Source organism: Rhinolophus hipposideros (genome assembly GCF_964194185.1).
Source record: "Rhinolophus hipposideros genome assembly, chromosome: 15".
Lineage (NCBI taxonomy): Eukaryota > Metazoa > Chordata > Mammalia > Chiroptera > Rhinolophidae > Rhinolophus > Rhinolophus hipposideros.
The window spans coordinates 138,732-205,673 of NC_138061.1; the positions used below are offsets into that span (position 1 = coordinate 138,732).

The 66,942-nt window shown below is 58.1% G+C and overlaps 6 protein-coding genes across 16 annotated transcripts in view; 3 read left to right on the forward strand and 3 right to left on the reverse strand.

Annotated features, from left to right (window-relative positions):
- The first annotated feature begins 1,789 nt into the window (after positions 1-1,789).
- Positions 1,790-5,339, forward strand: SPRN (shadow of prion protein). Its single transcript, XM_081074898.1, has 2 exons — positions 1,790-1,920; positions 2,626-5,339. The coding sequence occupies exon 2, from the start codon at positions 2,642-2,644 to the stop codon at positions 3,101-3,103; it is 462 nt and encodes a 153-aa protein (XP_080931024.1). The 5' UTR covers positions 1,790-1,920; positions 2,626-2,641; the 3' UTR covers positions 3,104-5,339.
- A 128-nt stretch (positions 5,340-5,467) lies between these two features.
- MTG1 (mitochondrial ribosome associated GTPase 1) lies at positions 5,468-18,415 on the reverse strand. Of its 2 annotated transcripts, XM_081074896.1 has the most exons (11): positions 18,165-18,415; positions 16,479-16,543; positions 14,105-14,209; positions 12,194-12,274; positions 11,659-11,715; positions 11,389-11,479; positions 10,088-10,149; positions 9,538-9,634; positions 9,279-9,360; positions 6,246-6,358; positions 5,468-5,922 (listed from the first exon to the last, which is right to left on the reverse strand). In XM_081074896.1, exons 1-11 carry the CDS (start codon positions 18,274-18,276, stop codon positions 5,795-5,797), a joined length of 993 nt encoding a protein of 330 aa, XP_080931022.1. In that variant the 5' UTR covers positions 18,277-18,415; the 3' UTR covers positions 5,468-5,794. The 2 variants fall into 2 exon arrangements, with proteins under 2 accessions (XP_080931022.1, XP_080931021.1); XM_081074895.1 differs by lacking the exon at positions 16,479-16,543 and having other exon boundaries at positions 5,473-5,922; positions 14,105-14,196; positions 18,165-18,385.
- A 1,553-nt stretch (positions 18,416-19,968) lies between these two features.
- On the reverse strand, positions 19,969-30,793 carry PAOX (polyamine oxidase). 4 transcript variants are annotated; one of them, XM_081074894.1, is made up of 8 exons: positions 30,679-30,793; positions 29,454-29,677; positions 28,447-28,933; positions 27,471-27,670; positions 25,684-25,936; positions 23,457-23,569; positions 22,798-22,955; positions 19,969-20,393 (listed from the first exon to the last, which is right to left on the reverse strand). In XM_081074894.1, exons 2-8 carry the CDS (start codon positions 29,635-29,637, stop codon positions 20,265-20,267), a joined length of 1,524 nt encoding a protein of 507 aa, XP_080931020.1. In that variant the 5' UTR covers positions 29,638-29,677; positions 30,679-30,793; the 3' UTR covers positions 19,969-20,264. The 4 variants fall into 4 exon arrangements, 2 of the variants coding, with proteins under 2 accessions (XP_080931020.1, XP_080931019.1); XR_013995017.1 differs by having other exon boundaries at positions 19,994-20,393; positions 22,798-23,353; positions 30,679-30,782; XM_081074893.1 differs by lacking the exon at positions 30,679-30,793 and having other exon boundaries at positions 29,448-29,705.
- Positions 30,794-35,171: 4,378 nt separating this feature from the next.
- On the forward strand, positions 35,172-41,859 carry ECHS1 (enoyl-CoA hydratase, short chain 1). The gene is made up of 8 exons (XM_081074899.1): positions 35,172-35,357; positions 36,419-36,616; positions 37,185-37,312; positions 38,020-38,119; positions 39,204-39,308; positions 39,744-39,863; positions 39,984-40,051; positions 40,893-41,859. Exons 1-8 carry the CDS (start codon positions 35,270-35,272, stop codon positions 40,956-40,958), a joined length of 873 nt encoding a protein of 290 aa, XP_080931025.1. The 5' UTR covers positions 35,172-35,269; the 3' UTR covers positions 40,959-41,859.
- Positions 41,860-50,577: 8,718 nt separating this feature from the next.
- CALY (calcyon neuron specific vesicular protein) lies at positions 50,578-60,516 on the forward strand. Of its 7 annotated transcripts, none has more exons than XM_081075295.1 (6): positions 50,578-50,728; positions 57,466-57,620; positions 57,927-58,040; positions 58,673-58,786; positions 59,754-60,075; positions 60,295-60,516. In XM_081075295.1, exons 2-5 carry the CDS (start codon positions 57,486-57,488, stop codon positions 60,051-60,053), a joined length of 663 nt encoding a protein of 220 aa, XP_080931421.1. In that variant the 5' UTR covers positions 50,578-50,728; positions 57,466-57,485; the 3' UTR covers positions 60,054-60,075; positions 60,295-60,516. The 7 variants fall into 7 exon arrangements, with proteins under 7 accessions (XP_080931421.1, XP_080931424.1, XP_080931419.1 ...); XM_081075298.1 differs by having other exon boundaries at positions 60,364-60,516; XM_081075293.1 differs by having other exon boundaries at positions 50,606-50,762.
- A 6,329-nt stretch (positions 60,517-66,845) lies between these two features.
- The window catches only part of LOC308508103 (toll-like receptor 1), a 3,761-nt gene continuing 3,664 nt past the window's right edge, over positions 66,846-66,942 (reverse strand). The window contains exon 2 of the mRNA XM_081074332.1: positions 66,846-66,942. This exon is cut by the window's right edge and continues 1,864 nt beyond it. The gene's annotated coding sequence lies outside the window, so the exon portion shown is untranslated.

A 66,942-nucleotide genomic window follows, 5' to 3' on the forward strand; every position in this document is an offset into this window, starting at 1 on the left:
TGGTCTGTCTTTTTGTGTTTTTCCCTTGGCCTTTCTTGGTTGTGCTGACGCTTTCCCTGAATGTGACAGTGGCTGCCTGGGAGTTCTCTGGGTTTGGCAGGACACCAGCCATCGGGCTACGGAGCCTTCTAAGTGCAGGCGACCGAAAGCTCAAGTCAAAGTAACGTCCAAGGAGTCAGCCTGGCACTGCCCACTGCAGTAGCTCCACCTGCGCAGGACACGCCCGTTTTCCTCTTGGTCCTGCTCCATCCTCTGGCTTCAGCTTCTGGGTTCCACAAGTGTCACGGCTCCAGAGTCACAGCCAGGACAGTGGCCTCTCTACCACAGTTCAGGCTGCACTGGGAAGCAGGCCCACTGTGGCCGGGAAGAACCACATGGCATGGCATGGCCCCTCCTGGGGCCAGGGGACGGGGCAGTCACAGCAGACCCGATGGGCCCCGTTTCTGTCCTCACTTCTCCCAGCCGCCCCTCATCACAGCTGCCTGATTCCTGAGGCCGGCCCACCCTCCTGTGATGAGCCGGCTCTCTCCTGCCTCTTCACCCTGAAACATGGAACTCTCCTGAGGCCCCTCCCATCCCCCTGGCTAATTTCTTTACTGTGAGATCCATGGGTCTCAGAAAAGAGGGGAGCTGGGTGGACCTACAGCCAGCAAACCCATCTCACTTTCAAATACCAGCTTTTTGCAGCCCCTTACTTGCCAGGGGTTTGAAAAACACTGTTGTCCCGTCTCACTCAGAAACACTGAGATACAAGGAGCTTCCCCACCAATCCTTAACGGTAGTTACGATTTAAAAGAGTAAGCTTGTTTTTTTTCCTGTTTCCTTCTAAATTATCCAGAAACTTAGAAGACAAACATTTATTCACTTATTCATCAAATCTTTCCTGGGCACTCCCATGTGGCCGCTAAGTTCTGGGGAAAGAAGTTACTGAGTAGCGCTTCCCTGCCCTGGGGCCAAGTGCCTTAGCTGAGAGCTGGGGCAGGGGACTCTGGGGCCAGCACAGGGGTCTGCCTGGGAGATGCTGTAGGCCCAGGTGGCAGGTAAAACCAAGAGGAACTGACATTGCCCAGGAAAGTATGTGGGGCTGCGGGTTCTGAGCCTTTGGAGTCATGAGGATGCGATGAAGCTAAGAGCAATCTCACACACACACACACACACACACACACACACACACACACACGACCTGTGCAGTGACAAGATCCCCAAGCCCACTCCCAAGATCATCAGAGGGCCGGGTGGAGTGGCTGGAGTGAAGGCCTACTGTCCATGGTAGGAGGTTACGAGGGCCCAGAAATGACACAGACTGGGTGGGAGGCAAGGGTACCCCTAGCAGGGACTGGGAAGGCCTGTTGGCCTGGGCAGTGGGATTACAGGTGACCTTGCCATGGAGTGGCCACCTGGAGGGCACTGCAGGCGGGAGAGGGGCCCAGACCCCTTCCGGGGGCCTGCTGGGGCTGGGGGGCCAAGGAAAGGGCTGCTGGCCTACCCTGGGGACTCCTCTGGACACCAGGGCCTGGAGCTCAGGGTGTCACAGGGCGTTCTGGGGTCCCTGTGTCTGGAACACCACCTGGGGCGAGGACAAAGATGAGGAATGGGGCAGGTGTGGCTGGAATGGGGTGGAGGGAGGCCGAGGCAGGGGCCACAGTGCCCGCTGGGGAGGAGACAGGCTGGGGGCTGGTGAGTGGGGAGGCCGTGCGGGGAAGGGAGAGGGACCCGGCTCCTCGGAGACCGCCTTTCTCTCCTCCCCTCGCCCCATCTCCCGAGGAGAGAGCCTCTGCGTCTGCCCGCCCCCAATCCTAGGGCGGCGGCCTCCGCGGGACCCAGGCTCCGCACTCGGCGCCGTTCCGCGGAGGGTCTCCGTCTCGCCCACAGCCCGCGTCTCGGCGGCAGCCCCTGCAGCGGCCACTGCGTCCCACGAGGGTAAGGCGGGTGGCAGGATCCGGACACGGAGCGGAAGCGGGTGGGGGCGCCGGCAGGAGGGTCGAGCCGTCATCACCCACATCGCGGTGTCAGCGCAGGCCGTGCGAGGGGGAAGGGGAAGCGCACGGGGCCGCGATGGCGCGGGGAGGGGCTGTGCCGTGGGTCCCGGCCTGCGGGGGCAGGGTCTGCAGCGTCCCCAGCCTTGCGTTCTCCGCACCACCCGCGAGGCCTGCAAGGCCCGAACCGGTCTGGTCCCGCTCCGGACGCACGCTGCCCAGTGTGGGTCCCTGGGGGCCCTTGGTCGCCAGACTGCGTCCTCCAAACACAACCCCCACCCCAGCGTGGCCTCTGGTCCCCCCCCACATTCCCCCACCCCACCCCACCCCCACCGCGGAGCCCTGCAGCCCTGGGTTGGTCTCTCCAGAGCAACCCAGGATATGGAGGCCGCGGCCCCAGGCCTCACGACACCCACCCCCCACCTTTGCCCCCACTCCTCTTCCAGGCACAAAATAATCCCCAGGTGTTGAGCCCTCACCCCCTCCCCAGGCCTGACCCTATTGCTCAGGCATTCAAACCCCCCGGGCCAGCGTTCCCAAATGCAGGGGCCCCTGTGCCCAGGCACACTCCATTGTCCCCAGCCTCTGACCCCAGGCTCAGGGCCCCGGGTCCTCAGGAGCTGATGCCCTTTCCTCTGTCTTCCCACAGGTTTGGCACCACGAAGATGAACTGGATGGCAGCAACATGCTGGGCTCTGCTGCTGGCTGCCACCTTCCTCTGCGACAGCAGTGAGGCCAAGGGTGGTCGTGGAGGGTCTCGTGGAAGCGCCAGGGGAGGGACACGTGGGGGCTCACGCGGGGCCTCCAGGGTACGTGTGAGGCCCGCATCCCACTACACCGGCTCCTCCATGCGCGTGGCAGCTGTGGGGGCGGCTGCGGGGGCGGCAGCCGGGGCAGTGGCAGGGGCCGCTGCGGGCCTGGCGACAGGCTCGGGCTGGAGGAGGGTCCTGGGGCCCTGGGAGCGCGGCCTGGAGGACGAGGACATGGCACCAGGCGGCAACAGGACAGGCCCAGCGGTCTACAGCTACTGGGCATGGACTTCGGACGCGGGGCCCACGTGCGGCCCGTGCCTCTGCCTGCTGCTGCTGGGCAGCGCCCTGGGCGCCCTGGGGCTGCTGCAGCACTAGGTCTCCAGCCTGCGCCCTCCGGGCAGGCCGGTGCCCACATCCCCACTGCAGGGGGGCTGCTTGGGCCATTTCCTGCCATCTGCACAAGAGCTGCGGCCTCTCTTCCCCATGGCCCAGGCACCTCCTGTCCACCGTCCTGCTCAAACCCCTCCGAGCCCCCCCCCCCCCGTGGGAGGACAGCACCTATCAGTTCTAGGATGCCCCACCCACCACAGAGGTTAGGGTCCTCAGCCCCTGCCCACCATCTCTCTCCGGAGCTGCCAAAGGCAGATGCCAAGACCAAGGCCGTTCAGGCCCCTCCGTCTCCCCTGACCCACCTGGAATACCTGAAGGGTGTGGAGTGCTGACCAGCAGGCACAGAAGCTGCCAGAAGGGACCAAAGGAGCTGAGGACTTGGGGGGAAAGGCACTGTCTCACTCCCAGGGTGAAGCACGAGAATGCCGGGTGCTGAGCCCCAGTCCAGAAGCGGGGGCTGTGGGTTTCAGAGCCCAGTGCACCCACCATGGTTCTCTGGATGGTCCCCAGGAGAGCACCCTGCCCTCAGGCCCACGGCCATGTCCCTTCTGTGACCCACTGCCAGGGGCTCCCTTGGACCCACTTTGCTCTGACTTGAAACAAGTCACTTAACTCTTATTGGGACCTGTTTTGAAACACCATTCTGTTTAAACTTTCCATTTCCTCTGAACTCAGGTTCACACTCTGGAACCAGAGCCCTCGCCTGTACTTGGGTGGCAACTGCCACTGCTGAGCCCTCCCTGACACAGCAGGCAGCACCCCCTCGGGAGGTGGGGGGGGTGCAAATGGAGGAGGCTGGGAGCCAAAGTCAGACTCCGGACCCACTGGGCCATAAGCAGGGCCTGGAGGAAGGCTGGGGTGGACCCTGGCACCCAATACCCCTACACAGGAGGCCAGCCCATCTCCCTCAAGCCGCCCACCCCTCTGTGAGCTCAGTCCCAGGGAGCCTGGGTTCTTCCCAGTCCTCCAGCTCCAACAACCCCTTATCCAGGGCAGGACAGCTTCTGGGCTTGGCTTCTTGGGGCCTCACCTCCTTGGTGCTCGGTGGGAGCCTCCCAGAGCCTGTGGGGCTGTCTCCCAGAGTGGGCCCCTGCCTCCTGGACCAGGGGCCTTGGGACTCAGCTGCCAGACAGCAGCACTGAGACCAGCCCTGCCTGGGAGCCCTGCCACCTCTGCGTTCCTGTGTGGCTCTGGTTAGGGGTCTCCAGGCCATCGGCAGAAACCTGGACCAAGCATTTTTCTCCAAAGACCGGCTGGCGCACTGAGCTGCAGGATGGAGCTCCCGGCGGCCTCCCGTGTCCACACTGCCAGCATTCTCGGGGCACAGTGAGTCCAGCTCCTCCGTCCATTCCAGACCAAGCTGGATGCTACCAGACCAGTAAGCCATGGCCCAGCCCTGCCTGGGGCCTGGGTGGCAGAATGACCGTCCTGCTGCAGCAGACAGGGAACTCTGAAAGTCTTGCACAGGGAGACCCTCGGGCACCTCCCCAGGCAAGCAGCTCTCCCCAAGGCCGGAGAGTGTGGTCTCCCCAGGCGCCAGACTGCGGCCAGCCAGACCCTCACAGGCTGCACGACAGGGAGCCGTCGGCCACTGTGGAGACGATGGGACCTCTCTCAGAGCTCACTGCACCCTGACTCCGGGAGCGCCTGGCGTGGGGTGCAGCCCAACTGAGTCCTCCCCACCCCTGTGCTTAGGGTTCCAGCCAACGACAGAAGGTGCTCAGGGTAGGTCCTCAGGACAGGGCACTGTGTGCAGGCTGTGGGAAGCTGCACAGTTGGGGGACCTAGAGGGGTCCCTACAGGAAGGAGAGGTCCCGTTGGGAGACTGGGGCAGTTGCAGAAAGGCCACGCCATGCACCCGAAAGAACAGCAGAGCTACTGCCAGGGGAAGCCGACCCCCCTTCCCAACCAGCCACCTCTCCCTTCTCCAGACACAGGCTGCAGGGCAAGCTTGCCCAGACCCCTCAGGTGCCATCACAACAGTGCCAGGAGGTACCTCTGGGAACAGTCCCACTGGCTAGGTGCTCAGGGTGGTGGGAGCCTGGGTCTCTGCTGACCACACCCAAGACCCTTCCGGCAGGCACGCAGCTGTCCTGTGAGCTGGGTGGTCCCTAGGGTTCCAGGGGACAGGCCAGTGCTGTGTTCTGCCACGGGTTCTGGAACCCCCTGTTCACGTCTGTGTGCACGTTTAGCAGCATCATGAAATAAACACTCTGCTGACAACGGCTCTTCCTCACTGTGGGGCCAGGGCACTGTCACGATCTGACTCCACAGCCCTGGGTTACTGACCAGTTCGTACCTGTGTTTCCCTGGGTGTCAGGGGCCCTGACACATGGGCTCAAGCTACTACGGGTACATAGTGAGCAGGCCAATGGCAGACGGGCCTTTTAATTTACAACTAAGTTACAGATAACAGCTTCACTCCTAGGACAAGGACAGTGAGCACCACTGAGCGTCCTCGCGGGCTGGGCGCTGGGGCCGCTCAGGGGTCCGGCGGCCCTTATGTCCACACCCCAGGCCCGTCCCCTGTAAGCAGGAGCCGGAGGGTGCAGCCTCCTAACCGGAGCAGACACCTGAGTGTCCTGTGACCAGCAGAGAGCCCCAAGCGTCAGAACCAGACGTGAAGGCCGAGGATGCTGCCCAACTGTGGGGGCAGGGCTCGTCGGCCGGGCCAGCTCAGGGGTCTGGAGGGCCCTGCAGCACGTCCCGGTCCAGCATCACGGTGCCCAGCAGCCCTCGGCGGAAGGTCCGAAGGAAGTCATGGGCCGCTGCAGAGTAGTCAGGCTGGACCACGGTCACGTCACCTGGGGAGAGGAAGGGCCTATGAGGAGGAAGCCTCCACGTGGGCGGGGGCCCAGGACCCCTCACCGCCCTCAGCAGCCCTGCAGCAGGTACCTGGAGCTCAGGCAACAGGGCCTACTAGGAAAGAACACAGGAGGCAGGTCACCTGGCTGGGTGAGTCACCTGGGCAGATGGGACATGCTGCGCCCAGGCCTGCGGCAGGGAGATGGGGCCCTCCCTCTCAAGAACCTTCACTCGGGTGTCCCCACAATATCCCCCCACACAGCCAGGCCCGCTCGATGGGCTGGTCCCCTAAACCCAGCCGGGCCGAGGCCCCGCATCTCACCTGTACCCGTGAGGACCTTGACCTTCTGCGTCTTGCCCAGCCTCACGGCCACGCTCTTCAGCACTCTCACCACGTCATCACAGGCCCCGTCCAGGCCATAGTGCTGCACGTACCTGCACAAGCCACCGTCAGCCTGAGGGGGCCAAGGCCAGCCTGCGAGGTCACTCCTGGCTCCACAGATGATGTGACCGCTCGTGGGTGTGAGTGGCCGCGGTGTGGGTGGGGGCTAGGCCTCCTGAGGGCCCACCAGAGTCACTGACACCTGTCCCCCTGCGTGGCCATGGCCACGCCCACCACCCTAAGGACAGCTCCCCACTGGTGCCCTTGGCTGCAAAACAACTGCTGTTCATGGGCGTCACCCACCCCACCACTGGGCAGCTGGGGCCTGGGGCCCGAGGTCAGCACACAGGCCACTGCCAGACGCACTCAGAGCTGCTGCCCTGTGCCTACGGGCAGACATCAGGTCAGCACAGCCGGGATCACCTGCGTCTCTCCAGCTGGCTGGAGAATGGACTGGTCTGTCTGACCAGCGTTTCCTGTAGCCCACGGCTGACTCGGTGCCCACCACTGCAAGAAGTGCCCGGTGACTCTCACAGATGCCCCGCCCCACAGGACATGGACCAGGGCCTGCCAGGAAGGCAGCACAGGGCCAGGCCAGGCACAGCGGACACTGCGTGGCTAAGGAGACAAACACCCCCACAGACAGAACCCCAGGAGCCAGGAGACACCCCGACCGACAGCACCACACGGGGTGACACAGGAAGGTGGTTACTTCTCCCAGAACCCCAACAGGCAGAGGGAGTGGTGGCACCTGCCTGGTGGCCACAGAGGGCGGGGCTCAGCCGTGAGGAAGCCGGCTACTCAGACTGGCTTCAGGCCACGTGTCCAGTCGACGAGGACACGGGCCCAGATCCCGCCAACTAGATCCTATGAAATGCAGCTCCTGAATCAAACTTCCGAGAGCAGCAGCCCCACGACTTCTGTGCACCAGCAACGGCGAGGACCCGTCCCAGGAGACAACAGGCCTGGGGAGGCCCCCACACACACCTAAAACCTGCAGGAGTTTGGCTGCTACGTTTTCCAGAAACAGAGCAGAACAATGGCAGTCCAAACTGACTTCCACGGAAACAAAGAGAAAAAATCACATCTGAAATCCACTTGACGCAAATTAAGTCACAGGGACTCGAATGACCCTATCTAAAACAACCATAAACACACAAAATAATGGTTTTCAAGCTACCAGACATCAGCCCACAAAGAACGTAAGCAGACCCACAACAGTCCAGCTCAGCACCGTGAGACCCCGCAGAGCCTTAAGACAAGACACGTTGGGAGACCTAGGCATAGAGCCAGAAAGAGAATTCCAGAAGACTGCAGAAAGCTGCCCAAAATATTCAGCAGAGGAACTGACCACTCCCCACACTAGAGGGCAGAGGGACAGTGGCTGGCACTGGCTCAGAGCCGAGGACAGTTGGGGACCTCATGACCCACGGGCGCTGTGGAAGGGACAGGCCTGCCTCAGTGGGGGCACCACTCCAGACCCACGGGCCTGAAAGGACCACACAAGTGGACCACACTTGTTTCCAAACAAGTGTCCCAGAACAAAGTCCAGGTTTTTTTAAAACAATATACAGACACTTGTCACCCAAAAAGGTAAAATTCAAAACAGCTACCATCCGAGCAGATGTTATTGGCACGCACGGCAGGAAGACAGACCCATCCGACTGCCCAGACGGCAGGAGCAGCGGACAAAGGCGTTAGAGTGGTTATTTTGACCACATTCCACATGGCTACACAGTGGAGACATGAAGATGTAAAATGACCCAAACTGCACTTGCAGAGGTGAACACGGAAGGCACTGGAAGGGACAAACAGCACGTGGGCTGACCCCGCAGAAGACCCAGCACTGCTGAGCTGGGGACAGTGTCCGCTGCCAGCATGCGGGAACTGCAGTCCCAAGGCAACGAGAGAGGAAGCAGTAAAACTCAGGAAAAAATATGCATACCTGATGAAAACTACAAAGCCACACACAGATCCAAAAACTCAACGAAATGTAAGGACAAGAAACATGACAAAAATGCAGCAGGAACCAGCGTCATAACCGCTCAGAAGTGTGATCATGAGGAAATCTTAGCAGCCGCTGGAGGAACAATCGACACTGAAGAACAGACAGGCAGCACCTGTCCAGTACTGAGGAATCTGTCCCTCTAGAACCACACACCGGGCAAAAACAAAAAAGGTGACATAAAGACAACTTCCGACCACCAAAATCCGAAAGATTCTGTCACCTGCATTACAGTAACTGTTAGAGGAAATCCTCCGACAGAGCAAAGTAACACAAGATGGAAACACTGGGAAAACAATGGGATGGGCAAATAGTTAATTTACATATCATACTTTAAATCTCTGTATAGACAAAAAGACTAACAGTGTATCTGAGGTTTATAAAAATATGCAAAAGACACATGACAACAATGGCCCAAAGGTCAGGCTGAAAACAGTGAATATACACTCTTGTGAGCGCTTATGAGATGCGATGTGTTATAATGTCACTTAAAGGGGGTAACAGTGGAGCCAGTGAAGCCAAGAGCTGGTTCTTTGAGGGCAATCACAACACCTGACGAGCCTCTGGCGAGGCCGATGGCCTGACCTGACAGAGGATATCTGAGAGACACTGCATGCTGCCAGTAAACCACCAACTACCGCCTGGCTGTGACCAGGTGCGACCGACTGACACGTGCCAACACAGGGAGCCTGAAGCAGCAGTGCTGAGCGGACATACGGTGTGACCCCATTCCTAGGGGATTCTAGCCGAGGGCAGAAAGCGGTAGCCACCAGGGTGTGGGGTGGGCAGAAAGGGGTAGGAGGAGGGCTAGCAAGCAGCACGCGCGATCTGGGGTTTGTACGGGCTTCACAGATGTGCCTGCGTCACAGTGTCCACCTACACACGAAGTGACATGCACTGTCTGTCGTCTGCGACGCCCTGCACCTCATTTAGCAGGAGGAGGGCCCGTGACCTGCACCCCAACTCACCCAAAGAGCCGTTGCCTGTTGAGGGTGTAGAGAAGGTAGTCGGCCAGGGTCTCCGCCCCCACCAGGTGGTCCAGCACGGTCCCTGGGGGCAGGCAGCCGAGGGTGAGGGCACCTCAGCCTCAGCCCCAGGCCTGCCCCGAGCGTGCCGATGCACTGCAGCTGTGCACGAGGGCTGCACGGGGCCGCCCAAGACCCAGCACCCGGCTCTGAGGTCTGGGGCTGCGCCAGGCGGCAGGGCACAAAGGGCGGCTCCACTCACCACACAGGGCCAGCTTCAGGCCCGTCTCCACGCTCTCGATCCGAGGAGCCAGCACCCCAGGGGTGTCCAGAAGGAACATCAGCGGCCGCTCACACACCTGTGGGCAGAGGGCAGTCAGGCGGCCGCTCAGGAAGCCTCACGCAGAGCCTCCCCGAGGGGTGTCCTTGTCACCCAGCTCTCGGCTTCCCTAGGGGACTCGGCTCCACTTCACTTGGAGAAAAAATAAAAGCAACAGCCCCACAGCCCCATCTTCTGCCAGGAGGAGTGAGTGTGGAGAAGCCCCGCTGTGCTTGAGGGAATGTGATCAGCCTGCTCAGCCCTGACCACCATGCCTGTTTCCTCATCTGCAAACGGGGGTCAGCATGTCCCCCCACAGGTTGGCATAAGGACTGGTGCAGTGCCTGGCACCTGGCGAGTGCTCTGCGAACGTGGAGTGAAGGGAAGGACGCACGGACAGACATGGCCATGCCAGCTGGCCAGCCTGCAGGAAGGGCCAGCTGGCGCCTGTGTGTGCGGAGCTCTGGACACGGCAGCCCAGAGGGGGCCCTACCTGAATTCTGGACATCACAGCTCTGGTGATCCCAGGCTCGCCACCCACCCTGGTGGCTTTTCCTGCAGGATAAAAGGGGCAGTCAGGTCCACGTGAAACACACAGTCCTGGCAGACAAGGCACGGGGAGACACGTGAGCCCAAATGGGCTGGCGTTCAGTGTTCGGCCAACACCAGCTCACAGCAAGGACTGTTCAAACCAGGTTCCTGAACGTGCGTCCCCAGTGCCTGGACAGGTGGTCTGAGAGCTGCTGAGGGACCCATAGGAGGTGCCAGCCGGCAAAGGCCAGAGCCCAGCTGCTCCTCCCGCATCGCCTCCCTCCCTCCTGGACCCAACAAGTGCATAGCCCCTCAGCCTGCAGCCAGGCCTGTCCGTGGGGCTGAACTGAACACTGGCTGCCCTGGGACCTAATTCAGGGGGTGTCCCCAGCTGACTGTGCACCCTCTGCCAAATCAGCTGCAGCAGAAGGGGACACGTGTGTGCACGGGGGGGGGGGGCAGACGTGGGCCACGCACACAGTGCAGCACTGTCCAGCCTGCAAAGGGACAGGTGTTCTAATGCCTGCAGCAGCGTGGGTGGTCTGGGGGACGTGTGTGAGTGCCATCAGTCCTGTGACTCCACTCATGCAAGGTCTCACATCCTCACAGATCCACAGAGTAGTTTCAAGGTTCCCCGGGCTGGTGGAGAGGCAGCATTTGGGTGAGACTCTCAGTTGGAGGTGTCTGGAAATAGTATGCTGGTTGCACACCTTGATGCCACTGATTTTAAGCCACGATTAAAGAAAAAAAAAACTTTCAGGAGCAGAGGAGGAACCACGCCGGAGCCAAAAATGGCCGCAATAATGGCTGAGTGCGGCCCAGCGCCAGATGGCGTGTCCACAGAAGACACCAGCTCACACGGAAAGTGGAGCCAACACGGCCTGGCTTTGAACTTTAAAACACTTAAGGAAAAAGGGGCAGGCACAGGAGAGCACTGCGGGCGCTCCCGTGTGCCTCGAAATGGGAGAACCCTGATGCCAGGAGACAGCTCTGTGACCAAGCAGGCGGTGGCCCAGGGCCCAACACCAGACCCAATGGCTGCACAGCACTTTGGGTACAATTGACCAAAGGACTTAAGGAAGAGACAAAATCACCAACGTTTGGCAAAGTCATCCTTTTTTACACATTTAACACGTGAGAGAACCAATTAAGTGCACAATGGCTGCCTCACCATTAACCGCACAGGAGGTTGTCACCCGCCGCGTCCCACCAACATCCCAGCTTGGGGAGACACAAGCCCGAGGACAGCGTGGCTAGCAGTACCTTTCCTGAGGTGCTGTCTCCTGAGCGCGTTGATGAGAGAGGACTTGCCCACGTTGGGGACCCCGATGACCATGATACAGAGCTCCACGTTCTGCAGGCAGGAGAGCGTAAGTCTGGCGGCCCCCGTCCACCCTGCCGCCCTGCACCCGCCCTGCCGCGAGGCTCGTGACCATTCCCGCAGCTGCCACAGCCCACCCTGGGCCGGCACACCTGTGCTTGGCAGGTGAGCCCGGGCACCCTGGCAGTAGGCACTGGGCCCCACCAACCCACCTCTCGTCGGTGATAGCGGCAGCTGCTTCCGACCAACTCTGTGACCGCCGGGATGACCTGGACAAACCACACAGGTGCTGCATGTGGGCACCCACCCCTTCCTCGGTTTCCAGACGTGGTGGGCTCTAGTGTCCAGGGTTCCGTCCACGTCACACTATGGTGGGGGTCACCTGTGCCCTGGCCAGTCCCTCAGCCGTGAAAGAGCTGGACAGTCGTCCCAGGCAGGTAACACCTATGACTACAACCATCTTCTAACAGATGCATGTCGGCCAGTGAAACCTCCAAACACAACTGGGAAGAAGAATGTTCCAGACTCTGCCAACGCCTTTCCTCCTTTTAACCCCGGGACATAACATGCAGCCCAACTCTGCTCTTTCAAACCCCTCACAGACGGTCCAGGACAGGAGTACGTCCCAGGACCCCCAGCAAATCCATCTCCAAAACTCCACTTCTTATGAAAGCGTACAATACTTCATAGTGTTTCTTGAATATATTTAAGCAGAAGCATTAAAGTATAAAACAAACAAAAGCCTACCTGCTTGACATTTTCATCCTTTATACAGTTGGTAAAAATGACATTTTTTAGGCCTTCTCTTTCTAAGTGCTGTATAATTTTCTGAAAGAAACAAGACATCCCCATTATAAATGCTAGTAAGAACACAGGCGTGCGATACACCACAATCCGAGGGTCTGGCCCTCCAGGCCCCATTCCCCAGGCCTCTCTGGGCTCAAAGCCACTGCAGCTGGGCGCTCAGGGTGGAGCTGGCACGAGGGAAGCCGCGGGCACAGGCGAGATGCAGCACGACACTGCGAACAGCGTGAGGGAAGGGCCCACGGTGGTGAGTGCTCAGTGCACGGCCTGCCCCCTCAGCCCCGGCCTCCACTCCACTACCTTCTTGTAAAATGAGGCTAAACTAGGTTATTCCGAAGCCACACCCAGCACTGACACCTTACAGTTTGGGTCTTCACTGAGGATTCTCACTACCTCTCTGTATCCTGACGAGCTTTGACAAAATGAAGTCCACGTTGAGGTCTGAACCCAATCTCATCACAAAGTATTTCTAATACTTTAAAAGCTCAAACACAAACTAGGGTTAATACGAGTTTACTGGTCTAACATTCAGCGAAATCAGCACATGAATCGTATTTTTTAAAACCAGTATTGTACTGTTTGATCAGCTACTGACCTAAACGTATGACTGACGCTTAAGCAAACAAGAAAATCATATTAATTCAGTTCGTTTTAGTTGTCTGTTTATTTGTAATGGTGCAGATTAAGATACAGGCCAAAACGAAGACGTATTTGAAGCCACACTTTGAAATGTATAAATTCACCCGGGATGTCCCTACCCAGTGCATGGAGGGCCACCACTGGGGGCTTCTCATCTCCTCTCCAAAACCCCAGCCGCAGCATGTGACAAAAGGAGCAAACACTCCTGCTGCTTCCCAACCAGGCAAGACATGGTGGGTCCCTGTCAGTTAACCTCAATGTGCCCAGCACTCTACAAAAACCATCTAACAAACACTGATAAGATTCCAGTCTCAATTAACAAAGCAATTGAAAGCCTGTGATGACAATAGGACATTGCAAATGCAGTGGAACCTGGCCCGTTTCCCAGCAGGAGGACCTCGATGGTGGATGTGGGAGCACGTGGGAGCACACAGTGGGGCAGGAAGCAGGGCCGGGAGGCCTTGTGCTTGGCGTCTCCATGAGCAGACCCATGGCGTCAGCATGGATGTCGTCCTGGAAAGTCACAGGGGCTTCGAGTAACTCAAATGCACCAGGTCGACTAAGCTACCTGAAACGCATTCTTGCTGCTGCAGTAAAAGGAAAAACTCTGCACCACTAACAACTCGAAAAAATTAGGAATTCAAAAGATCCTGACACCTACCCTTTGTGAAGAACGACAACAGAGCAAGAAAAGCAGAGACTCGTACTCCACGAACCACATTCCAGAGCCTTCATGCTGCGTTCAACTCTGGGCACCAGGAAATAGCCTGCACTTGGTGACTTGTGTCCCCAATCCTGCCTGGCTCTGGCTCTGGAGACATCTTTACCTACTGTGGGCCTCTGCCACCCTCCCAGGTCACACGGTGTGCTGCAGGCTGCCCGCAGGCCAGGCCGTGGAACTGGTGAGTGCAGACACCTGAGGGAATGCAGCCATCAGAGGGGAACCCAGGCCAGTGGCCAACAGCCTCACACAGCCACTGAAATGTAATTAAAATGAAATGAAATGTGGACGTGCATTCCTCAGCGGCAGCCGCACGGACCCAGCAGCCATGTCCCAAGGGAGACGTGCACCGTAAACCAGATGTCCGAGGAGCCCACACTGAACACACAGGGTGTGCTGGAGCAAGTCTGGCCGGGCACATCCACGGCGTCTGCGGCAGCTCGTCCCTAGGCAAGGGCGCCCAGGGCAGCAGCTGTGCGCCGCGCGGCCTTTACCTGTCGCTGGCTCAGGTCTGCCAGGTCCATCTTGTTGAGCACGAGCAAGTGTGGCTTAATCCCCAGGGTTTCCTGGAACAGAGGGTTGCGGCCTGAAAGCGGGATGTTGCAAAATTAAGGCAAAATTCCTTCAGTGCTTTGCAAGCCAACTGACTTATCGTCTTGTCACCCGATTGGCACCATCTTTGGGAGGAACTGACGCAGCTGAGAGCACAGCCTCACGGTCCCAGAGCTGGGAGGCCTGAGCTGCCCGCCCAGCAGGGGAGCGGGTGCTTCCTCCTCATGACCACCGGCAGCCGCAGGCTGCTTCTCAGATGCCAGGCAGCCAGGCAGGGCAGTGGCTCTCACAAGGCTTTCCAAACAGGAACGACAGTGACAAAAACAACAAGCTCAGTGGAAGGTTTCATAACTAAACCTTCGATTAGTTGCCAAGGTATGTAAGTTCAAAATGAATGATCACTCAAAAATTGCAACCTAACTAGTGTGTTTCAAACCACCACTGCCACCTCTGGTGCCCACCAAGGAGACAGACCCTGAAGGTTCCCCCTCCTTGCTACCAATCCCAGGCCCCTGTACCTCTCAGCCAGGGACCCACCTTGGGTGACACTGACACAGAGAGCAGGGGAGTTCCTTATCTTTATCTCCAAGTGTTCGGGACATGCCTGGTGCTTCATCTCTTACTGAGCCCAGCCCGTCAGGGTCTAGGTTCCCAGTTAGCCACCGTGTCCTCACCCACACAACAAAGGGACACCCTTCCCCCCAGGTTAACCAGTCCTGTGCAAATTCAGGACACCGAAGCCTCCAGACCCCGTCACAGGCCCCCTCTCCAGTGTTAGGGCTTCTTGCCACGTCCTGGATAGGAAAGGAGAGAGATGTCTTCTCCTCACCATACACTGAATAATAACCAAAGCCCATTATTATTTTTTAATCATCAGATGTACACTCGCCAGTAAACACTCTGACCAGCATGGGACACTGTATGAACTGACATATTTACCTACAGGGAAGACACTCAGTACTTTATTACTGAAGTTCCCATAAGCCTTTGAAATCATGAAATGGTCCCTCATTCTCCAATCTAGAGGTGGTAACTCTCAAACCCTCCGCATAAAAGGAGAATCTAAACATAGCTCAAATACAACAAAAACAGGGTCTAGAAAGCAGTCACTGGTGACCAAGATCAGCACACGATGCCGATTCAGGCACAGGTGGGAAGCCCCCGGGGCAGTTCACATCCCACCAAAGAACCCCGCTGCTGGACAGGGTTGCAAAGCTGGGGTGCAGGCAGAGGTCTGAGACCAGTGAAGTTCCGGGGGGGGGGGGGCTCGACCAGATTCTGATTAACCTTCTGGAAAGGGACCCAGACCAGTCATTCTAATTTTAAATTCTAATGTGTGACGACGGATAAGAAGCACCGCTGTAAATGCCAATAACTACAACCAGGGGGGCTGCTGGCCACTGCGGTGGCTGACTGGACCAGAGCAGTGGCCAGGCAGAGGGCATGGACGGGAACAAGGCAGCACGCCAGGAATGCTTTCTGCTGCCTTGGGCACTGATTCAGGAAGGGTCTCCTCAGCACCACTGCATTCCATTGGGGGGTGGGGGGACCTCCCCACACCACTAGCAGTTCAGCCATAGCAGCTGGGCTCCTTCCATTCAACTCCATCTGACACCGTCTACCGGGAGATGCCATCAGACCCCCCAGGCCCACAAGACTGTCCCTCCCCACTTGAGATTCTATTCGCAAGTCCAGGTGTCCCCCATGCTTCTCAGCCACCGGCTACAGGTCAGGGGTTCCCATCACCCCCTCCTCGGGTTGGAGTCATTCGCCAGAGCGGCTCCCAGAACTCAGACAAACGTTTCACTCACCAGATCTCAGGTTTATTACAAAAGGGTCTAACTCAGGAGCAGCCAGACAGAAGAGACTCACAGAGCAAGGTCTGGGGGAGGGGACCAGGGGCTGCCGTGCCCTCTCCGGGCGGGCACCTCTCCCCACCTCTGCACGTGTGCACCAACCGGAAGCTGTCTGAACCGAACCGTCCCTCTGGGATTTAGGGAGGCTTCAGTGCGTGGTGTGACCGACTAAATCAGTGGCTGTTGGTGACTGGACCCGACCTCCAGCCCCTCTCCCCTCCTGGATGGCAGGGGTGGGACTGAAAGTTCCAACCCTCCCATATCAGGTTGGTTCCCCTGGCGCCTGCCCCACCCAGAGGGGCTTTCCAGAAGTCACCTCATTAACGTAACAACAGACCCCGTGGTCACTCTCATCACTTAGGAAAGTCAAGGGTTTTAGGAGCGCTGTGCCGGGAATGGGGACGAAGGCCAAGTATACATTTCTATTATAAATCCCAGTACCCTAAGCACCAAAGGATATCCGGGCATCATGCACCTCCACGATACAATCCACCAGCTTGAGGCTGCTCTGCATCTTCTTCAGCCCTGGAAAGCAGAAGACAGCTGAGGCAAGGCGTCCATGGCCTTTCAAGAGTAGGACAAGACTGAAGCTGAGCTGTCAAGAATGTCGCACCCACAAGCCACCTAAACAGGATACACTGGAGCGAAGCGCTGTAAGGTTAACTGATAACCACTTGCTGGGAGCCCCCTTCCAGTCCAACACGAGGGCTCAGGGGAAACTGCTGGCCCTGTCGGAGGCAAGGCCCTGTCTCTACCTCCTGACACGTGGGCAACTCTGGGTGCAGTAATCAACCTCCAGGGGTCTTGGTCTGGGCTATAAAACTGACGTCATCTAAGCAACTCACTGGGCCTGGAGACTGTGTGGAGGTGCTGCTGCTGTGCGCACCGACCTGCCGTCACACTCACACAGCTGGTGCCCGAGCTCTCACTGCTGTAAGAACACAGCGTTCAAGTCGCCCTGAACCAGGAACAACCCACACAACAAAAGCAACAAAGCTGCGTCTCCTGCAGCGCCCCCCCACTCATGGTGACAGCTGAGGGGTGACAGCTCCCCTCTGCCTCCACTTGCACAGCCATGCTGTCATCTACGCACATCCTCAAACCCCTAGCGTCGCCCCACTTGTTCTCATCCACACTGCACGGCCCACGGGCGCCCTGGCCTAGCACCCGGCGCGCACGGCGTTGGCATGGTGCCTGGCACCCGGTGTGCACGGAGCCTGGCACCCGGCGTGCACGGAGCCTGGCTCCCGGCGTGCACGGAGCCTGGCATGGTGCCTGGCACCCGGCGTGCACGGAGCCTGGCACCCGGCGTGCACGGAGCCTGGCTCCCGGCGTGCACGGAGCCTGGCACCCGGCGTGCACGGAGCCTGGCACCCGGCGTGCACGGAGCCTGGCACCCGGCGTGCACGGAGCCTGGCACGGAGCCTGGCACCCGGTGTGCACGGAGCCTGGCACCCGGTGTGCACGGAGCCTGGCATGGTGCCTGGCACCCGGCGTGCACGGAGCCTGGCACCCGGCGTGCACGGAGCCTGGCTCCCGGCGTGCACGGAGCCTGGCACCCGGCGTGCACGGAGCCTGGCACCCGGCGTGCACGGAGCCTGGCACGGAGCCTGGCACCCGGTGTGCACGGAGCCTGGCACCCGGTGTGCACGGAGCCTGGCATGGTGCCTGGCACCCGGCGTGCACGGAGCCTGGCACGGAGCCTGGCACCCGGCGTGCACGGAGCCTGGCACGGCGTCTGGCACGGCGGGCACTGGGTCCCCGTGTACTGGGGACTCGGGCGGCGCAGGGGCAGGGGCAGGGGCTGGGCAGTGGGACCCGCGGCGCTGAGAAGGCCTGGGCGGGTCCTGGGTGTCTTCCTTCCGCCAGATTTTGACGAATAAACAGTCAAACTGCCAGAGGTTTAAGCAGAAAACAAACACGGCTCTGTTTTAAAGGTGTTGCAGCCACAGCCGAATACAACTTGGAAAGTGCTTTCCTGCCCCTTTTTCCTTTACTCCTCAAAACAATATCCAGGAAGTTCCTTTTTAAAAGGCAGACGTGGAAAGTCAGGCTTCGGGGAATAAAGCGGCCGCCGGGCCCCGCGCGGAAGCCCGGGCCGCTGGACGGCGGCCGAGCAGAGCCGGCCCGGGGACTCCGGGCTCACCTTTGGCCATGTGGCCCGGGAACCAACGCGCCACGTCGCGACCGCGCAGCGAAAAGCTCTCCCGCCACGCGGTCCGGGCGGCTGTACACAGCGCGCGCGCGGCCGGCCTCATGGCGCCTGGTCCCCGCGCTCCGGGCACCGCGGGGGGCCGGTCCGGTGCCGGACCCGTCCGCCCAGCCCGCGACCCCGCTCCAGGGTTCCGGCTCAGGCAGGCCGCGGGGCGGGCCGCGCGTGCGCACACGCGGCTGCAGGCGGCAGCCGGAGCCCGGGGGCGGGGCCCGGGCTGGACCCGGACGGGGCTGCGAGCGGATCTGGGGCGCGTAGCCTCCAGGTTCTCGGGCTTCTACAGGGTTTTTAAACAAATCCGTAGGTATATTAACATTAATTAAACTAAAAATCCTAGTTCTTCCCTAAGCGTATCCTGAGCGTAAGTGTAACAAAATGTAGGAGTCCCGTTTGCAAGTTTGTAAAAAACTTAAAAATTTACCTTACACATGTAACACCCTCCTTTTGTTTTGCAAGTACTCCCAGTTTTAATGTAACAAACCAACCCTCTGCAAACGCTGGCTGCAGTTCTGCTCAATTAAACCTGTAAATATAACGAGCCTGAAATTCTCCTGCCGTCCCGATACTCCATGTAAATGTAGAAAGAATGTAGTCAGGAGTCTACGTAACTGTTCAACTGCACGTTGGGTTACAAGAGTATGACTAATGGAATTTTTGAAACAAGCTTCTAAAATTCCAACATGCTCAGATTCTCAGTACAAAAATATCAGTACTCTGGTCTTGATGGTCTCAAACCTCCGGACACAGCGCTAAACGTTCCCAGGGTTGAGAGACGAGTGCCCACCACAGGAGACAAGCCCTGCCAGTTGGCTTCCCAGCTGAGTGACATGCGCCTCCTGACGAGTCAGATGCCAGGTGAGGACCCAACCCCCAGCCCCTCCTCACTGAGCACCCTCCCACCCACAAAGCAGCTGGGTCGTGCCTTTGTCTCTTTGGATGTGGAAATGTCTCCAGAGATGCATGGCTTTGATGAAACCTTGGATGTAAACAGTACAGACCTTTGGCATCTGATGGAAGCTGCATCTGATGGAAGCTTCTTTCTTAGCTCCAGGACCACAAAACCAAAACAAAACCCTGTTGAATTCTGGATAGCTCTCACAGCTATCTGGCTGGCAGGTGTGCAAGCAAAACCACTCCGGTGACACAAAGCAGTGGGCACACATACAGAGCTCAGAGCAGGGGGCAGGGAAAACAGTTAAAGGGGCGGTTTGACCCCAGACAGGAGGATAAGGGGCCACGGCAACACGCCCACCTCATACACTCCAAACGCTCACCCCAACACCGGCCAGCACACCCGACATGCTCCCCATGTTCACCCCACACCCACCCACACACCACCTGTGGCACCCCAACACTCTCACTCCCCACGCTCACCCTGACACACTGGCTGCCCTGTCCATCTGCACTGTTGAGGCCTCACTGTTGTTCGCTTTTTCCAGAAAACCTCAGGCCCCCATTGAGGACACGGTGGCCCTGCGCACTCATCTCTCCATTTGCTGGCTCTCGTCCGGCCCACCACGAAGTGGGGAGGTCCCCTGGCTACACTGTGGCCCTAGCCACCAGCAATGAGAACTCAGGGACACCTGAAATGCCTAGGACGAGTGGCAACCACAGCACCCAGAGGCCAGGGGAGCCAGGGGACATGGGCCACCTACCGGGAGCACAGGGCCCTGCAATGACCTGGGCCTGAGGCAAGTCAAAGACAGAAGCCACAGATGCTGCAGCTCTGAGGCCTAAGGATGAGTCTGGACACTGGAGGCTTTATATGTAAATGTAGTCAGGACATTTAACACACTTTATATGTGAGCCAACGCCAACAGCGTCCACAGTGGCACCTGTGTCTCGCTTCTCCAGGAAGACTTCGTCCCCAGCCCTAGTCAGACCTGGTCAGACTCGGCAACGGATGTGAAAAGTGAGAGGGCTGACCCCAATTACAGTGCATCCCAAGTCTCAAGCCAGGCTGAACATCATCTGTCCGAGGAAAGGATGATGCCAGCCCCCCCACCCCCACCGCATGGGAGGAGTGGGCTGGGCTCAGAGCCTGGGCCCGGGTGGCTGTGCCTGGATGAGCCGGTCAGCCTCCCTCCAGCCGGACAGCAGGGCCCCGTGCGTGGTGGAGTAAAATGTCCGATGCGTGGCTTCCCCCGCAAACAGAATCTGGAGCTGCAAAGAAGGGCTGGAGTTAGCACAGGCACCCATGGTTGAGCTTCAAGCCTTTCACTGCAGCTGGTGAGTGTGTGGCCTTGTTCTTCACCTAACCCCACACTCTGAGGTGGCCATGAGAGCAGGTGCTGCCGTCACGGAAAGTGCAGCTGTGAAGGACGCCTCGGACAGCAAGCACCTGGAAATTAACCATGACCGCAAACAAGAAACTAAACGGGTTTCGGAGACAACATGGAGAACACCAAAAACCCAAAGAGATGGCGATGAAGAGGGAAAAAGACAAGAACGTGTGACCAGTCCTGAAGTCCACCATCCAAACAACAGAAATCCCAGAAAAAGAGCAAAGATACAATAATGCGAAAGAACTTCCCAGCTGACAAGTGCTGGGCTCAGATGTAAGCCCCGGCTGCCAGGCCAAGCGTGAGCTGGATAACCCCAGTGCACGGGGAGCCAACTGCTCTTCCAAGCTTCCTAAGATTTGAACATCGGACACAAGGAAGGACTGCAAATGGCTTTGGACTTCCCAATAGCAACACTGGAGAAAGTCTTCAAAACCCTGAAGGCATGATTCTCAAATTAGGGTTTTGTGTGCAATGCGGGGCTTTCACTGGGCTGTAAGTTCTTGGACTGCTCCCACAAGAAGGTGGGGTCTGTGTCCTGCCCCTGGAGTCTGGGCAGGCTTGTGGAGTGCCGCAGAGTGGGGCTTTCTGACTTCTGAGCTTGGTCGCAGGAAGCGATATAGCTTCCGGCTCTCTGGACCGCCTGCGATGGAGCCCTGGGTAGCCATGGCACTGAGGCCACCACGCTGTAAGGAAGCCCACACCACAAAGAGAGGCCACAAAGAGAGGTGCGCCAGTCTACGTCCCAAACAAGCTCACCTTCAACTCATCCCAACCCAGGGCCAGCCATGTGACAGGAGCCTCAGATGACCCCAGCCCTGGCAGAGTCCTGGGGGCAGTGGCTCAAGTCTTCCTGGCCAAGACCCCAGACACCGTGGGGCAGAAACAAGCCATGCCAAGTGCCCACCTACAGAGCCTGTCAGCATAATGAAGTAGTTGTTTCCAATACTGGGTATAGGGGTTTGTTACATAGTGTTCAGGACTGGAGCACCTGAAGTGTCAGGGTAGAAAAAAGGTATTTAACACACGCAAACTTTCTCTAAAAATTTACCTCCCATCCATCCCTTTCTCAAGAAGCTACTGGAATAAAAGACCTAACAAAGCAAGGCAGCAAACTAAGAGATGGCGCACAACACAGAATCAGGGTCCAAAGCAGGAGTGAGGCACCAGGAGCCAAACGCACAGGTGGAGGAAGAGACGCCAGGTGGGGGTGGGGCGGGGCCAGGCTCCAGCCGCGCCTCAAAGGGCCAAAGCCCACAGGCACCTTTGCCGGAGATGACGTGGGCAGCGAGCAGAACCCAGGCAAAGAAGTGCACAGAAAGCTGAGCCCCACACATACTCGCTCATGCACACACACACACACACACACACACACTCACATGTATACCCTCACACACACGTGCACACTTGCTCACTCACAGAGACACACTCACACTCACACGCACTCGTCTCACTTGTACATCCACACATGGGCTGACACACTGACACCTACAAACGGGCAGGAAGAGAAGCCCAGCACTGCAGCTCAGGTGTGGATAGCACCTGGAGCAAAGGAGATGAGGTAAACACTGAATGGCGCGCTCTCCAAAATTACCGCGTCCCAGCGCTGGGTGAGCAGAGAAGCAGAAGCAGCTAAAACCTTATGTGCCACAGTGACGGTATCAAGCACGCACACTGAAGCGATACCATGGCATGTGGAAAACTCCACGCTGAGTGTTGGACAATCATTGTGAAGTGTGATGGCAATGTTTTAATCACACATTAGGAGGGTGTCCTTGTCCTGTAGAGATGCAAATATCTGTCAAAACAGTGATGTCAATAGTGGCGAGCACTGCCCATACTGGGCGGCCTGGGCAAGGGGTGAGGCAGGGCAGGAAGCTGGGACGGGGACCCAAAGGTTCTCCTACTTTCGTATCCATGGGAAGTTTTCCACAACTCAATGTTTTATAAAAAGTGGTGGCATAAACATGTCACTTAGAGGGTCAGCTAGAGCAGTCTGGGAAGGGGGCAATGGGGTGCCCTCTACCAGCCTCCTATCATGTGTTGTTAGTTTCTGAGCCAGAACTGTGAATTCTCTGATGCTTTAAGTTATGTGTGTGTATAATTCTGATAAAAATAATACATTTTAAAATTATTCTTACTTTCAAAAAGAAAATGGGTTCTGAGTGTCAGGGGTCCCAGCCCCACCCACCACTCCCTCGCGTTCCAGCAGCTGCAGGTCTGTCCTGGGGACACAGGCCCTGCAGCGGGACCCGGTGCCTCCTCACCCAGCGGCCACATCGTACCTGGGCCTTCTCTCTGTCCACAGGGAGGGGCTGAGCCAGCAGGTCAATGTCGTCCCCGGTGCTGCCCACCGCCACGTAGCTGTAGGAGCCCCTGGTGTACGGGGCACTATGCCAGTGAGACCTCAGCACGCTCTTGGGTGCAGGGAGCTGTGGGTTTCCTGAACCACAGAGATGTCACATGTTAGCTGGCATGCCTGCTGCGTGTCTGCAGTGCGTCTTCCATTTGAAAGACTGAGCAGTTTAAAATGAAAGAAGCTAAGCAGGAAGGAGTTGTAAAGACAGCCTCTCCCGGTCTTATCCACTTTGCTCCACTTGGAACACCCACAAAGCAGGACCCGCCAACTGGCACCACCCCCACGCGGCCGTGCCCGGTGCACCACCAGGTGGCGGCATCACTGTGCTGTCTGAGCCTCGGCGTCCTCATCTTGGAAGCTCTGGTTAAGGACGGCTGCGTTTATCTTGGTGGCACCTTCCAGAAGAAAGCAGTGGAAAGTGTCTGCAAAGCCATTTCAGTTCCTCAGGTAACTGCTCCCACCAGTACAAGGAAGGACTGTCCCTGGAGGGTCAGAGGCCAGCTCAGCCCTCCGTTGGGGCTTCTGGTCCCTGCTAGAGATCAGCCAGCAGGGGGCACAAGGCACGCGTGGCCGCATGGTCTGTACCTGTCACCCTGCGAAACACATGGGTCAGAGACTGGAGCACTTCCTCGTCCGACAGCGTCTCCATGAACTCAGACTCGAGCCCAGCAATGAACCCGCAGAGGACGTGGGCAGGCCTGCGTGGGGAAGACAACCTACGTCGGGCCCAGCCCTCCACCCGTCACCTCAGCGAGGACCCAGCGACCGTGCAGGGAGCCAACACCCACACAGGGTCCACCAGGGAGCTGTCCTCGGGTCAGCGTGGGCCACAAAGAGCCAGGGGCCCTGCCGGGTCAGAACTCCTCAGAATTCTGCACGGGGCCTGCTGTGCTCCTCTGCCAACATCTGCATCGCCATGCAGGCCCAGCGGAACCCACTGCTGGCCCGTGGCAGGAGGGAGGCGGCGGCACTGTGTTCCCACCACACACGTGCGGTAAGAAAAGCCAAGTTCCCGTGAAGGTGTGCTCGATGAAGCTATGAGAGTTACTGGGTGTGTCAGGCCTGGACTCTGGAACGCTCATCTTTCTAATGTGTGATGGGCCGGGGGAGGTGTTGCACCAAGCACTTCTGTGGAGAGCGGCAGGCAGCAGCGTCCTGCCAACAGCCCACGTTCGGTGGTTTGAGGTGCCCACTGAACAAGCCACTTCTTTCATGAACACCGTTTCAGAGTGACTGACAGACAACAGGCTTAGGTGCATGGCACACATTATCTTGAAAAAAAGCAAGTGTGTTTGTCACTAGGAAAACAACTGCACGAATTCAGTGTGGATGATAAAATTTAAGCTATCAAGCAAGAATTAGAATTTTAGAAAACTTGTATCTGTCACCAACAGCTTAATGGGCTCCCAATACCAAGAGACTTTTCTGATCAGTGGTGACAGTAATGAATTTAATATTTTGATATTGTGCATGAAATGCATCAACATTCGGAAGACTGAACGAACCATCATTTTCAGAATGACCAAAAACATGGAGAGGTAAGAGATCCACTCAGAGTACGAGACAGACACTGGATTTTAGTGGAACAGAGAGAAACTCTATCTGTGGCTTCAGAGTACACAGTGCAGCTAACCTTTAAGAAACGACTACTTCTTCAGTTTTGGTGTAGGGCCAAAGAACCCGCGATTACCTGAGACCCATTTAAACACCGTTCCTCCGTTACGTGTGTGTGAGTCCCAATCATCTCACATTTCAACCAGAAAGAACCTGCAACCGGGCAACTGCCCACCAATGCCAGACACTAAAGTCGTCTGCGAAAGACATGGCAGTGCCACCGTTCTCCCTAAGTTTCATTTTTAGAAATAGTTATTTTTCATTAAAAATGTTATTTATTAACATGGAATAGGTTTACTGTCATTTCAAAGACTAAATATTTTTCAATTTCTCATATTTAGTTTCTAATGTGGTGAATGTATAGATACAAACCACATAAACAAAAGCTCTGTGGAATCCCCAATAATTTCTAAGAGTATATAAGGCCCTGAGACCACAAAGTGTGACAGCCACTGCCCTGGACCACAGAGTGTCCCAGGATCACCCGGGACCGTCATCCTTCTGGCGTCCTGAACACACAGCATGAGCTGCAGAGCCAGGCCCGGAGCAGGTGGCTGAGCGCACCCGCTGACCGAGCCACTGCCCAGCCACAACCTGGGCACGTGTCCAAACCCCTGGATATCAGCTTTATCTTCAGGGCAAAGGACACGTCCAGGGTCCCCTCACAAGCTGGAGGAGCCTGCCCTTCCCTTATCCTAGTCCCCAACCTCACCACGTCTCTGCATGGAGACCTGGAATCATGTCTGCTGTTTACGCTATACCCCTGGGCCACACCACTTACCCTCCAGTCACGTGTCTAAGATCCCATGACTCGTAAGGATGTTTCAGCCCATCATTGCAGCAGTTTAAGCACTGGCTCCCAGTTAGGGACATGGTGACCACACCGTGTCCCTGTGTAACCAACAAGCCCCAGCTTCCCGAGCATCTTGGTGAATCCTTTTCCCCCCGTAAACATGACTCCTGGTCCAGCAGCACATCCCAGGCCCTGAGAGGCTGACGACCCGCACTCTGTGGGCTTCTGTCTGTCCCACAGGGGTCAGGCCCAGGGTGTCTGCCCGTCATCAGTGCTTCAGGGTGCCCTTGGGATACCCAGTATTAAGCCCCCCAGAAACGCCACACAAGGAATGGACACACTGCTGGATCCCAACCCAAAAGGCTGTGGAACCAGCCCGTCAGAGCGAAAAGGGAGCGTACGTACTGGAAGGAAGGCAGGACTAGGAAGCCAATCAGCTTCCTGAGCCAGGCATCCCGCAGTGTGGGGACAGCATCCTCCAGGGGCGACGCGTCCTCCCACACCAGCTGGATGAACTGGCAGTCTGGCTCCCAGAAGGGCTCCTTGAACTCCAGGAAGATTTTATTGTTGGTCCCAAAGCCGATCTTCCTGATGGCTTCTGCCTTTTCGGCGGGCAGTGGTGGCTCAAAGAATGTGTCCAGATGTTCTTTAAGGAAACCTGGAATTCATAATTGGACTTGACTTACACCACTTAAGTCTCTAAAGTAGAATCAACGGCCACGGGAACCCCACTGGCCCCATCAGAGGAAGAGGCCCCCAGACACACCATGCCCGCTCGGGACCCACAGCCTCGGTGGCCAGACTGCAGTGGAGGGACACAGAAGGCCCTTTGGCCGCCTGCTAGGGCAGGGACAGTTCACACAATGTGCCCAAATGCTCCGTAGGGCACGTGTGTGAACTCCTGAGCCTTCCGCCTCTCAACCCCTGCAGAGCACGCGGCTCAGGGTCCGAGTGGAGTAGGAGGGAGATACACAGTCCTCACCAGAAGCCACATGAACACCAGTCTGCCTGGCGAAACGTGACAGCACACCCAATCTCTTCAAGACATAATAGCTCGCAAGTCAGTGAGAGAAGATGGACAGCCCACAGGAAGCCAGGAACCTGCCGTGAGGACCCACAGAGGGGTCCATGCCCTACAGCCATCCCTGCCTGTCCCGTCTCGAACCCAGCAGGTCTGCTACTGAAACCGATCCCACAGACACAGCGACACAAGGGTTTTTAAATGTGCATGTTAAACACTGTGTGAGGCAGAAAAAAGTAAAGACAACCTAAGTTGCCATCAACACCAAGTACGATCAAGCAGTGATTCCTACATACAAGAAAATTCTGTGTGTAACGAGCAGGTGGGGCAGGTCCCAGCTCCCTGGGAACAATACCGACAGTTGCAATAATACATCTACTGATCACAACAGGGGGCGGCAGCGGCAACTATGTCTAAAGAAAGACTGTGATGCAGGTGTGTGCGTGCTATAGAAACAACGGCACAAAGTTCTAAGCCAGGAAATAGGAAAGACCGACGGAGCAGCGAACAATGTGCTGCTACATCTAGATGGCTCCACTTGTGGACAAAGGAGCTGGGGGCTGAGTGAGCTTGCCACACCCAAGCTTTCTGAAAGGACACACCACATGGCAACACCACCACGGGGCGGGGGGGGGTGTGGAGGACACGGGGGACACTTCATCTCACATGGGAACTGACACCAGCGAGGTTGGTGAATCTGGGCGATTGACTTCTCTCTGTTGACATTTGTCAAACGGGATGGGACAGGTAAGTCCCCACGCTGCCTGAGGAGCAAAGAACGCTGGCACAACTTCAACCATCTCCACCTTTTATCAAATTGCCACCTCCTACTGAAACCGGCTGTCTAAGGCATCAGATCTAGAACTAAACAGAATTATCTACATGGCTGCTTCCTCGATTACTTTTACTTCAGGGACCTAACCTCTGGAGGCAATCACGCTCTCTCCCAGGGGATCCTCCCTCTGGAGGTCTCCCAACCTCGCCTTAAATTACCTCCAAAGAAGCAGGACAGCTGACTGCCTTTTCTCTGAGTGAAATTCCTAATTCCAAAGCCAGCGATTACTACAAAACACCATCGAGTAAATCTACCCAAAACTTAGACTGAAAAGATGAGCTAGGTGGGAAAAAGCCAGAGGCCAGGGACACCTGGGGTGGAGAGATGGGGCTCTACCTAAGGGCACGGTGAGGACCACGTGATGGGCTGGGAAGCAGCCTCCATCCTCACACTCCACCAACACGGGAAACGTCTCCCCTGGAGACCCGGCTTCCTGGAAGGACCCGTTCCAGTGAAGGGTCTTCACAGGCTTGTTAAAAACCATCACGTCCTGGGGCAAAGAAGCCGCTATGTGGTTCGTGAGTCCTTGGTAGCCCCTAGGAGAGACAGAGAAGTTGGCGCTGCTTAGAGGCCCAGCCTGCGAGTGAGACTCTGAAGTAGCCTCCGAGCTCCACCAGCCCAGTACCCAGGAGCCCACCCCAGAGCCCAGGGAGGCAGGGAGGGCGGGGCAGCCTCACCCAGGGCTGCCCCTGCGGTTTCTGATCCGCCACAGGAATGTTAATCCCGCCTCCACAGCTAATGGGAGGGTCAAAGAGCAAAGGGCTCCAAGCTCCCAAGGTAATGACAGGCCCCCCTCCCACCAGCGCTGTTCTGTCCTTTGTAGACACAAAGGCCCTACCCTGTGCAGGAGCTCTGGGGCGGCAATGCCTGATGTGGCACCTGGGAGAGCACAGCAGGACAGTCCTGCAAGTGTCTCCCCAGTGCCAGTAGAGGGGCAGCCACCGCACAAGAGCCTTTCTGCCCACCTGAGGCTGAAGCCCTCACACAGCACTTAGCACACAAGGGGCCTCGTACACATGGGAGGAGAAAGCATACAAGATGTGTTTCCTTCATTAATCACTTTGTCTTGAAAAATAATTATTTCCTTTTACTTAAATGAGCAAAACTAGGGAAATAAACGACCAATCTCTCTCAAACAAGGAAGACAAAAGGTCCCCTTGTTTCTCCCACACCTCCTCTGCCTCCCAAACCTCGACTTGAGGTAAAGGGAGGGGGCCCGGGGTACATGGGAGAGGTCCCAGGGGGCCTGGGGTACATGGACGGGGCCCGGGGTGCTGGGAGGGTTGGCTGGGTGGGTACAGTATGCACATACCCGGGAAAAGTGCAGTCCAGCCCTGGCAGTACAGTGTACTCCCCAAAGGGTGCGAGGGCCACCAGGTCCAGGCTGTGGGTGCCACTCACACAGCACTCCACGTTGAAGAAGTTGTGTAGAATGGCCAGCTTCAGCTTCTTGGTGTCCTCATCCTCTGTCCAGCTGGCCATGTGCTGACTGATCTCCCCCTTGAGGTACTCGCCCACACTGGGCACCGGGGTCTGGGCTGCATGCAGGAACTCCCGGGTCTGGTCTATGAGACTGTAGAACAGAGTGCCCATCTCCGCCACCAGATCAAGGCTCACACCTGCCCCGGAGCTGGCATAGGACACGGAGGGCAGGCCCAAGTGACCCCCAGTTTCAATCAGCTGGTTCTCTTCTGACAACTCCTTGTCCCCCAGCAGCCCGTACTTGGCAGCCAGCTGGAAGACAGGGTTGCCCTGGGAGGGCCCGTGGATCCAGTGAGCGCCTATCTCCACGACACCACCTGGGAGGGGACACGAGATGCCACCTTGAGGTTCTCTCCTCACAAAGGTGGTCCCTGAGCTCTTCTGGACCACAGCCAGCCGTGCCCTTCCCAAATATGTTCTGAAAACCACAGGGTCCCTGCGGACCACTGTCCCTCATGGAAAGGCCTGTGCAGAACTAATTTAAGGGGCACACCTGACGGGGGTGGGGGGGGTGCTGGCCTGCACCCGCTGGGGGAGGGCACTGGGTGGGCATGGGTGCCCGGGAGCTAACCGCAGGCTGCTGGGGGCAACATGCAGGGGCATGTGGACAGCCGTGGGCCACCTCTCCCCGGCCGGGAGTCTGAGTTTCGGGGGCCAGCGCACTTTGGCTGCCGGAGCGCGCGGAGCGGGAGTTCACTCGGGCCCGCGGAGGCTTCCGGGTGCTGAGGCCTGGGCGCAGGCCGGGCGGGGGACGCAGGGCTCGGGCGGCACCCGGCGGGCCCCAGGAGTTGGCTCTGGGAAAGGGCTCCGGTCAGGAGTTCCGGGACAGACCGTTACCGAAGCTGCGCTCCGAGCGGATGCGGCCTCCAGCGCGGGCGGTCGCCTCCAGGACCCGTAAGTGCCGGAAGGTCGGGTGGCCGCAGAGCCTTTGCGCCGCGGCCAGCCCCGCGATGCCGCCGCCCACCACCAGCACCCGCGGGCCGCGGCCCGGGGGCTCCGTGATGCCGCCGCTCGACTCCATCACGCCGTCGCCGTCAGTCCCCGCTGCTCCGAAGCGCAGACTACGGAGGAGACGAGGCCTGAGGAGCGAGGCGGGACAGGGGGTGTGGCTAGAGGCGGACGGGGCGGGGGGCGGGGCCGGAGGCGGGACAGGGGTGTGGCTAGAGGCGGACGGGGCGGGGGCGGGGCCGGGGAGGCGGGGCCGGAGGCGGGACAGGGGGTGTGGCTAGAGGCGGACGGGGCGGGGGCGGGGCCGGGGAGGCGGGACAGGGGGTATGGCTAGAGGCGGGCGGGGCGGGGGCGGGGCCGGGACAGGGGGTGTGGCTAGAGGCGGGAGGGGGCGGGGGCGGGGGCCGGGGAGGCGGGGCCGGGACAGGGGGTGTGGCTAGAGGCGGACGGAAGCGCGGGGCCGGGGAGGCGGGGCCGGGACAGGGGGTGTGGCTAGAGGCGGACGGGGCGGGGGCGGGGAGGCGGGACAGGGGGTGTGGCTAGAGGCGGGAGGGGGCGCGGGGCGGGGGCCGGGGAGGCGGGGCCGGGACAGGGGTGTGGCTAGAGGCGGACGGGGCGGGGCCGGAGGCGGGACAGGGTGTGTGGCTAGAGGCGGACGGGGCGGGGGCGGGGCCGGGGAGGCGGGGCCGGAGGCGGGACAGGGGGTGTGGCTAGAGGCGGACGGGGCGGGGGCGGGGCCGGGGAGGCGGGGCCGGAGGCGGGACAGGGGGTGTGGCTAGAGGCGGGCGGGGCGGGGCCGGAGGCGGGACAGGGGTGTGGCTAGAGGCGGGCGGGGCGGGGGCGGGGCCGGGGAGGCGGGACAGGGGGTGTGGCTAGAGGCGGGCGGGGGCGCGGGGCGGGGCCGGGGAGGCGGGGGAGAGTGTGGAAGGCGGCGCGTGGTGAGTCCCCGCGTCAGCCCCGCCAGGTTCCGCAAGCCCCTCTGGGCCGAGCCCGGGGCTTCCCCTGGAGGTCCGGCCCACTGCCCAGGATGGTGGCTGGGGACTGCAGGTTTTGCGGGCCGCACAGGAGAGCGAGGGCGAGCGTAGAGGGGTGTGTATCACCGATGTCGGCCTACGCGCGGGACGCTGGCGGGATGCAGGCGCCGCAGCCATGGCTGCTGGGAAGTGTGGGCGAGGGTCTCCACAGAGGAAAAGTCGGGCCTGCGGGGCAGCCGGATCGTGTCTCCTTCCAAAGGAGACGTGGGAACGGTGACCAACGAGAAGGAGGGGGAGGCGCCTCCCTCTGGCCTCACGTGGTCGGGGGAGCCAGCCTTCATGGAGGTCAGTGACGGGGCGGCAGACAACGCACATATAAACATGATAGTTTCTCCAGTGCAGTGTACGTGCAAGGACGTCGGGAGAGGTGTTGCCGTGTGTCCAGACTTCAGGCTGGCCCGTCCCCTGACACTGAGCAGTTTCTGCAGCTGGTCATCTCGGCAGCCTCCGGGTCCAGACGCCCACGGCGTGGCGCGCACGGCCCGCTGCCTCCACCGCAGGGGCGAGGGGTGGCTTCCGTGCTGCTGTGTTTGCTGCCTGCCGGGCCGGTGGCCCTGAGCCCCTTCCCCACCCTTCCCTTATCTCGTCCTCCCCTTCCATCCCGCTCCCCCCGCGCCCCGCAATCCTCCCTCCGCGCCTCCCGCCCCCCGCTCCACAGGGGGCTGCGGGAGCTCACTGCGGACGCCGGGCTTCCTCGCAGGGCTCTGCTTACCGCGGCAGAGGAGCAGCCGAGCTTCCAGGTCGGCGCGTGCTGGTCCCGCGAGGCACACCTCGCGTCGGGAGGCGCCCACCCGACCTCCCCCGGGCGGGGCCAAAGCAGCGCAAAGCCCCCGGAAGTAACCCGAGAGTCTTGGCCGCTGTGGGCACGGGGCCACCGACGCGGCCCGGGGTCAGCTGTGCCACCTCCCAGCTAAGGCGCGGGGCCTAGGACCAGTTCTCCAAAGAGCTGACCTGACCGCCTGGCGCCTGCCCTTCTCACTCAGCCCGACATCCCGCCACTAAGTTGGAAAGGGCCAACAGTGCGTCCGGAGTGCGCAGCCCTAGTGTCACTTATTAGCAGAGAAGGGGAGCCCTCCCTTGGGGCAAACTTTACCTCCCCTCCCCCCCCCCAGTGCTGCAGGAAGCAGTCTCAGGTTCAGGGGGGTCTCCCTCCTCGAAGGTTCGCCTACAGGCCTGGCTCGGGTTTCTTAAGGTTTAATTGATCTGAAGCCCAGGGGTGTCCCAGGCGTCTGTTCAAGTGTCCACTAGAGACACTTCTGCTGGCAGATTAAGGACTCTTTGGGAGCCTGAATTCTGCAAACTGGTCTCTGGTCTCTGGGTCTCTCACAGGTATGCCCAGGGTGGGTGCCTTGATGTGACCCCTGAAGTCAGCCTCCTGGTGGAGCCTGGACAACCCAGCACACTGTCCCTGACCTGGCAGCACAGTGCCGCCTTGCATGGGCCTGTGGGGCTGTGAGGGACACCTCTGTGTGCTGGTCCTGCAGTGATGGAGGCCTGGTACCAGGGCTGTGGCTGCTCCGACAGCTGCGTCAGACCTTGGACCTCTCTCCATGCGGCTGGCAGATGTTGCCACACCTTTAGATGGCAGTGGTGCAGTCCTTGACCCATCCGCTGGCTCCCTCCCTGTTGTTTTCAGCTTTCCTGTCCCTTTACCGTCTGCCAATGGCCACGCAGCAACGGGCCCCACTCAAGGTATTTGATGACACTCCACCCCAGGCATCTGGTTTCTCCTTGAGTGGGGACAGCCTTGAAGATTTCCGGCTTTGCCTTTCTCACCCCCTCCAGGTCCATCATCTCCTCTCCTTTTCCTGGTAAAGATCAGGATAATAAGGGATTGCAGAGGCCTATTTAGGAAGTTTGAGATTCTGCTCTGACTGTTCCTGGGTGGGGACTCAGCTGAAACAAGGTTTGGGGGACCCGAACTTCCTTTGGGTTCAGCCCCCCTGGGTCTTCTTGTCGATTGGCGTGATCCTAGTGCGTGAAGGCAGGGCCCACTTGGCTCAGTCCCTGCTCGACCAGTCCCCCATGGTGGTCCGCACAGGCCAACAGGTAAAAATGCCCTGGTCCTACTGACACCTGACCACACCTGGGCGGGAGGCCTGGGTGCAAGCAGGGGGTGATTGGAGATAAAGCAAAGTTACACAACTGAAATTGACATGCTTGATTTATGGCGGGGGAGAGAGGGCAACATCTCTGACACCTGGGGGTTTGGGGGACCCGAACTCTCTCCCATCACCTCGGCAGAGAGTACCTTGGACCCCAGGAGGTGCAAAGGACCCTTTATGCTCTTCTTGTCCACTCCATGTAGCACCACTGCCTGAATCAAATGGCAGCTACCACCGACACTCTGACCTTTGGCTGGGTCTGTCATCCCCACCCCACGTGCTCAGGGACACTGGTGGCCATGTCAGTGCTGCACTGTTCTGCTATGTCTGATGCCACCAGCAGCAGCTGCAACACACAGAGGGCATGCCTTGTTTCATTCTGACTGATACAAATTCATGGGCTTTTCCTGATGCCCAAGGGCCACCAATGGTGACTGAGGCTGCAACTATTCGGTGACACTGCCCATGGCTTAAACCAATCAGGTTGTTCATTTTTTGTGAAGAGCTTTATTGATTATAATTCGTACACCAGGGGTGGCCTGATGGCTCAGTTGGTTAGTGCGAGCTCTGAACAACAAGGTTGCTGGTTCAAGTCCCACATGGGCCAGTGAGCTGCGCCCTCCGCAACTAGCAACTAGATTGAAAACAACGACTTAACCTAGAGATGAGCTGTTCCCTCCACAACTAGATTGAGAAAACAATGATTTGATATTCTGGAAAAATACAGTTCCCCAATAAATAAATAAAAGAATTTGTACGCCATACACTTCACCCATTTAAAGTGCACAATTCAGTGGCTTATAGCATATTTAGAGTTGTGTAGCCATCAACACAGTCAAGCTTAGAACATTCCCATCACCCCAAAAGGAAGCCGCTGATGCTGCAGCAGTCCTCCACAGCCCCTCTGCAGCCCCTGGCGACCTCTTACCCACCTTTTGTCTCTATGGATTTGTCTGTTCTGGACATTTCCTACAAATGGAGTCATACACTATGTGGCTTCTTTCACTCTGTTTTCAAGGTTCATCCCATCGTGGCATGTATCAGTACACTTCATTTCTTTTTTCTTGCCCAGTAATATCCCATTGCATATTCTAATGTGTTACTGTATGGATAGATCACATTTTGTTTATTCATGAGTTGATGGACGCTTGTTTTTCCCCCCTTCAGGGCTATTTATGAATAACGCCACTGTGAACATTGATGTACCAATTGTGTGCATGTACGCTTCACTTTTCTTAGGCGTGTGTACCTAGGTGGGGGATTGCTGGGTGACGGTGACTCTGTGTTTAATCTTTAACTCTGGAGCATGAGCTGGGACAGGGAGAGGAGCTAGAAAATGACATTGGCCACTCCTAGGAAACAATGCTCAGGAATGAAAAAGTCTCCACATGATGCCTCTGGAAGGAAGGATTTTGCTAATTTGTCTCCTTCTCTAAGCACTCTTGCCCCTCCACTCCTTCCACTGCTGCAAAGCAGAACACCTGATTCCTTGGTGCCCTAAGGGACAACTGCTTGGATGCCGTGGGGTGAGACAAGGGAAGTGTTTCCCTGGGGCTGAACCAACCCTGAGTGCAGACAGCATGGTCACAGCTGTCCGGGAAGCACTGAGTGGCTCCACAGCCTATCCGTGCCCTAGCGTTGTGTTTGTGAGCCCTACAGCCGGTACCCAGCTCAGAGACCAGGCCTCCAGGCAACCCCGGTGTGGCTGCAGGTCAAGTCACCTGGGAAGTAGGGGGAACGTGCCTGCCCCACACAGCCACCCGAAAAATGGGTGGACAAAGGCCGAAGGCCAAGGCAGAGCTAACCCCCACCACTGGCCAAGAGAAGAAAGGAGGAGACGCAGGCCAGGTGGAGAGCAAGGCGCGGCCGGAAGCCCCGCTTGGGGGTGCCGCTGGCCTCGCCGGGCGTCCGGGCGAGGGTCCCCCGTGGGCGGTGAGACCCCCGTTGGGCTCTGCGCTCAGGGGTCTTAGGGCGACTGCTGCCGTTCGGGGTCAGCCAACAGCCGGACGTCGGGGGCAGGGAGACAGGGACCGGAAGAAGGGATAGCACGAGCACGCGCCCACACTCCCCACGCGGCCGACCCGCGTCCCCAGCCCGCACCCGCTTTCCCTCCCCGCGGCTCCTCGCCACGCCCCCGGCGCCTCGCCCCGCCCCGGGCTCCTCGCCACGCCCCGGCGCCCCGTCCCGCCCCGGGCGCCCCGCCACGCCCCCGGCGCCCCGCCACGCCCCCGGCGCCCCGCCCCGCCCACGGCGCCTCGCCACGCCCCGGGCTCCTCGCCACGCCCCGGCGCCCCGTCCCGCCCCGGGCTCCTCGCCCCGCCCCCGGCGCCTCGCCCCGCCCCCGGCGCCCCGCCCCGCCCCCGGCGCCTCGCCCCGCCCCGCCCCCGGCGCCCCGCCCCGCCCCCGGCGCCCCACGCCCCCTCCCGCCGCCGAGAAGCCCCCGCGATATCTGCGCGGTCTCGCGGTGCCGGCCCGTGGGCGGGGCGGGCCCTGACTGGTGCGGCCGGGGGCGGCTCCGCGAGCCGGGGGGCGGGCTGCGGGCGGAGCGAGTCGTCCCCTGAGCGCCATGGCCGCCCTGCGTGCCCTGCTGCCCGTCGTCCGCCGCCCGCTGCGTCCCCGGCCCGCGGGCGCGACGCTGCGTCCCTTCGCCTCGGGTGAGTGCGGCGCTGAGCGGAGCGGGCGCCCGGCCTGAGCCGCCGCTGCAGGGGCGCCGACCGAGCGGCCCCTCCCAGCGCCTGCGGTGGGCTCGCCGGGCCCTGCGGTCCCTGGCGCCCCTCCGGCCCGGGGACTACGGACTGAGTGCCGCGGCCGCTGCCATGTGAGCGTTCGGTGTTGGCTGTGAAGTCCTGCCGGGTTTGCACGACCTTCGGAGGACGTGCGCTTAGGGCCTCCGCACCTGGAAATGGCGCGCGTTCTGTCCTGCGCGGCCTCTGCCCAGCCCAGCCGTGTCCGCTGCTTGTGCCCGGACGGCCCGGCGCGCCTCCTGCACCACGCGCGGCATCACGGCCCAGGCTCCCCGAGCCGGGTCCTCGCCCACCCGTGTGTCGCCCACCAGTTAACCACCTGTGGATTTTGCCCTGAGCTCTCCTAGACCCGCCCTTCTGCAGCCGGGCCTGTAACCAGCGGCTTTGCCGGGTCCGTGTGTGCAGCGCGCTGCTGCCGAGCACGTGGCACGGGTTACTTCAGTTGCTCCCACTGTGGTCCCACGGAGAGAGCAGCCACCCCCACAGGCGGACTCACACCTGAGTCTTCTCGGCTCACCTTGCTGTCCAGGTTATTCTGCGCCTGCTGCCCCTCTGGGGGTGGAAGCCCCCTAGGCCAGAACTGGTTCTGTTCACAGCTTAATTACACTCACCTACCTGGCACGTGTTGAAAGAGCGAATTTCCCCATCCCTGCTTACTTATGCAGAATCACAGTTCGTTCCGTGCACCTTCCAGGAGTACTGACGGACGCAATCTGGAGAAGGAAGGCGACTGAGAGCTGCTGTTCATTGCTGTGTGTTTGTTTTTTGTTTTTTTGTTTACTTAAGCAAATGTTCAAACATCCGTGAAAGCAGACCATGTTGCAGAGGTCACCCATGCGGCTGAGAGCCGTGTGCTGCAGCCCATGAGCACTGGGCAGGGGTCTGTCGGGGTCCCTCTGTGCTGACGGGGGCACATCCACCCAGTCTGATGCCCACATGAGTGAAAATGGCCCTTTCTTTTCTCCATCCAGAAGCCAACTTTAAGTACATCGTCACAGAGAAGAAGGGGAAGGGCCAGAACGTGGGGCTGATCCGACTGAACCGGCCCAAGGCGCTCAACGCGCTCTGCGATGGCCTGATGGCGGAGCTCAACCAGGCCCTGGCAGCCTTCGAGGTGGACCCTGCTGTGGGAGCCATCGTCGTCACGGGTGGGGAGAAGGCGTTCGCAGGTGGGTAGCACAGTGGCAGGTCACCCAGGTGTGCAAGGGGCGGTCCAACCGTGGTCACGCCTATGGTCTGTGGCATTGCAGACAGACTACACCTCCAAGGTAGCGTCAGAAGAGCCAGTACAGCTCAGGGTTCCTTACGTGTAAGCTGGAGATGGGCTGGGGAACTGCTTGGATGAGGCATTTTGTGTGTGTGACACTCGGGCGTATCAGGCCAGCAGAGTAAGTTTACTCAGAGTGATTCACGTCCTCGGCTGTCACATATGGTATGTGTTGAGGGCTCAAGTGACTAAGGAATGAGCTTGGCCTTCTGAGCCCACCTCGCATCTGTTTCCTGTCCCATGCTCCCTCTGCATTTCCTCCGTGAACAAATACCCCAGGGTACGGCCCCTGTCCCCACTGCCCAGTTATGTGTCCACATGGCCATCACTGCACAGGCCAGGCCCTGTGCCAGCACCCCAGCAGCCAGCGTGCCTGCACATGGAGGATACCCAGTAGCCGCCCAGTGGTTTGGGGGACCCAGCAGTAGCAGGGCCATGCATGCAGGTAACTGGGACCTCATTTCCACCAGCTGGAGCCGATATCAAGGAGATGCAGAACCGGACGTTCCAGGACTGCTACTCCGGCGGGTTCTTGAGCCACTGGGACCAGCTCACCAGGGTCAAGAAGCCAGTCATCGCTGCTGTCAATGGTTATGCTGTGAGCGTCCTCCTTCCTCTCCCTCTCTCAGAAGTCTTTACAGAATCGTGCTTGTACACGTGACACATAACTGGCTTTTATTGGAAGACCCAAGTCTAGTTCCCAGGCCAGTAGGTCTTTCCCTCAGTGATGCCAAAGAGCCAAGGCTGTAAGGAGAGGGGTCTGCTTTTGTCCATGAGCCCAGTTCTCACCATGGCCCTGGGGCTCCCTGGAGTATTTCTCCCCTCTCTATGTCAAGGGCACACATGTTGGGTTTCTGTGCCATTGTAATGACTTTCCAACCTGCGCTGCCCCCAGAAACTACCTCTCGCTGCCATTGAGAGCTGTGTCCTTGGCTTGGGGCCCCGGAGTCTCCTGTGGGTGTGTGGATTGTGCAGATGTGCTGGGCTGGTAGTCTGTAGAGAGTGACGAGCATTTCAGTCTGTGGTCGTTTAGTCATGTTCCCTTGGGCTAAGTCTAAGCTGGGGCCAGTGAGTAAATTTTGTTGGAACCGTTGGTTCGCTCACTGTCCTCAGCAGACTGGCAGTGCTTGCTGTCTGGCCCTTTACAGAAAGAGTTGGGCAGCATCAACTGTTCGTGATTTATGGGAACACTTAGCTAGCTTGCGGTATCCTGGACTGTGTTTCATATTAATAGACAATTCAAATAAGCAAACAGAGTGATTTTCTGAGTGAGTTCCCCCAGTGACGCCTCGTGTTGTTTTGCAGCTTGGTGGTGGCTGTGAACTTGCTATGATGTGTGACATCATTTATGCTGGCGAGAAAGCCCAGTTTGCACAGCCGGAAATCCTACTGGGAACCATCCCAGGTAAGGAGAGGCGCCATCTCTAGCATAAACTCCGCAGAGCCTGTCATGTCTTAGGTGCTTATGGGCTTTTTCAGGAATAGACAAAAGCTTGCTTACACCTGAGGGGGTGTGGGGGGCCTGTCTGTGCCATTGCTCCCTCTGCCGACCAGCACACTAAGTGTGAGTGGACACAACAGCACTCCAGAGTGGCCATGGGGCCACGGAGCTGTGCCGGCTTCTTGGGGGATGACCAGATCCTGTGTCAGAAACTGTTAGAACGGGCTGACTACACAGTAGCTTAGGATCCTTGTGGGTCAGAAGCTCAGAACAGGGAACATGGTGACCAATGGCCAGTGCTGAGAGCTTGTGCCCAGAGGTGACACAGGTCACATCTGCTCCGGTTTCCGTGACCAGAGCAAGTCCCATGGCCTCACTCAAGTTCATAGCAGGAAATCAGACCCTCAAATGGAGGTCAACAGGAGCAGTGGGCAAAGAGTGGCACCTCTGCCCCCTGGGGCCCACCTGATGAGGGCTCCGGGCTTATGTCTGCCCTGCGGGTAGAGCCTGGTGCCCGGGGCATCTCCTACAGCCGGGCTGGGAAGGAGGGTGTGTCCGATGGGCTGAGGGCGAGGCGAGGCCCGCTGAGCCCCACAAGCACTGGCCTCTTCCCATCCCAACACCAAGGTGTCCCCTTCAGTGAGGCAATGCCTGAGTCTGCTGGACTGTGCTGTGTCCCTCAGGCGGTCCCCTTGGCTCACCTTGGCACCCAGAATTCACTGTGGTGTGGATGACTCTCCAGCTGGTGGGAGGGAGTGTTGTGGGGCTGGCCACCCGCAGGGTGTTAGGAAGAAGGGCACATTCAGAACATCCAGACCTTGAGGGGTCAGGCGGGGTCTGAGGCCAGGAGCTGCGAGCCGTGTGCACCTGTCCAGAGTCTGAATCCACACGCAAGGTCCTGATGCAGGGGCCCAGGTACCAGGCGTGGGCCCCCTCCACCCCCAGAGGTCCACCTTCAGCCCTAGAACTTGCCGGCTGCATGTCTGTGGCATCTTGCCTTGAACCAGCCGCAGGGTCAGCTGTGACCAGCAGCCTTCTGCCCCTGCAGGTGCCGGGGGCACCCAGAGGCTGACCCGCGCTGTCGGAAAGTCACTGGCCATGGAGATGGTCCTCACTGGTGACCGGATCTCAGCCCAGGATGCCAAGCAAGCCGGTGAGAGCCAGGGTCGCCCCATGGAGCCCCTTGTGGGGAGTGGGGAGGGGAGGGCAGCGTCTAGGTGTTTCCTGGGTGGTCAGCACAGTGCTGTCGGATGTTCTGGGAACCCAGGCGACCTCTGCCTCTGTTTCATTTGATGTGCTGTATGTACAAAAGAGTAGCTGAAACATGTACAGGTTAAAGAAGAATATTAATCCATCTGCTTCCCAAAGCTCAGAGTACACAATGGGGGCTCCCCGAGACCCTCCACATGCACCCCTTCTCCCCACCCTCAGTGACCTGCATCTGCGTGAGCCCCATGACCACGGCAGACGGTGGGGAACCCTTCCCGTGTTGCTGCAGCCCCTGTTCACACCCTGAAAGGCCTCTGCTGTCGAAGCGTCGTTGACATTCAAAGTGCTCTTTCCAGATGTTCACCTTTTTGTGTTTCAGGGCTTGTAAGCAAAATTTTTCCTGTTGACACATTGGTCGAAGAAGCCATCCAGTGCGCAGAAAAAATTGCCAGCAATTCTAAACTTGTAACGGCAATGGCTAAAGAGTCTGTGAATGCAGGTGGGGCGCTGCCGGGAAGGGAGAGTGGAGGGGCTGCTGGGGGTGCTTCAATCACCATAGAAAAGTTCTGTATTCCCGCAACCAGCATCTCAGTTCATAACTTCAGGGTTTTCTTTTTAGCTTTTGAAATGACGTTGACAGAGGGATGTAAGCTGGAGAAGAAACTCTTCTATTCAACTTTTGCTACTGTGAGTAAACAGCATTCAGTAAGGAATGACACATGGCTGTAGATGTTGTATTGTCCATCCCATTCCTCTTGGTCAGAGCTGTCCACTTCCCCTGTGTCTGCTCAGCTGTGTTCTCTCAGTGAGCATTCATTTTCCAGTAAGTCCAGTATGTGGGAGTTCAAAATGACGGCAACAGGGTGATTCCTGTTTCGAAAGGTCTCATGATTGCACCGTAAATGCAGTCTGCAGACTTTTCCTGTATTGTCCCAGTTACTTAGGCTGGGGTTCAAATGTATTCTGATACTGATCTGAAGCCTTGGAGCAATATTTGGTAGGACTTCTGCCAGTAACTTAACAGAAGTTATTCATCTCATAGTCATTGAAATTCATTTCTTTTATCGTCAGAGAGTCGTACCTAGGTGTTTTATAACAGAAGGAAAAAGTGGTTTGGCGTGTGTGTGTGCACATGTGTGCATGTGCTCACAGGAAAGGACACACAGGTCTGAGTTCCTGCCTGCCTGTCCCCTGGTCATTCAGGGCCCTACGGAACTCAGGTGATGGCTTGGTGGGTGACCCACCTCCGTGTGTCTGAGGTTTTCTGTAGCTGAGAATTTATTCTTCACACAAGGTCGTGGTTCCTGAGTGACCTTCACCTGGAGGACAAAAATACCCACTCCAGGCCAGCCCTGCTCGCTCGGGGGAATCCGGACCAGTCCCAGGTCCCCAGGTGTCCCCACAGCAGAACCCCCTCCGGCCCCCCAGGGACGTGGACAGCCGGGGGCAGGGGGAGCCCGGAGACAAATGCAGTGAGCTGGCAGGAGACGGAATGTCTGAATGTCCTCTGCTTTTCCTTTCTCACCAGGAAGACCAGAAAGAAGGCATGGCCGCTTTTGTGGAGAAGAGAAAGGCCAACTTCAAAGGCCAGTGAGAGCTGTTGCCTTTGCACCAAGCCGCTGCTTGAAGGAAAAATGCGGTCAGCCAGTTCTAGGAGCAAATAAACCCTTCTCTTTTAAAGGCCCCGGAAGTGACGCGGGGTTTCTGGGGTCGGGGCCTGGCTGGGGGGGCGGGAGAGCTCGGCCACGCTGCTGCTTACAGAAGTTCCACCCTGGAGCCTTCGCTGCGTTTCAGTTTCTCCCTGATTTCAGGAACTGAGAGGTTTCGGTGCCAAACTGTCACTCTGTCCAGCACATCGGACTCAGACGGAAGCGCACCCCCGTTGCCTGCTGTGTGGCTAGAGCCGGTGACTGCCTGCTTCGCTGCTGGGTGCTCGGAGGACATGTTCCATTGTCTAAATGACAGACTTGGAATCACACTGTGCCTCTCTCAGTCATCCCGAGAGTTGAATGTTCTGTCTACATTTTTAAACGTTGTTTTGCCATTATTAAGTGACAACATTCAAACAACAGAAAGTTAAAGTAAGTAAGTCCTTAAAGTAAGTCACCCTGTCACTCTCCCAGGTGTGTAGCTTTGTGAGGATTTCTGTCCCCGCACGCACACTGCTAAGTACAGAATCTGCATTCCACACCCTTCTCTGAAGTGCACTGTTACCTTTCTCCGTCTGTCATACCAGGGCACCCTCTTCTCGTTTGAGTAGCACTCTATTGTAGTAGAATACACGTAACGTAGAATTTACCGTTTTGAGCATTTTAGATGTGTAGGTCAGTGGTATTAAGTCTTCTCACAGAGTTCTGCAACTGCGTCGTCCCCGGCAGAAGCTCTGTCCCCATTCAACTGTAACTCCCGTTTCTCCCTCCCCAGCCCTGGAGTCCTCTGTGCTACTTTTCCTGTCCCTGTGAATTTAGTATGACATGTTCAAGGTTATATCCCACCATAGTTCCTTCTCTTTGTTGAATAATGTTTCCACCCGCACTCTTTTCAGCAGTCAGGAAGTATTTCATGGTCTTGGTATGTTGTAACTTAGTATTCCCTTGGCATTGCGGGACTGCCATCTAGTTGCAGGTTGTCAGACTGATGGATAACACTGCTTCTGTGCATGTCTGTGATGCTGAGAGGTCAGCCTGCGTGAGCTGGGACCCAGCCAGTGCCCCGTCCACAGGTCTGAGGGCCTCTTAGTGCTGGGCTGGCCAAGTCTCCAAGGTTGACCTAAGGACTGCTTGCTTCTGGGTCCCTGGGGTGTTTGCGTAAAGTGCACATTCTGGGCCTGGGTCAAAACCTCATGGGACCCTGCTGTCCACAGTCTTGGCGGCATCCAGTGGTGTAGGAGGTGCCCAAGCAGAAGTGTGGTCAGCGGCTGTCACACTTAGTGCCACCTGCTGTGGGAGATAGGCCTCCCGCACCAAGGTCCTCTGATGGCCTCAGACTCCGAGAGGGCAGCCAGGCCATTGAGTGAAACATGGCTGAGGTTGTTTCTGCATGTGTGGGTTCTGGTCGTGACCTTGGGCTGGACTGGAGCCGGAAGTATGTACTCACCCCACCCAGGACCTGAGCTGAACACCCAGGAGAAACACACGTGCCTTTGCCAAAGAATTGAAATGACCTTGCTCAAAACTTTGGCTGTGAATACCTTAGATCACAAGCCCTTGTGTGTTGGTTACATTGACAGGGAAGGAGCACAACCAAAACACGTTTGAGGAGTTTTGTTTTTTGTTGTTTTTTTTAAAGATTTTATTGGGGAAGGGGAACAGGACTTTATTGGGGAACAGTGCGTATTTCCAGGACTTTTTTCCAAGTCAAGTTGTTGTGCTTTCAATCTTAGTTGTGGAGGGTGCCATTCAGCTTCAAGTTGTTGTCCTTTCAGTCTTAGTTTTGGAGGGCGCAGCTCAGCTCCAGGTCCAGTTGCCGTTGTAGTTGCAGGGGGCGCAGCCCACCATCCCTTGCGGGTGTCAAACGGGCAACCTTGTGGTTGAGAGGACGCGCTCCAACCAATGGAGCCATCCAGGAGCTCAGCAGCAGCTCAGCTCAAAGTGCCTGTTCAATCTTAGTTGCACCATCCCTTGTGGGACTCAAGGAGTTGAACCCGCAACCTTGTGGTTGAGAGCCCACTGGCCCATGTGGGAATCGAACTAGCAGCCTTCGGAGTTAGGAGCACGGAGCTCTAACCACCTGAGCCACCGGGCCGGCCCAGCACATTTGATGAGTTTGATGTGCTGTGTGTACCGGCTCACTGCCCCCCCTTGCAGGGACTAGCTCTGCAGTCTCCAGCCGGCCCGGTCTGCTCTGTGTCAAGTTCAGAGCAGGATTCAGAAGGGAGGAGTTAGAGGAGGTGACGACGGTGTTGGCTAAGCCGTCAGCTGCCCCCCCCCCCCCCCGTGTGACAATGCAGGCATGGGTGACAGTTTTCAGATAAGCCTGTGGATCTGTACTGTTTGACACGTGCTTATTATAGGCATAGATACAAGGGGACCATTTCAGGCCTGACTGCTCAGATCCAGCCCACCTTGTGGGGTAGGGGCCTGGAAGGCCGGGCATTCTGCCATATGATGCATGTGGAAAATACAGAAGCTGAACGCATGACCGCATAGCCAGGGTCTGCTAGATTCAAACAGACCAGGAGAGCACCCAGGGAGCAAGCCTTACGGCTGAGACAGCCATCTATCTTGGCTCAGCCGGAAGCCAAGAATGGCTTAGCACTGAACCTGGCACTATTGTCTGTACCCTCAGGGTCACGGTGTTCCAGAACTACAGAAACAGCAGCCCACCCCCTGGGCCTCGTGGAAAGGGACCTTCTCTCAGGCTGTATGCTGGCCCCAGGGTTTGGGAGAGTTGGGGACTTCTAGCTGTCGGGAGACTAGTGTGTGACCACGCGCTTTGCTGGGACTGCCAGCTGGAGTTACTGACAAACCGCAAGTCGTGCTGGCCCGGGACCACAGACCCCAGAGCGAGCTGCCACTCCCTCTCGACCTCTCACCCAATATTGTTTTGGGGTTTTGATTTGTTTTTGAAGCTGAACCCTTCTCATCTATATAAAATCGGCTTTCCCCTCATATTTGTACTAAAGGTAAAGCTTTGGGGGTGTCAGCGGTGAATCTGGCACTTCTCAATTAGCAGCTGCTCAGGCACAGCTGCCAGCGAGTGGCCCAGTGCTGGTCCTGCTGACTGACCTGCAATTCTGCCCAGTGAGCTGGGCGCTGCTGGACGCCAGGCTGTAAAATGCAACACGCCTGTGTTGTCTTTATGTACAGAACATCCCCTGCAGGCATTTCATGTCACCACCAGGCCAAGGGCTATGGCCACACAGCTCAGTGTCCATTTGGGAATAAAGTGGACGATGGAGGGCTCCAAAGGACGATGGCCTGGCCTGCCTGGGCCATCTCCAGCCTGGCAGCCCTGCAAGGTGAGGCATGAGGAATCAGCGTGGAGGGCTAGGGCTGCCTATAGGCTTGGCGGAAAGGTTTCTTGGTGGGTTCTTAGGTGACAGTATGACCAGGCCAGCGCACTCACTGACACCTCTGCTGGTGGTCCGCCTCCAGCCTGCGGGGAGGGGGTTGGGAGGGAGCAGACACTGAGCTGGAGGCCAGGGGAACTGCTGCAGGGCACGGGAGCTACCTGCGTTAGTCAGCTATTGCTGTGTAACAGATGACCCCCAAACCTAGTGGCTTAACGCAGCCATCATCACTTACTCTTTCTCAGTCTGTGTGGGTCAGGAATCCAGACAGGCCACGGTGGGTCTCAGCTGGAAGCGCCTGACTGGTCAGTCACTGGTCTAGTGGTTGGCGCAGTGTCAGCTGGGCCTAGCTGGGTCTGTGGGCTGAAATGCCCACGGCAGGCTCCATATGCCCTGGGCTTCCTGCCAGTACTGCCTGGCTTCCCAGAGTCATGTCGTGTCCTGAGGAGAATCAGGGAGCCATACGTCTTTCATGACCTAACCTCACCCTGGAAGCCAGCAGCACCATTTCCAGCATGTTCTGTTGCTGGTGGCAGTGACAAAGGTCTACCTAGTTCATGGGAAGGGATAGACCCCACCTCTCAGCCAAGGTGTGTCCACGGAACTGTGGGGTTGCAGATGGAATGGGGCCGCCATTTTTGGACAAGGCAATTGGCTACACACCCCAACCAGGATCAGGGCTGAGAACCTCCATCCTGACACAACCCTAAATGCAGTGGGGGCATCACCTCCAGGTGGGCAGTGCCTGGGAGGTGGTGGCACCCTGAAGGGGGAAAACTGGATGGTGGTCTCAGCTCTGAAAGGTTTAACAGGGAGCCCAGAATCCAGGCATCTCAAGGGGCTATCAGTCAAGGGGGCGGGGACTTCCTCTATGTCAGGGAAGAAACTGGTGTATTTCCCACACCCACACCCCAGTCCTGCAGATGCAGGCACCTGAGGCCTCTGGGTCAGAGGTCAGGGCACTGCTCTCCTGGGCAGGGCACTGTACCTCAGCCAGGAGCCCGAGAGGACTCAGCAGCCTGACGCCTGGGAGAGCCCCGCCGGAGTGGGTGGTGGCTCCCAGCACACAGCCCGGATGTCGCGCCAACCTGCCCTCTGGGTCCTTGGAGTAAGTCCGCGTTGTCGGGCCACCTGTCCCTATCCACCCCACCACACCAGGCACCCGGCGGGCTGGGGAAGGGAGGCAGCCATGGAGGGGCTGTGGTGAGGGGCGCTGAGGAGTCCTGACCACAAATAGGCGTTCGGGTCTTGAACCTGGAGAGGGACGCGAGGCCCGGAAAGACGCTTGCAGGACTAGGCTGGGTGTCGCGCAGCCCCCACCCCCCAATTTTGCGCGGTGGTTAGTCCTGGGTGCACGTCTCCGGGACCCTCCCCACCCGCGTCCCTCTCCTTCCTTTCCCGCGGCCCCACCTTCCCTTCTAAGCCCCAAATCACCCCCGCCTGTCCCTCAAATCCCGCGAGCATGGTGTCCCGGCGCTGCTGTCCCCGAAGCTGCTCTATGCCCTGGCGCAGATGGGGCACCTAGATGAGATCGGTGAGCCGGTGAAGGACAGAGCCTCAGGGACCCCCACCTCCTGGGCAGAAGTCTGGCGAGACATGCCCACGCCAACCCTCCCAACCCCCACCCCCGCTCCGCAGCTGGCCCCACAGGGATCCTGGCTCAGGTAGTGTCCCCAGCCTGGAGGTGACTCCCCATGCCCGGGAAGAGCCAGGTCTTGAGGTGGTGGCATTGTTTTGGCCGCCCCATCCCGCCTCGGAATAGGACTCCTGCCACCGCATTCTTTAGGAAACTGAAGCCTGGGCGGGCGACCCAGGCACCTGCCCAGGCCTTGGTCAGCCCCAGTAGTCACGCTCTTGGCCAGGGCCGGGCTATGTCCGGGCAGGTCAGGCCCCCCTCCCCAGATCGAGTGTCGGGGACTCCTGACAGTCAAGGTCCTCCCTCTGGCCTCAGGCCTTGTGAGCAGCTCAAACTCCAGACCCCTTCCCAGACGGTCCCGGAGGCGTCTGGGGCTGGTCTCTAATGTTTTCCACGGATTCTCTTTTCCTGGAGCCGTGGGCCTTAGGCGGGCCTCAGGTGGAGGCGGTGGGTCCAAGTCCCACCCCCAGCCTGCTCACACCTGCACAATTTCTGATGACTCCTGCACTTGGTAATTCCCATTCCAGCCAGGCTGTGGATTACTCACCCCTCCCCCTCTCCCTGTTGTGAGGAGGTGGGGAGAGCAGTGGGTGTGGTGTAACACGTGGGTCCGTGACCCATGGTCTGCGTCCACCCATGAGGACCCTCTGGGGATGTCTAACCCAGCTGGCTGTTCAGTTCTTGCAGAACTGAACTTCCCTACCTGTTCAATTTGCAGGTGTGACTGGAGGAGATTCCGGCATGGGGGTTGGGGAGGGCTGGCAGTGGTCCTGGCTCTGGGCTCCTCAGGGGCTGCAGCTCTGCCCCCACACCTACCTTTCCCCAAGCACCCACCAGTGACCCAGGAAATCCCGGTGCCAGGATCCTCAAGATGCCCCCTGCAGCCCCCGGTTCCCAGAGGTGAGCCTGGGACTCCTGCTCCATTTCAGACACCACTTGGTGGCTTCTTGCCAATGGGGCAGCTGAGGCCCAGCACCAGATCAGGTCAGGCCAGGTGTTCAGCCTTTACTCTGCGGTAAAAATCCCAGTACTAGTGCACACCTAGCCTCACAGGCTCCAGGTGTGCACACACTGAAAAACCCTGTGATCCTCAGTGGTGGACGGGAAGTGAGGCTTGGAGGGCTGAGTTTGCAGTCCCGAGGGTAACTGGGCCGTGGGGTAGGACACCAGCATCTTGCTCTGTGCCTGGGCTGGCGCTGGGCCTTGGCCATGCCTGGCTGCCCCCAACTCCCCACCCCCCGCCTTGAGATGCTATGACTCAGGAACAGGACTCTTCCTGCAGAGCTGAGGCCTCTGGGGCTCAGAGTTGTGACATGAGTAAACCAGCCCCTCTGCACAGAGCGGGCCAGTGATCACAGGCCTGCCCAGGGAGCCGTGCCTTGGTTCATACCCCGAGCCAGGTGACCCCGGGTGCTCTCCTCCCCAACGGGGGGTGGGACAAAGTGGGCTGTGGAAAAGGCCAGACACTGGAAGATAGGCGTGTTTAAGTAAATCACAGTGCAGCCACCAAGTGACACACGGTGACACATCCACCCTGCTCATTAGTGGATAATGAGCAATTAGGACTCAGGTTGTACATGCAGAAAAGTCTAATCACGTAGAGATGCAGGAAAAGGACAGAAGGAAATGAACTGAGGTGGTATTAGGGTCTCCTTTACATAGTAAGATTACAGCCAGTCCTTTCTCTCCATAGGCTTCTGTGTTTCCAAGTTTGTACAATGAGCCTGCAGGGGCTTGGGAGCCAAGTGGGACAAGTTTAAAGGTGGCAACCTTGGGGGTCATCTTGGGGCCTTCTGGGGTCCTGGTGGGTAGGTGCTTGGGATCACCGACCACAACCTGCATGGTGCAGAGTGAAGGGGGTGGGCAAGGCTGGCCCAGTGCTGGCACAGTGACAGGTGCCTCGGCCAGGTGGAGGAGTCGCCAGTGTGACCTCAGTAAGTGTCACCAGGTGGGCAGCAGATGCCTGCCGCCCCTCATCTGTCCTGGGCCCAAGTCTGTCCTTTCTGGTAGGTTTAGTGAGGCCCAGTGTGAAAGGTGTGGCCAGGCCGTGCCACCAGGTGGCGCTGTCGGCGGCCAGGTAGGAGAGGGCCGGAGTCTGAGGTCAGCACCGTGTCCCCAAGGCCCGGGCATCCCACAGCTGCTGGAGGCCGTGCTGAAGCTGCTGCCACTGGACACCTATGGGAGAACCTGGTGAGGGCCACGTTGCCACACTGCCCCTTGCTCTTCTGGGCCTCCATTTCCCTTTTCAAGACCTCAGAGGGTCCACCTGCTTTGGGGAAGAGGACATGTGTCCCCAAAAGGTGGTGAACCTGATCAGAGGAGCCCTAAACTGTCACCCAACAAAGGGGGCCTGGAGGTGCCCAGAGCTGCTGGGTGGGTGGGCTGCAGAGCTGACCCCTTAGTCCCCAAGTTGCTGTCATGGAGCTGGTGCCCAGCAACAGGGAGAGGGAGCTCCAGACCCCGGTGTCTTCAAGGCTGGCTGCTCGGTGAGCCTATAGCCCCACCGAAATGGGGTTGGGACCTCTGCACCTGCTTGGAGGCCTGGGATGAGGAAAGATGGGCCCCAAACTCCACTGCACAGTTGTGTGAGTGCATACTCACCCGCAGTGGAAGAATGACCTTGGGGTGTGGCCACCCTGGCCCCGTCTCCCACCTCCTCCCAGGATCCTGACCTTTCTGCCTGGGGGCCCTCACCCACCCCAGCCTGTCCAAGTGGAGCCAGGGAGAAACAGGGTACCCCAGGCCCTCATCTTGTGGTCAGAGGCCTGGCCCGATTCTGTGTCACCCCCCCATCCCACCTCACTGTCACCCTGCAAGGAAATGAGCCTGTCCTGGGACCACTCACACTAGCAGGTCTTGGGCAGGACTCACCTGAGGACAGGATACCTGGGCCTCCCACCTTGGACAGCAGCTCCCCTACCCTACCCCCTGGAGCAGCTCAGAGAGACAGACACAGGAGCCTCAGGCAGACAGCCACCAAGCACAGCAGGCACTTCACCACTGCAGCCCCTCAGGTCCCTGCCCGGCATCCTTGCAGGCAGGAGGCCGAGCGTCCTTGAGACCCCAGCTGGGAGAACCAGAGAAATGAAGCTCAGAGAAGCCACACTTCCTGATAACCCTGCCACTTTCTGGGCCCCTCAAGGTTTCTGGGCAGGGTCCCTCGAGGGCCTCCTGAGGAAGATAGAGTTTGAATTTTATGAGTGGGCCAGGAAGCTTTTGCTGTTGTAGCAATGGGGTGAGTCCTGGCTGGGCCCACTGGGTCCTGATGGTCCTACCAGGTCTGGGCTTATTGTGGGGCCCTCCCCCTCCCCACTCCCGAGCTCCCCTCCACTCAGCCCCTGCCCCACTGAGACTTGATGTCCCACAGGGAATGGGAGAGCTGAGGGATTTGCCTGAGGGCTAGTCCCTGGACCTGCCCAGCAGTGGAACGAAGGTGGACGGGGTGGTGGTTCTGCTCGGGGCTCAGTTCAGCTCCTTATGCCAGGAGACGGCCCTCTATAGAAACTTCACCTTCAGGAAGGGGGTGGTGGCCTCCAAAGCCCAGTTCTAGGTGAAGAATCAGGACCCTGAGCCCCACAATGCCAACAGGCCCTGCCCCGTGTCCCGCAGCACACAGGGCTGGCGGGCTGGAGAGACCTGGAGGGGGCCTACTGACTGGGGCTGGCAACCCCCATCTGTGAAAATGGTGAAGAGTGGTGACTTGTCAACAGTCAGAGGCTTTACACAATAGCTCTATTCTCACAAAGGCTTGTGCCCCAAGGAGGCTGCTGGCTCCCCAGAGGGCAGCCCCCACCCGCCCTGGGTGAGTCCTCAGGTGGGAAGTGAGGCGTCCACCTCCTAGTAGGTTTGGGCCCCTGACTCAGCAAGTGCCTGGGTCTGGGACAGGAGCTCACACAGGTAGGGACCCTCTCGTGGGGAGACCCCACAGAAGGCCTGGGCTGGGGGGGGCTGTGGTGACCCAGCAAATTGCAGGAGGCCTAGAGGAGAGTGCAGCAGCTGCCTAGGAGGTCCTGAGTGGGGCGGGGGCTTCTGCACTAGCCCCTCCCCCCTGCGGACACTGAGGTGGCCCTGGAAGAGGGGTCCAGGGCCCTTCCTTCAGCACCAAAGGCAGGAGGATAGCGGCCAGGGCCTGGTCTGGAGAATCTGGGAGGTGACAGGTGAGATGTCATGAGCGCCTTATCTATGCCAGGCACTGTGGTGACTAAGAATGACAGGCTTGCCCAAGGAAAACTGACAGCCCAGGTGCTTTAGACACTGAAACTGGAGAAGGAGGCCCTCCTTTGGGTGGGTGGGTGGGTGGGTGGGTGCCAAACCCAGCGGTGCCTCAACCCGGTTGCCCAAACAAGGCACGAGGGACAGTCCCAGTGTGACGGAGGTCCTGCCTGAGAGCCTGGCTATCCTCAGGCCGAGGTGCCGCCGGGTTCCGCCGGCCCGGGTGTCCGCCGCCTGCAGTGAGGTGGTGTGAGCGTCGCGGGGAGAGAGTGGGGGTGAGGCTGTGGGACCCCGGCGCAGCGAGTGGGAGGGCGTGCTGGCAGGTGACAGGCCCGGGCTCCCCTCCCCCATCCTGAGTCTCCCCGGCAACAGCAGCCTCGGTCTGGGGCTCAGCCCCTCCCCCGCCCCGCCCCGGCTGCGGCTGCGAAGCGTCTGGAACCGCGTCCTTCCTCCGCATCCTAGTCGGGAGACCGCATCCTGACACAGCTGCCTCTTGGAGCCGCGCGTGAGCCGTCTCCACATTTCTCCTTGTGGAGTGGGTGAGGGGAGCCGAGTGTGTGCAGGGGTGCGGGTGCGAGTGTAGGGGTGGGAGAGCGTTCGGGAGAGGGGCACTGCGGCTGACCCGATGGCGGCCAGGCCGAACCCTGCCTTGGAGCCTGGGTATTGTCCCCAGGCCTCCGGGACGATTGGGGGCCTCCGCAGGGCGAGCCGCTGCCTGGACGCTCCAGACCGGCCGCGGAGTGCAGTCTTACCCAGGCCTGACGTGCGGCCCCGATGCCCCGTCCTCAGCAGAGCGGGGCAGCTCGGGTGGGGTAGGCTGCTGGACATCAGCCCCCGCCGCGGTGACCAGCCCCCTCCCATGAGCCAGCTCCACCTCTGCAGATCTGAGAGCCCTGCGAGCTGGGTGTCCCGAGATGGGGCGGGGGAGCCAGTTCTAGGACCCCAACTGTGTGTGGGGGGGTAGGGTGATGGGAGAAGGGGCGTCAGACGCACCGGAGCACAGAGACACGATGCCGGCAACTGGGGTGGGGTGGGGGCGGCTGCGTGGCAGGCTGGAGGCGGCCAGGAGGCAGGGAGAGGAGCATTTTCCCAGAACCACCTGCCGCGCGCAGCCTCTGGATGCCCGGCCACAGGTGGCTGGTACGTGGGAAGCCAAGCTGGGTGCAGCCCTGGGCCTCCCCTACTCGTTCCCCTCTCCTGGGCCTCTCAGGGCAGGGGTGCAGCCGGTCCACCTGCCCTTGAACCAGGAGCCAAACACACGCAGGACCTGCAGGGTGAGGGGCGGGAGGGCAACTAGGTGGGGGCTGCGGCGGGGGCGGGTGGAGGCTCTGCTGGATTTTAGCAAATCGCGCAGAACCCTGCGCTCTGCAGTCACACGCACGCACGCCGACGCGCGCTGGACGCTCGTGCCCGTTAGCGCTGGCGCGCACCTCTCCTCCTGACGCAGCACCCAGGGTGGGGGTGTGTGCGAAAGCGAGTGACATGACCTGCAGCGGAGCTTCGTGGGCTTTCAGCTAAGGTTCCGTGCCCCCCCCCCATCCATCCATCCATCCATCCACCCATCCACCCATCATCACAGCCTTGTCAGTCATCCTGCGCCCCCACCCCAGGCTTCGGAGAGGAGGTCTGCACCGCGGCTCCCCCCACCCGCTGAGCCACCGGAGCCCACAGCGGGTGGGGAGCAGGTGACCCGCTGAGGAAGACACTACTACAGCGCAGGGCGGTGGGAGGGGCCCAGTCGGAGTACTTGGAACGACCCTTTTCCCCACTCCACCGAGCTCTGTGTGTCGTGTGAATGAGCCCAGCGGGTCCCCATGACTCAGCGAAGAAAAGGCATGTTGGGCGGGGGTCCCCACAGGCAGCCCAGCCCCTCCCCCAGCATTCTGCCCCGGGCACTGGGCCTGGAACCAGATGTGGGGGGGTGCGTCCAAGGGCCCCAAATAACGCCTCTTCGTGAAGATGTGTCATCTTGGGCCTATCTCCGTTGCCGTGGAAACCCACGATGATGTAACAGGGACGTCACGCTGTGTCAGAGGAGTTGGAGCTGACGTTTGGCTCAAAGGGGACGGACCCCAGAGGCGGCGCTCCTTTAGGGAGGGGGCGTGGGGAGATGCCTGTCCTCCCCTTCCAGCGGGCACAGCCTTCCACCTGAGATTGACGGGTCTGCGGGGGTGGGGGCTGCGACCCCTCTTTCCCTCCGCGCACGGTTCTGTAAACCGCACGCCGGGTTTTTGAGCTTTCTCCTGGGTGGAGCACCCCTCCACCCCCCCACCTCTCCTCAGGCCTTGGGCATTTGCTGCCCCCACTTCCCGCCGCCCTTACTCCGCGGCCCCTTCTTGGCGCTTTGAGCTCTATTTTCTTCCTCGCACTGGGTCAGCTGACCTCTTTATATTTATATTCTAGTGGCTCCTTGACCACCCCCGGCTCACGGAGCACAGACTCGTCTGCACGGCTGGGCCAGGTGCCGAGGTGCCCCCGCGTCCTCCCGAGGCTGTGCTCGGCCAGGCCCCGCTCCCAGCCTGGGGCGGGGGCAGTGGTGGCGCTTTGCAGGTCTATAAGGGCTGGGGGCCAGGCGCCCACATCCAAGGACGGCCCTAGAAGGACCCGGGCCCCCGGCGTCCACGATAGGGGTGGCCCTCTCTCCGCCCAGCCTGCTGCTTCCTGCCTGTGCTGCAGTGGCTGTCCCTGGCCCCCCCACCCCCCACACACAAACACCCACACACACACCCTGCACAGCCCTGGCCTCTCTGCCCAGTGCCTCTCACACTCTAACAGTACTAGATCCGCCTCTCTGCTGCCTGGTTGGGAGCTCCTGGGTTCCCACCCGGCCTGCCCACACCTGGAACCCCCTGGGACCTGAGAGAGCCATCACCTGAGGGTCCTGTGGGCAAAGCCCCTGGTGGGGCTGGGACAGGGAGAAGCGTCTGAGGTGAAGTCAGCCTAGGACAACAGCTTGGGGGTTTAGAGGCATAGCAGTCTGCAGAGGGGTGCAGGCGGTGGCAGGGAGAGGCCATGTTCAGATGCCAGGGCAGGAAGCACAGCTCCTGGGGCCTGCCCTTCCCCCTCCCACCCCCAGCCGTCCTCACAGATGCCAAGTGACTGACGCCTCTGTTCAGCCCAACGTGAACATCCAGCTCCAGTGCTGGGTGAAGGCATGGGCTGGCCGTGTCTTTGCCACCAGCCTGCTGTCCTTTCGTTGTTGCTTTCACTTGGTTTTAACCTTTCTTTGTTGTGAAATATAATGAACATTCAGAAGAGGACATAAACATGCAGACTCATGATTTGTCAGATGTGGACCCCAGGCTGAAGACTAGAAACCCTGCCCCAAAGCCACCCCTCCCCCAAGGCCACAAGCCACAACCACGTGCCACCTGGCCTCTGCAGACACAGGAGCAGCTTGGCCTGGACTGCCCAAGCACGTGCCCCTAACACATGATTGGTTGCTACAGGCCCGGGTTGGCGTTTGCATGTTCTTAACCGACCTCTGTGCCTGGCTTCTTTTGACCAAGGCTGTTCTTGTGTGTGGCCATGAGCGCCCATGCCATCGCTCCGATGGACCCCGCCATCAGAATGCCTCGGTTTATTTCCGTTTATGAGCTATGGCAGTGTCGGTTCTGTGGGATGTGCTGCATGCACGTCATGCACGCCTGCCCTTCTGGGTGTGCACCAGGACTGAGGGTCGGCCCCAGGTTCAGCCTCGCTGGCTAATGGTGGCCCCTGCCTGTGCCCTCCTGGGGCTGGGGGGCTTTACCGTGTGTCCTCATGCTGCTTCCACCGTGTCTTCCTCCAGGACCAGTGAGGGTGGGCACCTCTTCTGTGTTCAGGGTCGTTTTAAGTCCTCTTTTGCTTTTTAATGATGGTTGCCGTTTTCTTTACTGAATTGAAATGTTCTTCATTTATTTTATTTTTATTTTATTAATTGATTTTATTTTAAGGAGGGCGCAGCTCACAGTGGCACATGCAGGGATCGAACTGGCCACCTTGGTGCCTTCAGCACCACGCTCCAACCAACTGAGCTAACCGGCCACCCATGTTCTTCACATGTTTTACGTATCTGCTCTGCGTTGGCTTCCTTGGGATATAACACACTAACAAAGGGGGGGGGGTCGGAAGGGGCTTCAAACAGCAGGTGTTTACTCTCTCACAGCCCTGGAGGCAAGATGTCAGAAATGCAGGTGTCGCAGGGCCGCCCTCCCTTTGAGGCTCCAGGGAGGCTCCTTCCTGGCTCTTCCGGCTTCTGGGGGCTGCATTACTTCCTGGCATCACTTCATGGCCTCCCTGTGTGTGTCTGCGTCCAAATTTCCCCCTTTTTGTAAGGATACCAGTCATTGGATCAGGGCCACCCCAATCCAGTTTGGCATCATCTTAACTTGATGACATCTGCAAAGACCAACTCAGGCCACATCCACAGGTGCCAGGCGTCAGGACGTGGGCAGACCAGTTGAGCCCACAGCAAGCCCTCTGTCGTTTTGGAGTTGCTAATGCCTTCTCTCAGACTCAGTTTCTCTGTCCACCCCTGGAAGGCTATGTTGTGATGAGCAGGAGTTCATAATTTCCATGTAGTCCTTTTATCAATATTTCCTTTTATGATCAGTGCTTGTTTATCATATCGAAGAATTCTTCCTGTCCCCGAGACCAGGAAGGTATTCTCCTATATCATCCTCAAGGTGCTTTTCCAGTCTTGGTCGATCTCCCCGGGGCAGGTTTCTGGGCGCCGTGTGAGGTGGGAACTGCGTCCGCTGCCTTCCAGTGCGCAGGTGCTCATCGAAAGGCGACCGTCCCCCTTGCTCTGCAGCAGCAGCTCTGCCACAGATCCACGATCCGTGGGCGCAAGGTGTGTCTGGTACGTGGCTCTTTGTCTACCACACATGAATGCCACGTGGCTTAATTTCCACTGTGTGACAAGCTGGACACCAGCAGACGAATCCCCCTTGTTCTCCAGATGTCACGCGCGTGCTTGTTCCTGTGCCTTCCACATAAAATTACAGTGCTTGTCATGTTCACACAAAAAGATCCTGTTGGAATTTCGATTGGGATTTATTGATTCCACAGATACAATTTAAGCGGAATTGACTGTTTTTAACTTTAGGTCTAGTTTTCTTTAATGGCCCTTTCTTGCAGCAGTGTTTTAAAAAGTGAAATCAGAGTGTGCTTGCTCTTTTGTGTTGCAGGTATCCTACACCTGCTGAGAACAGATAAAGCAAGACACACCCAACCACCCTGCAAACCACCTATGATACTTCTTCTCAAGGGCCACTGCTGTTTTTTGGTTCTAAAGAATGCTGAGCTACTGAAATTGACATTTTAAAACATGGAACCTCCCAAAATCCATGACCATATCTTTCCCCACTTATTTAAGGAATCAGGCTTTATGTGGTCTAAGTCAGTAATGTTTTGACTGAGGTTTTCCATGGTTTTGTACATAGAGGTCGGTCTCATCTCTTATTAGACCATTTCTTGAGCATTTGATGTTTCCACTACTGCTTCAATTGAAACTTCCAAACCTTTCTAATTTTTTTGTCACTGATACATAGAAATGTAATTGATTCCTGAACACATTAACTCATCAACCTTGCTGAACTCACTTTTCAACCTTTAGAACTTTTCTCTAGATCTCTTTGGATTCTCTACACACAAAATATGTTTTATCTGTGAACAATGAGAGTGTTATCTAATCTCATCCAGGCCTGTATCTCTTCTTTCCTTTCCCAGCCCAAGACTTCTAGCACCACGATTTATAGCACCGATCAAAAAGGGCCTTTTTGTCTCCTTTCTGAGCTTTGAGGCAAAGCTTCTGAGGTTCACACTGAGTAAGGTTTGGTGCAGGGACTTCTGTGGATGACCTTTATCAGATTAAGGAAGTTACCTTCCGTGCTAGTAGATTTTTAAAATAATAAACAAATGTTGACTCTTATCAAATACCATTTCAGCTACTACTGAAATTGATGAGATGATTTCTCTTCTTCATTCGGTTCATATGGTGAAAGTGCTAATTGCTCTTCAGATATTAAATTAAATTTCATTTCCAGAATACACCCAAGCTCTCATGATGTGTTGTCTTTCTATGTCTTGCTGCATTGTCTGCTTGCATTTGATTTGGGGCCTTTGCACTGATGTTCGTGGGAGGGATTGCCTGCAGTGTCTTTTCCCATGTTGTCCTTGCCAGGTTTTGAGGCCAAGGTTATGTCGGCCGCACCAGCTATTCCTTTGTTCTTTTCTCTGAAGAGTTTTGTATGAAGTGTGCATGATTTCCTCCATAAGTGATTGGTCGAATTCAGTGGTGATTCTGTCTGGGCCTGGAAGTCTTTGTTGGAAGGCTGTAAAAACGGATTCATATTCCTAGTGCACATAGGACCTTTCTTTCTTCTTTTGACTGACTGAGCACATTTCGTTTTTCTACTTTTTCAGTTTCGAAGTCATATTTGCCATATTCCTTTTCTCTTAGTTGGTGGCCTAGTGGTGAAATCGTCATGACCTCCCCAGTGTTAGGGGAATCCTCGCCCTCCTCCAGGACACGCAGGCGTCTTTCTGCCTCGCGGCTCTTGTCTGGATTCCCTCTCCACAGACGGCCCTGTGTACACCACTGCTACTCTACTCCCTGCCGTTAGCCATTTGGGTTTACTCGCTGACGTCTGTAGCTCTAGTTACTTCCTGCATCTCTAGGAGGGTGCCAAATAAAACACAGGACACGCAGTAAATTTGAATTTCAGGTAGACAACAAATAGCTTTTTAGAATCAGTATCTCCTGTATTGCAAATTACGTGGGATGTACTTATACTTTTAAAAAGAGAGAGCAAGAAGCATTCTTTTTATCTGAAATTCAGATTTAACCGGGCGTCCTGTATTTTTATTTGCTAAGTCTGGCTACCTTGCTCTCCAGGCTTCCATCTGGGACTGTTTCCTCTTGGCTGGAATAGCTGCCCTTAGAGTGTTCTCTAGCAGGTCGGCCGGTGGAAGACGGTCGCTATTATGTCTGGGCAGTCACTGGTCGGAGGCGCCATTCCCTGCATGTCTGTGGGGCCCAGAGAGGGCACAGGGGCTAGGAAGGGACTAGAAGATCATGGCTGGACTCGTCCAGTTTGTCCTGAGGAGTTTGGCCTGGCTGCCCACGGCCCATCCCAGCTCTGCTGTGAGGAGCAATGGGGCCAGCCCTCTCTGGACTCTCTGTCCAGAGCTAGCTGGCGTGGACATCTGCTACATAGGTGGCCAGTGGGCAGTGACCCTGTATCTGCCTCTGGATAGGACAAGGACCACCATCCACCATGGTGAAGCTGGGCTGCAGCTTCTCTGGGAAGCTGGGCAAAGACCCTGGGGACCAGGATGGGACTATCACTGACAGCGTCCCTCTGATCAGCCCCCTGGATGTCAGCCAGCTACAGCCACCATTCCCTGACCAGGTGAGAGGCTTGGGCCAGGTGAGCCTGCCCTGAGAACAAAAGGGTATGGGGTGAGGTTTATTTAGATGTGGCCTCCTGGCAAGTGGGGACCTGCCCTCCGGCACCCTCCATGGTCTGGCCAGACCTCATGGCTGCCATGAACCCAGCAGACTTGCAGCACCCACCTTCCCTTGACCTTGGCTTGTAGCCACTGGAGCCCAGGCACTAGACAGTCCTGGCAGATGGTCAGCACCCACACCACTGCTGGGTCCCCTCCCCTTGTAGCCCTCCCAGCTTAGAATCCTCTTGGGTCATCTCTTTGAACAGGTGGTCATCAAGACGCAGACGGAATACGAGCTGTCCTCCATGGACCAGCCGAAGAAGTTCTCAGACCTGGAGGCCCAGAAGCTGGCCTGTGGCCACCCAGAAGAAGGGCGCAGGGTAACCACTCTTCCCCGTTCCATGCTGCTGGGAGCCAATCCCCTGGGGAGTCAGAGGGCTCAGGAAAGCTGGACTGGGAAGGCCACCGTTCAGAGGCAGGGAGGGACTACGAGCGGGTGGGTGCCTGGGGCTGGGTGGTGGCTGAGGGGCTTGGGGCTGTGAGCACCAGGTTGACCCCTGGCTGGTTGAGCCTGCAGCCTCCCTGCTGTACACCGGGGTGGGGTGGCAGCCACAGTGGGCGGCGCCTACCTGGGCTGTGAGCCTGTGTTCCCAGCAGGTCACTTGGATCTCCGTTAATGACTCGTGGGTTTTCTGTGTACTGTGAAAAGTCACTTTTCCTGCCCTATACTCTGGCAAATATTTTCTTCCATCCTTTTTTTTAGCTCTTAACTTTACTAATGATGGCTTTCCTCACATTTGGGTACTATTTATAAAGCCTTTCATTTTCAGTAGTAAAATCTGCCCGTTTCTGAGCTGGAGGCGCTCCCGCCTCATGCCCCCGCCCCCAGGCCAGCGGGGTTGGAGTGGCCCTGGGCCATGTGCACAGCCCCCACCCAAAGCCTCCCCCAGGATCCCAGGCTGGGTTCAATGTCCCCCCCACTGCGTTCCTCTCCTTTCCACCCACCCCACAGCTGCCCACAGCACGCATGATCGCTTTCGCGATGGCGCTCATGGGCTGCGTCCTGATCATGTACAAGGCCATCTGGTACGACCAGTTCACCTGCCCTGACGGCTTCCTGCTGCGGGTAAGGCTGGGCTCCGGGCTGGAGTGCTAGGAAGGGGCCAAGGGGGTCTCAGGCCGGGGTGTCTTCCCCCCAAGGGAGACCAGGGCGTGTCCCGCTCCTGCAGGGATGTAATCTCCAAAGCTCCTTGCATTCCGTTACCTTCTCAGAACATATTCGAATCCTTCTTGAAAGATTAAAAGAAAAGCTGTTTTAGTTTCCTATAATTTAAAAGTGAGTAAAGTGTGAGGTTAGCAGGTGCTGCGAACAAAGGAGAGCGCGCCCTCGGCCCTGTCCCTCCAGTGAGTCACTGACTTGTGCCAGGGTTTCTGTGTAATACGACGTTAACATTTTCTCTATAATTGGCAAATATCCTCTCTCCTTTTCTTAACTTTACTAATGCTTTTTATCATTTTACTGTATTTTCCTAAAGCCTCTAATTTTTCGGAAGTGAAATCTGCTCCTTTGACCCTAGCCCCAGCATTTCCCAGGTGGAAGCGTGCCCCCTGTGCGACCTCGCGGCATTGCCCAAGGGTTCTCCTTTGGCCTCTCACTCAAGGGGTGTACTCAGGAGGCCCCCCCTCACTCGGAGTGACCCCCCTCGTTCTGAGAGGGGTTGGCTCTCCATGGAGCCCCTAGTGCTGAGTTGGAGGCCTGCTTCCGGTAGCTTGAAGTTACGGCAGAAACAAATGGATTCAGGGACCTTGTGTACAGTTTTATTGAACTGCTCAAAAGCAGAAGGGACAGGAAGGCCCAGAGGTGACCGCCCTTCCCTGTATGGTACGCAAATGTGGCTCCAGCGTCGTGGGCAATGTCATTAAGCAGAGTTCACCCACCTTGCACACCTGCCTGAGCCCAGGGCCGGAAGTCCTGGCCCCGCCTCCTCCAGCCCGCCCCGCCCCCGTCCCGCCCAGCGCCCCGCCCCCGACCTCCTGGCCCCGCCCCGCCCCCGCCCCTGACCGGCCCCGCCCCTGACCGGCCCCTCCCGCAGCACAAGATGTGCACCCCGCTGACCCTGGAGATGTACTACACCGAGATGGACCCCGAGCGTCACCGCAGCATACTGGCCGCCATCGGGGCCTACCCGCTGAGCCGCAAGCATGGCACCGAGCCGCCCTCGGCCTGGGGGCAGAGCCACCGTGCTGTCAAGGAGGGGCCAAAGGCGCCCACCCAGGCGGGAGCGGCGGGGACCACCGAGTCCCCCGGGAAGCCCACCACGCGCGGAGAGATGGAGGCGGCGCAGGAGACGGGGAGCGCGCCGCCCTCGGCGCCGGCCCCGTCCCCGCAGTGACGGCCTCCTCGCCCGCAGCCCGGTAGGTGAGCCCTGCCAGCTGTTCTGAGCCAGGGACCCTCCGCCCTGTAGCCCACGGGGGCCGACTCCTCCCGCAGGAACCCTACCCAGGGGTGCTGTCCCCCCACGCCGCCGCAGTGACCGCGTCTGAGCACCTGGGTGGGAGCGGGGGGGGGGCGGGGGGGGTCAGGTAACAGGAGGCGGGAGAACTAGGTTCATTCTCGCTGTTCTTCCCACGCAGGTGGGCGGTTGGGGGCCGCGTGATCCCCCTGCCTTTGCCGCTCTCACCCCTCCGCCCCTGTCTTCGCAGCGCCTCCACCTGCGACCTAATACCGCCCTCACCCGACGATGTCCGCCCTGTGGTCGTACCCCTGCCCCCCAGGACCCCGCTGCCGCCCCCACCCCCGCCCCGGAGCCTCTAGTTCTGTTGCTTTTCTCTAAGTAAAGATTCACATCCACCTGGTCTCTCCTTTCTCCCGAGCATTCTCTGTCCCACTGCCTTTTTCCAACCCTCCAACCCCCATGTGGGTGCGCCCCCACATCGTGCCCCCACCGCCCAGAGGGACCCCTGAAGACGGGAGCAGTGGCAGCCGCGGAGGGGCAGTGAGCTGGACCCTGGGCAGCCGCGGTTAGCGCAGGCTGAAGAGGAGGCGGCATCCCAGTGGCCTGGGGGCCAGCGCCACCGGTGGACAGGGCCTGGGCGGTTCCTCGCTCAGCCAGCTGCAATGCAATGAGCTCACCTGCAGCCAGGGGAGCCTCCCGATCTTGGGGTCCATCCCTGACCACCGCCTGACCCCTCTATCAGCTGTGTACTCCATCCACCTGAACTGGGCCTGGTCTCCACCCCTCCCCCATCTGACAGGAGCTCCAAATCCCGGCTTCTGGACAGCGCCCACGTGCAGTTTCTGCACCCCCTCCCCCAGCCGTCCCCAGTCACTAGCCAGAAGGCATGAATGACTGAATGAAGAAAGGGGCAAAGGCGTGGATCTGAGGGGTCGTGCGGCCTGGGGTAGGGGAGTGAGACTCGTCCCTGGGGCCTGGGCGGGTCCCCGGAGCACCTTTATCTCCCATCACCCTAGAGCTGAGGGGAGATGGGAGGTCTGGGGACCCATGGACTCACCGAGCTGCCAAGGGTGTCCTCACCCAGTTGGGCAGCACCCACCCCACAGAAGTCGCACCCATGGCCCCCTCTGCGTCTGGCCCTGGGAGTCTCTAGGTCTGCCCCTTCTGGGTGGGCAGGACCAGTGCCCCCCAGCACCTCTCCTCCTCTGATGGCTTTGGTCCTGGGCCCAGACACCTCATTTGTCAGGAGCTCTCAGGCCTTGGGACTAAGGGCTGGGTTTGGGGGGACGGGTGATGGACTCTGGGAAGCTCATGCAGCCAAAGGAAACAGCTGGAGGCAGGGCAGGACAGGCTCCCCTGCGCTGTGTGGCCACACCACATGGGTCGGACAGCACAAGTGAGCACATCACACAGGTTGGAGTTCCTGGGGGAGCCCCCCTGGGCTCCACTGTGGAGCCCCATGACTTGGATGAGCCCAGAGCAGCCTTGGCAGTGTCTGAGGACCCATCCAAAGCCAGCGTCAGTGAGTTGGACCTGGAACTAGGCACTGGGGTGCCTAGTTACCAGGGTCCTGGTAGGGGGACACAGGGCTGGGTCCTCAAACCAAGCATGACGCTGACCATCCAGCCTCCAGATCTATGTGGCAAGCTGTGGGGTTTGGGCCACTTAGGAATAGTGGGCAGTGACCAGAAAGTGGGTGTGTGAGGGGAACTGTGGGCACACTGGAGGCGATGTGGGCAGTGGGAGCAAATTTGAGGAGGAGGGTGGCACTGGGAGGTCAGGGAAGGCTTGGCCTTGCATTCTGTGCCCTTTATCACTGGGCTCTTCCATCCATCCATCCATCCATCCATCCATCCATCCTTCATTATCAGTCATCTATCGTTTCTCTATTCATCTATCATTATCTGTCTGTCAATCCATTCACCTATCTAGCCTCTATCATCTCTCTAGCTACCATCTACCTAAAGATTTTTTAAACCAGTTGAGAGGAAGTTGCTTCTTTACACTTAGACATCTCAATGTAGATTTCCTAAAAGGAAGGACAGTTTATTATATCACCTGCATGCAATGATGGAAATCAGGAATTTAGCTTTGATACAATACCACTGTCTATACACTTTATTCATATTCATATTGCTAACTGTCTTAATAATGTCTTTTGTGGAAAAAAAATCTAGCTCAGGGTCCAACCCAGGACCCCATGTTGCATTGTCTTTTTACGCCCCTTTCTTCTGGGACAGCTCGGTGTGTCTGTGGTGACCTGGACTTGTGATGCGCTGTCCCGAACAGCTGGAGAAGATGTGTCTAGGAGCCCAGAAGGGAGGCTGTGTCCGTCCTGGTGTCATCAGGAGGCACGTGAGGTCTGGTGCCATCACTGGTCAGGCTAATGTGGGTCATTTGGCTGATAGCTCCCTATAGGGGTTTTCCCCTGGAAAGTTACCGTTTTTCTTTTGTAAATTAATACACGTTTTGTGGGATGGCACTTTGAGACCATGTGACCGTCTTGTTCCTCAGCAAACACGCAGTCCGAGTGCAGCGTCCATCAGTGATTCTGGTAGGAACCACTAGTACTGTTTTCAAGCAGCCAGTCGATGCTCATCACTCGTTAGCTGACATTCTGTTAATTGATCGATGAAAAGCTTTCCTTCTCCCCCTTCATTTATTTCATCATTTATTTATATTGGTGTGACCCATGGATTTCTGTTTTGTTCATGGGTTAAAATCTGTTACTATCATTTATTGTTATGTTCACATTGTTCCATATCTGGCTAGTGGGAGTCACCTTTCTGATATGTCACCACCACGTCCCCACCATTTTCTGAGTGCTCCCTTTCAGCACAAGGACGCTCCGAGGTCATCTTGTGCCACCGAGGTCGGGTGCTGGCTGTGCCTGTTCCTTCTAGGCACTCGCAGTGGACAGAGCTGGGGAGATACAATACGCAGTCACACACACACACAATCTGTGTCTCCCTCCTCGCTGAAGTACACATGTGCACATACAGGTGTGTGCATGTGTGTGCAGGTCCATATACATATATAGACACAGTCCCCAAACCTATAAAGTCTGTCCACACAGTATCTATACACATGTGCACATACAATACACATGAATCTCCAGTCCCAACCCCAGACCTCAGTGTTCATTCTAGGTCCCCTGTCCCATGTCGGTTGCGCCCTTTCCCCAGAGGGAGAAGCCTGGTTCCTATTATCCTCAGTCTGTTTAGTTGCTCAGTATAGAATCCACTGGAATTCGGTTCTGAGTTGGTAAATCGTAACCCCACAAAGCAGGCCTACAAACCAGAGTTAGTGTTGGTTTAGAGTTTTTTTTGTCTGTAATCTCAGGTGATATAGTCAAATGATCAAAAGCCATCTGTATTTGGGCTTTTTTTCATATCAGTGTGGTCTTGTCATTCCTTTGAAATATAGTGGAGTCACATTACTCCTTGCACTCCATTTGCGGGTTTTTCTTCCATTTTTGTTGATTTTATTATTTTTCAGTATGTAAACCATTAACATGGTTCCCAAAGGCTATATGAAACTATATGAAAAGTGTCAGGTAAGGCAGCCCTTCCCACCCCATGAGAGAAAGTTCAGCCTTCCTTGTATCATTCTGCAAAAATAAGCAGATGCGTGTGCATTTTCCTGTTTCTCCCGCTGCATTTTCCACTGAATGGTTTTCATTTTCCCCACATCGACGACCAATTCTCCAATTCCCCAACACCGCTGGGTGTCCTACAACCCCTCAGACCTGACACTGACTACCCAGGTAACACACGCCCCATGGCCCAGTCCCCCGAGACGGCCCTCAGTTCAGTCACCATTTGAGTGTCGAGTCCCCAGGCCACCTGAACTCCTGGACTTCAGATTTGGGGGGCCCCTCCCCCTTCAGATTCGATAACTCACTAGGATGACGCACAGAACTCAGGAAAGCACTGTACTTACTAGATCACCCGCTTATTTTCAAGGACATGATCCAGGAACGGCCGGACAGACCACATGCACAGGGCCAGTGGTGTGGGGGGCGGGGAGCCCGCCTCCATGCCCTCTCGGGGCACCACCCTTCCAGCACCTGGTGTGTCCACCAACCTGGAAGTTCTTCGAACCGCCTCACCCAAGAGTTTGTAAAACACAGTCCCAGCCCTTTCCCCATAGACCCCCCCCACACACACTCCTGCTTTTGATCTTCCTGGGGGCCAGCCCCCAGCCCCAAGCTACCAGCCCTGCCCTGAGTCATTGACTAGCAGAACTCAGCTGCATCCTAAGTCAGAGGACACCTCTGTCACCCGGGAAATGCTAGGGTTTTAGGAGCTCTTCACCAGGAACCAGTGGACAAAGGCAACCCTACTTCTTATGATAGCCATTCACGTACCTACTGTGCAGGAGACGAGTCTCCATCCATTTCCAGATGTTAGCAGACGTACCCTACTCAGCTGCGCTCCTACATATGGGCACTGCCTGACGGGGAACCAGGAACAGCGTCCAGCAGATGGGAGACGCCCACTCCAGTCGGCCGCCACAGCCCCTCAGCAATACAGAGAAGGAGGCAAGGCAGCTGGTGCAGCCATTCCCCGGGTACGGAGCGCAGGCTCCCTGCCAGGGGCCTGGGAAGTCGCTGCAGAAGAAAGGGGGGCCTTGGGCTCTAAGAGCAGGCAAGCCGCTGTGCAGCGCTCAGACCAGTTCATGGGGTGACTCCATGCCATGGCACCCAGAACCTCTTAGAAGTGCAGGTTCCTGTGGGACTAGGCATGTGGCCTTCTGGTGTGATGCTGACACGTGACCCAAGCTGTGACCCTCAGTGTGGCCCATAGAGTTGCAGCTTGAGGAAGCCTGGAACACGGGCGCTCATTCTTTCCCCAGGCGTTCTTATGATGAGTGACACATCTAGGGTCCCCTCTGCACACACACACGTGCAGCACATGCCCACACACACACATGCAAACACATATGTGCACATGTCATCTCGCTCTCTCCCTCCCCACACATGTATCCACACGCCCGTGATTCTTCCGCAGACAATGGCAGGGAGTGGGGTCAACAGAAGGTGGCAGCTGTCCTGTGGGGGTTGAAGGACACTCCTGGGACTGGCCAGAGGTTGACTGACGCATGCTTTGAATGGACCCTGCTCAGAACCAACCTCCAGAACCGGCCCGCTGCGTCCCCAGGCTGGGCTTCCCACCTTGGTCAGCGTGACGTTCCCGCCACTTTCCCAGCAGCCGGGCTGTCAGCGGGGGCCCGGCCCACACGAGATTCAGACTCGGAGGCAGAGCAGTCCCCAAACTCAGTCTCTTCATATGTGAAACCGGGACAGTGTGCAGAGGGCTAGGGGGTGGCGAGCCTCCCACGAACTGAGCTGACTCGCTCTGGCTCTGGCGCAGGGGCTCTCGAGGCACCCAGGCTCCGCGGGAAGCGCCTCCCGCAGCCCCTAGAGACCCTTGCTCCAGACTCTGTTCCCCAGCGCACAGTCTGTGGGGGCTACTCCTGGAGGTCTAGTATTCCCCAGGGCCAGACGCTGCCTGGCCCCAGTGCGGTGTGTGTGTGTGTGGGGGGGTGGGTCTGTGCAGAATTGGGGGACCAACCGGAAGCCCTGTGAGGAGCTGGAGAAGGGGCTAGCTGAAGCCGGGGCTCCAGGCTTGAGGGAGGAGGTCCCGGCCCACGTGGCCTCTTTGGCAGTCCTGTCCCGGGCCCAATCTGAAAGAGGCTTGGATTTTCCGGTGGGAGATCATCCGTGCCACAAAAGGGCTCATCTATACGTTTTCTCGTTACTGTATTGTGTGCACAAATGTGTTCTTTCGTGACTTTCAAATCTCAGCCTTTTGAAGTGACAGACCTTTGTCACATCCTTTTTGTCCATCCGCCTGTCTCTCAGCTACATGGCGCTGAGGGGCAGGAATGCCAACGGTGACTCTGCTGGCCAGAAGAGTGGCGGGGCCGTGTGTGCAATGCATACGTCTGCACACAGGTGGCCTCGGCCCCCAGGCCCCAACACTGTTCCCCCCTCCCTGTGCAGCAGCCAGGAGTCTGAATCCGGAAAGGCCAGCCGGTTGCCCAACTCTGCCAGGGGGTCCTGTGCTCTCTGGCACAGCCACACTCTGGGCACTGGGTGGGCTCTATGGGGTCCATGGGCGCCATTGGTGCTGTCTGTGAGCTTGACCTTGCCCTGAGTGCGTGTGCATGAGCCCTGCTGGGGTCCACGACCTATTGGGGATGGAGGACCCAGAGCAGTCCAGCTGGGCCCCAGAAGGCTGCAAGAGCCCCTCCAGCTCTTATGAGGTTTCTTCTCCGTGTGGGGCCCTAGACATCAGAGACAAGGTGCTGGGACCCCTTGAGGTGGGTCCTGGTGCCAAGCACTGCCCCAGAAAAAGTTCCACAGCTGCCAGCAAGCCCTGGGGCTCATAGGACGATCCCTCTGCTGGGCAGTGTCCATCGCCATCTCATGAAGCTCCCCGTCCTTCCATGTGCAGGGGAGCCAGGCCCCACCCCCACAGCAGAGTGCCATGGCAGGGCCTGTCTTTGGGGTCCCTCCAAGGCCCCTGCTCCTCCCTACGTGCTGGGCTCCTGTCTGGCGCCTTTGCTCACACTGTTGCCTTACCCAGAGTTCCCCCTGGAAGTGACCCATCCACCCTCTATGCCAGCTTCCGACAGGGCTCTTTGTTCAATTGACATTTGTTAAGTGGGGCACAGTGTGCCAGATGGTGAGCTGCAGTTCAACAACAGATCACAAGAGAAACTGAAATAGAGAAGTTTATTACTCATGGAACATGCCATGCAACAAGAGGCCACTCAGGGAGATCAAGGCTGGGGGCAGACGGAGAGAGACAGCACCTGA

Coding starts and splice junctions, on each gene's coding strand:
- SPRN (XM_081074898.1), top strand. CDS start 2,642: ATGAACTGGATGGCAGCAACATGCTGGGCTCTGCTGCTGGCTGCCACC.
- MTG1 (XM_081074896.1), bottom strand. CDS start 18,276: ATGAGGCCGGCCGCGCGCGCGCTGTGTACAGCCGCCCGGACCGCGTGG. Junction 11,716..12,193: donor AGGATGAAAATGTCAAGCAG/GTAGGCTTTTGT, acceptor TGGTTTGTCCAG/GTCATCCCGGCGGTCACAGA. Junction 9,361..9,537: donor CCTGAAGCTGGCCCTGTGTG/GTGAGTGGAGCC, acceptor GCCTGCCCCCAG/GGACCGTGCTGGACCACCTG.
- PAOX (XM_081074893.1), bottom strand. CDS start 29,637: ATGGAGTCGAGCGGCGGCATCACGGAGCCCCCGGGCCGCGGCCCGCGG. Junction 27,671..28,446: donor CTGGACTGCACTTTTCCCGG/GTATGTGCATAC, acceptor TGTCTCTCCTAG/GGGCTACCAAGGACTCACGA. Junction 22,956..23,456: donor TGTGTTTCGCAGGGTGACAG/GTACAGACCATG, acceptor TCTGTGGTTCAG/GAAACCCACAGCTCCCTGCA.
- ECHS1 (XM_081074899.1), top strand. CDS start 35,270: ATGGCCGCCCTGCGTGCCCTGCTGCCCGTCGTCCGCCGCCCGCTGCGT. Junction 36,617..37,184: donor TGGGGAGAAGGCGTTCGCAG/GTGGGTAGCACA, acceptor CATTTCCACCAG/CTGGAGCCGATATCAAGGAG. Junction 38,120..39,203: donor CCTACTGGGAACCATCCCAG/GTAAGGAGAGGC, acceptor CTGCCCCTGCAG/GTGCCGGGGGCACCCAGAGG.
- CALY (XM_081075295.1), top strand. CDS start 57,486: ATGGTGAAGCTGGGCTGCAGCTTCTCTGGGAAGCTGGGCAAAGACCCT. Junction 58,041..58,672: donor ACCCAGAAGAAGGGCGCAGG/GTAACCACTCTT, acceptor CCCACCCCACAG/CTGCCCACAGCACGCATGAT. Junction 58,787..59,753: donor CTGACGGCTTCCTGCTGCGG/GTAAGGCTGGGC, acceptor CCCCTCCCGCAG/CACAAGATGTGCACCCCGCT.